At 44.6% G+C, this 71306-nt stretch overlaps 2 protein-coding genes across 5 annotated transcripts; both read left to right on the top strand.

The window, feature by feature from the left end:
* Positions 1-16405: 16405 nt before the first annotated feature.
* HEBP1 (heme binding protein 1) lies at positions 16406-41975 on the top strand. 3 transcript variants are annotated; one of them, XM_043564850.1, is made up of 6 exons: positions 16442-16608; positions 17389-17637; positions 25278-25416; positions 27180-27360; positions 28000-28107; positions 41382-41975. In XM_043564850.1, exons 3-6 carry the CDS (start codon positions 25374-25376, stop codon positions 41551-41553), a joined length of 504 nt encoding a protein of 167 aa, XP_043420785.1. In that variant the 5' UTR covers positions 16442-16608; positions 17389-17637; positions 25278-25373; the 3' UTR covers positions 41554-41975. The 3 variants fall into 3 exon arrangements, with proteins under 3 accessions (XP_043420783.1, XP_043420784.1, XP_043420785.1); XM_043564848.1 differs by lacking the exon at positions 17389-17637 and having other exon boundaries at positions 16406-16608; XM_043564849.1 differs by lacking the exons at positions 17389-17637; positions 28000-28107 and having other exon boundaries at positions 16411-16608.
* Positions 41976-60859: 18884 nt separating this feature from the next.
* GPRC5D (G protein-coupled receptor class C group 5 member D) lies at positions 60860-69625 on the top strand. 2 transcript variants are annotated; one of them, XM_043562046.1, is made up of 4 exons: positions 60860-60958; positions 61695-62632; positions 68181-68248; positions 69350-69625. In XM_043562046.1, exons 2-4 carry the CDS (start codon positions 61738-61740, stop codon positions 69428-69430), a joined length of 1044 nt encoding a protein of 347 aa, XP_043417981.1. In that variant the 5' UTR covers positions 60860-60958; positions 61695-61737; the 3' UTR covers positions 69431-69625. The 2 variants fall into 2 exon arrangements, with proteins under 2 accessions (XP_043417981.1, XP_043417982.1); XM_043562047.1 differs by lacking the exon at positions 68181-68248.
* Positions 69626-71306: the final 1681 nt, after the last annotated feature.

Here is a 71306-nt window from a genome sequence, read left to right as displayed (position 1 = left end):
AATGTCATGCCTTCTAAGTAAATCCAGAATGAGAATTTCAGACGAAAGGGCAGTAAGTACAGCCTTCACACCAGGGCAAACAGGGTTCCTGTTCTGGGCCTTACAGCTCAGAGAACACCCAGTTTGAAGAGCCTTCCTTGATAGGTCCTAAGACCCCTCCAGCGCCTGGGACCAAGTGGGTGCAATGCATTGTTGTCTCTCTCATTAGGGAAGCTCTGCAACCCTGCCCCCACCCACATGCCCATGAATTTTCCAATACTTTTTCAATCAAACTGTTTATATTGATGAGGCCCTGCTAGAAATATTTCCCCAGGTCACCCCCCACCCACCAATAGCCTCCCCACCACAGAGAGACACCCTACCTCGCTCCCCGCCAGGTCCAGGGCCAGTCTTGCTGAAGGGGATTTGAGGGCTTGGGGTTGTTCCTTTTAGTGACATTGGATCTCAGTGTCGGAAGGGATTCCAGATGTCTGCAAATCTAACCCTCACCAACTAAGAATTACTTCTGTACTCCCCAGTCATTTCATTTCTGCTCAGGTATTATCAGCCTCTGAGAGCCCGTGGCGTGCAGCAGATACCCGCTGTTGGATAACTTTGCGACTGCCACCCGTGACCCCCATCCAGCGACAGTAACGCTTCCTTCCAAAGCCATAGAAGAGGCCTAATCCCCACGCCATATGGCAATCCTTAAAATGTCTGACATACGAGGCAGGGTTCTCAAGAAATTTCGCTTGAAGTTATTTCCCCTTTTCTATCAAAAATATTTTTCTTTCTCCCCCTCCCCTTTGCCTTAGGTATATGAAGTCTTGTCTCCCAATACAAGAGGTTCACTTTGACGTTAATTTCTCCTTTCAGCAATCAAGCCTCACATTCCTCAGAGAGAAGGTTTTTTTTTATGGAGTTAATCCCTCCTTCCTCTCAAAACTGTTTTCTCTCAATGCATGGGCTTTAAATCCTTAAAGACCTTAAATGTGTTTTCTAAAAGCTGAAAATGTCCATTTCCACTGGTCAAAGCTTGACGTTCAAGAAAGGCTTTTTTCAGAGAAAGGAATGTACCTAGAGCAACTTGGACCTATCCCATTCCATCACAGAACTCTCTCTGTTTCCCTTTCTATGCTAACCTTAAAGAACCAAGTTTTTGTCCTCACTTCTAAGAATGAAGCTCTGTTCTTCATTAGGCCAACCTTAAATAAGAGAAAGCACCTTAGAGAAAGGATTTTTGCATGTTTTTCTGCCTATCCCATATAATCCCTTACAAATTCTTTCTTTCGCCTTAATTTATTTTTATTATTTTTTTAATTTTTTTTTTCAAAGTTTTTTTTATTTATTTTTGGGACAGAGAGAGACAGAGCATGAACGGGGGAGGGGCAGAGAGAGAGGGAGACACAGAATCAGAAACAGGCTCCAGGCTCGGAGCCATCAGCCCAGAGCCTGACGCGGGGCTGGAACTCACGGACCGCGAGATCGTGACCTGGCTGAAGTCGGACGCTTAAACCGACTGCGCCACCCAGGCGCCCCTCTTTCGCCTTAATTTTAGTCCTGCAGTGCTGTTCCCTCATCTGAGAAATTGTTGAATATATTTTCCTCCACTCCCCTGTCTTTTTTTTTTTTTTTAACGTTTACTTTTGAGACAGAGAGAGACAGAGCATGAACAGGGGAGGGGCAGAGAGAGAGGGAGACACAGAATCTGAAACAGGCCAACGCGGGGCTCGAACTCACGGACCGTGAGATCATGACCTGAGCCGAAGTCGGACGCTTAACCGACCAAGCCAGCCAGGTGCCCCATCCCCTGTCTTAAAGATCAAGGATGCAAGAGTCCATTTGCTTCTTTTACAAATGTGTTGCTTTCTACACATTTGCCTTATAGATCTGCGGATTTGTTCTTTTAGTGAATGAGCAAAAAATACAAGCTGGCATTTTAGAGAATAGATACATCTGGGACCAATAACCAGATACTACTTATTCAGATTATGTATATAATATTTTTATTTTAGAAGAATGAAATAAGGGTATGGTTCATTTAATTTTATCTTTTTGTATATCATTTCAATGAAATAAAAATGTAATTCATTACATTTGGGGGAAGGGTGGACGAAATAGGGGAAAGGGATTAAAAGGTACAGACTTCCATAGGGCGCCTGGGTGGCTTAGTCAGTTAAGCGTCTGACTTCAGCTCACGATCTCATGGTTCCTGGGTTTGAGCCCCACATCAGGCTCTGTGCTGACAGCTCAGAGCCTGGAGCCTGCTTCAGATTCTGTGTCTCCCTCTCTCTCTGCCCCTCCCCTGCTCATGCTCGTCTCTCTCTATCTCTCAAAAATAAATAAATGTTAAAAAAAATTTTTTTTGAAAGGTACAGCCTTCCAGTTATAAAATAGTAAGACACAGTGATACAATGTACACATCAGAAATATAGTTTATAGTATGTAATAATTTTGTGGTGACAGATGGTAGCTACATTTATCATGGTGAGCACTTCCTAATATGAATAAATGTGGAATCATCATCTTGTCCACCTGCAACTAAGTTATAATACAGTATGTCAATTTCCTTTGATACAAAGGAATACATGATATAAAATATGTTACAATTGTAATTATTTAGCGGTCATTCATGAACTTGATACCCAATCCAACAACTAAAACATTCCCAATAGTTTGTAGCCATGTGTTTTTTCTCTATTCAATTTCTCTGCTTCCCACAAGTGATAACCAAGATACCGAAGATTGCCTTTCAATTTCCTTTAAAACATGAAAATGTTTTAATACATGTGGATATACACCTAAACAATAGCTGTTTAATTTTGCTTGTTTCTGACTTTATGAAAATGGTATCACATATTATCATCTTCTGGACTTGTTTTTCCCTTAAACAAATATTTCAAGGATTCATCCATGTTATTGTAAGTAGCTATATTTCACCGCCTTTTCTATTGTCCATTGGGTGAATATATCATGATTTATTTTGCTATTCTCCTGTTAATGTATGTTGGTTGTTTCTGTATTTTCCCATTATAAGAGTGCTGTTGCGAGATTCTTGCTATTTGAGGGAAAGTTCTCCTGCAATAGACACCTAGGGGTGGAATTGTTGTGTTGAAGTGTATGCGAAGTACAACTGTATCAAAATTAAAAATTTTTAATTTAAAAGTTGTACTACTATCATTCCCACTAGCAGTGTATTAGAGAGTCCGTTGATGTCCATACATCGTTGTCAACACATGGAATTGCCAAAACTTCTTAAAGTTTCTGCTAATCTAAAGGGTATATGCAGCATGTAATTCCCTGATTACTACTGAGGTTGAGAATATTGTCCTATGTGCTTCTCTTATGTGCTTCTTTTTCTGAGAATTGTTAGTTCTATCTTTTGCCCATTATTCTACTGAGTTGTTTGAAGTAAAAAATAGATTTCTAAAAAACATAATTTGTTAATATGTGTGCAGAATGGAAAAAATAATGACGTAGATCTAAATGTAGTAAGATGGGAACATATCCATCATAAGTTTCAGAAACATATAGACAATGATCCTGCGTGTGCATGTGTGAGTTAATGTACATAAAAAGATGCAATGGACTGAATGTTCGTATCCTCCTACAATTCATGTATTGAAACCTAATCCCCAATGTGATGGTATTTGGAAATGAGACCTTTGGGAGGTGATTATATAAAGAGGGCAGAACCCTATGAATGGAATTCGTGCTAAAAGAGACCCCATGAAGCTCCTTCACCCCTTTGCCATCTTAAGACACAGCAAGCAGACAGCCATCATGAGCCAGGAAGCAGGTTCTCCAGACACCAAATATGATGGCACCTTGACCGTAGACTTCTCAGCCTCCAGAACTGTGGGAAATAAATTTTTGCTCTTTAGAAGCCACCCAATCTGTGGTATTTTGATTATAGCAGTCCAAATGGACTAAGATAGGAAAGATAAATCTAAAACTGTCAAAAGTGGTTATCTCTGGGAGGAATGTTGCGTTACATCACGAAGGGAGAGTACTGTTACAGAACTTTCACTTTTGACTCTGTATTCAGTTGTGTTCGTGGGTAATAAACACATATTCCCTATAAAATATTTTAAAGTTGCCACCAGAAGAGAAATAGAAAAGAAAAATTAAATATACTAAAAACATAGAGTCAGTCAAGAGAAGTTAATGTAGATATAAATTTCTATCAAAATGCTTTTCTAATACCTAATATTAGATATCTAATATTTAAATTTTATTAACCTCAATTATGTCACGGAGTTTAATTTTATAGTCTAATGGTGATTGTATTTAACACTGATTCCAGTTTTCCTGTGAAATAGTCTGTGATGAACTTTGGTATCTCTCCTCTTGCATATTGAAGACTAGGGCTATATCTCTTAAGGAAGCATTATACATGTTTTCCCACCATGGAATTTCAGAGTTTTTATATCATAAGAATTCTTCACAAAAAATGCTTTCTTTTTCCTAGCGGTAGTCAATATTTTATTTTCTCACCCAGCATGCAGTTCCCAGCTTTACTGAATGCCTGTTTTCCTCAACTTGACTCTAATCAGGTTCAATTTCTCTGGGGTGTTGCCATAGAAAATTTGGAAGAGATGATAAACCAGCGTTTCCCCATGTTTTCTCTCTTAAAAAAAAATAAATGTCCCTTTCCCTTGTTTAATTTTAGAACTCAAATAGAATGTTTACTTCCTGCAAAGATGGAAACCTGGCACAGATTGCTGGCTCCCTTCCCCAGGTGATTCAATGAGGAAACAGTTGAAGGGGATGTGAATTCCAGGAACTAATGACATGGATAGTCAGAAGTTCTGGGGAGGTAGGAGTTGTGCACCTGAAGCGGGTTGGGGCACGTGTTGGCCACAGCCTGGGGCAGATGACTGGCAGCGAGAAACAGGTTAGTGGAAACAAGTTTACATTTCCTCTTGCCTCTTCCTTATTCTGCTTTGAGGCCATGACTGTCTTCCCATTTGCCAGGGAAATCAGCGAAATAGGGACCCAGCGGATAAAATCAGGCAACTACAATCTCAGCAGGAGTTACGAGTTAATGAAGACAGGGGAGGACTGACCAGCCTGAAGCATTTACTCCTCCAATCCTTCACCATCCCCTCTGGCTATTCACTTACAAGTTACATGTCCAGGCTGGACCTTGCCCCTGAACTCCAGGCTCAGATAGACAAGTGTCTACTCTAACTCTCCCTGGATATGAATAGGCATCTCCAACAAAACGTGTCTTCAATCGCACGCCTGATAGTCCCCTTAAAACCTGTTCTTTTTGCAGTCTTCCCCATTGCAGCAAGTGATAACTCTACCCTTCAAGTTACTTATTCCAAATCTGCTTTATCTGGATAAATTCACACTGTGGAGAACTATGCAGCTGTAGAAAGGAATAAGATTTCTATGTACCACTATGGAGTGAATTGCATATGTTTATTTTAGTTCCGTGAGAAAAGCAAGGTGAAACATAAAATTCTACTATTCTAAATTTTACATTAAAAGTGAGGAAATATATTGGAGCTTCTGGGTGGTTCAGTTGGCTAAGCGTCCAACTCTTGATTTCAGCTCAGGTCATGATCTCATCAGTTGTGAGTTCAAGCCCCAAGTCAAGTCAGGCTCTGCGCTAACAGTGCAGAACCTTCTTGGAATTCTCTCTCTCTCTCTCTCTCTCTCTCTCTCTCTCTCTCTGAACCTCCTCTGTTCGCATTCTCTCTATATCTCTCAAAATCAATAAACTTTTTTAAGAATTGAGGAAATATGAAAAATGCATATATTTTCAAAGATGGAAGAACAAATTAAAATGTAATGGAAAATGGTTACTTTTAGGAGGAAAGAGGAAGCAGATTAAAGGGAACAGGGCTAGAAGCCAAATTTCTCTGAACTTACTTTGGGTATAGCTTTTAACTTAGAAACCATGTCAATGGTTTACATAATTATAAAACAAAATTAAATCAAGTTGGGAAAATATCAGTCCCAGCAATTGAAAACAAGATATCAAATATATCAAGTTTATGTCATAACTATATAGAGAAGATTTAATTTAGTAACTTCTAAATATAGCAATTTGACTGTATTTTCCCAGTGGGATGTATTCTAAAGGGAAAATAAAATTTCAAAGAAATCTTAAGTTGTATTCAGGGCTCATATTGCTAATAACAATAGTATGAAACTATTATACACATGTATATAACAGGATAAAGCCAATATGTAATTTGCAAATGATGTTTGAAACTATTATATATACACACAGAGTAAGCTAAAGCAAGTTAAGTAATGAGTTATGTTAATGAGTAAGAGTAAAGAGATACAGATATAAAATCAATGAATTAGGTAAAGAAAAAATGTAATGTTTTGAGTTGGAAGTATGTGAATTAACTCTCATGAGGTATTTTTCTTTTTCATACAAGAATGCATACTTCTAGTTCTGTCCAAGGAAAACGCGATGGCCAACGCAATGAGGACCCCTAGTGCCCAGATTGAATCTCTAAATACTACTTCTCATGAAAAAGCAACCAGTACTCCTTGGAACAATAGAGGCGTTTCAATCGGGAGCAGGAATGAGCCTGTAATATCTAGTCATGCTAGAAACAAGGAAGCTATTAAAGTCCACTGGGGTCATGTTGAAAGGTCACAAGAACCAATCTGAAGGAGCTCCCAATGGTCAAAACTGCAACAATTTGGGGGCACCTGGGTGGCTCAGTTGGTTGAACGTCCAACTTTGGCTCAAGTCATGAGCTCCACGTCAGGCTCTGTGCTGACAGCTTGGAGCCTAGAGCCTGCTTCAGATTCTGTGTCTTCCTCTCTCTCTGCCCCCCACCCCCCAACCACTCACACGGTCTCTCTCTAAGAATAAATAAATATTAAAACATTTTTTTTCACTGCAACAATTTGAAGGTTATCATTAAGAATCATGATTGCAAGAGAGCGAAACATACAAAATATGTTAAAATCCGTAAGTTTGTAATGACACATTAAAAAAAAAAAACCCTTACTGGTCACTTTTGGAGGATACAAAAGGATGAAATAATTTTTCTAAAAACTGGAAATGCAAGAGACTTAGTGCCCCATGGGACAACCCTCATACAAGAACAGGAGGCAATGATAAATATTCCCTTCCCTTCCCTTTCAAGCAGACAGTTCTTACACACATTCTTCCCTAGCAGGGTTCACCTCGAATTCCTCACAGTGGATCAACTCAGTGAGGTGCTCTCAGGTTATCTGTTCTTCCTTTCCTGCTTCATTCTTCCTTCTTCTGCTCCTGGAAGGATCATTTCCCAAAATAATGACCATCAAGCAAGTCCTTGTCTCAGGCCCTGCATTTCTTGAAGAACATCGGCTAAAACAACTGGTAGTAGAATAGGTCTGGAAAGCAGACCCTCAGAATGAGATTCTGGAACTGGGTCACCTATAGGTCAGCCATGGGTAGGGATTCCATTAGTGGTGATAAGTAAGAAGGAAATAATTATAAAGACTGTGGAGTTGGCTGGCTTTTGTTCATAGCCTTAGAAGCCTTGAAGAAAAAAAATTAAATTTAAATTTAAATTAAAAAAAAAGATGGGCTCAGGTTAACCAGACAACTCAAGACACCCTGGGAAAGTGAGAAAACCTCCATGGCAGTGTTTAAAGAAGTGCTTATCCTTTGTAGCCCAGGGGGCAGACCATGCTGAAAATCAAGTCCAGAATTTCATTACTAGGCTAGCAGGGCTCAAAGAATACTGAACAGCAGCCTAAACAGGTCTCCTGTCAAGGTCAAGGACCTTGTATGATGATAGTGAGAATCAGAGACCTAAGATGGGGATATCTGGGTGCATGAGCCTAACAACCTTGAACCCTGATACCTCTTAACCCTCCCAGTCCGCAAAAGCAGCCCCCTCCCCGTGGCTAAAGGAGAATAGCCTCCATTCCATTGGAGGCTCCAAAAGGCCTCAGCTGAGGCAGGCACTTCACAACATGGTGCCTGTCCTTCTCAAGACCTGCCTCCACCTTTTCTAACTTCCTCCCAACCAATGACTAGGGAAAAGTCACAGCTCCGCCCCAATGGGTAACACCTCCTCTGGAAACGTGTTGTTTCCCTCTTGGAAACGTGCAGCGAATGCAAATACCTGGCCGACAGGTATCAGCAGGAATTTTTTAGATGTCCTTGCACATGTGGGAAAGGATATGTGTAGGGAGTTACTCATTCCAGCATTGTTCTCATTATCAAAATTGTAAACGGCTATTGATTGGCTACTTTTTAAGTGTGGCACCTCCACGCACGGGAATCTCCATAGCTGTGGGGAATATGAGGATGTTCCTGATATACCAACACGGGACGAATTCATTCTGTATCGGCACATAAAACAGTTTATAGAAACCATGAGTATAGCAAGCTACCATTTGTGCAGCAGGAGTGGGGAGACCAATAGATGCACGTATTTGTCTATGTAGAAAAAGAAATCTGGGAAAAATATATCTGAAAGCAATGTAACAATATATGCTTCCGAGAAAGGGAAGTAGGTAGCTGAGAAACAGGGGCTAGAAGGAAACTCTTTACTACGTATCCTTCGGTACCTTTTGGGTTTTTGAAATGTACACGTGACTCAAAAAAAAAAATGGCATGAAATTTTTTAAAAGTTAACTGTTTTCCTGTTGTCCTCTCCCAGAGATTCTGATTTTGGGCCAAGGAATCTGCATTGATACAGAAGATACAGGAGATGCAAAGAGCACACTGTGAGAAACTCAGACTGACATCACAGGTCCACATATCAAAGTATTCTATGTGAGGTATCACCAAGAAGGGACAGTGAAGTGAGACAAAGATGACGTCCAGGTGTTGGTACCATAAATGGGGAAATTAGAACACTGTTCTGAACAGGATAAGATGGAAGGGGAATTCCCCAAAATAAAGGACAAGCCAGTCCACTTAGATGTAATTGGGAACTAGATCCTTTCTACCATACTAGCTGCAATTTTCATAGAGATTCTGTCATCAAAAAGAAATCGCTGACATGACAATGGAGTTATGGGTATGTCAAAAAAGTTCCTCTCTTTTGATTCCTCTTTTTCCCCAAAACTGCTGACTATGATCAACTCTGTTTCAAACAAGCACATTTTTACAACTTTTTCCTTCTCCCTCCTAAAACAGTGTACTTGGTTGGTATAGGATAGAATATGAGACACTAAGACACACACACACACACACACACACACACACACACACACACAGTCTCTCCAATAACTGTGCTCATGTTGCCCACTTTCCTCCTAGAGTCCTGCCCCTCCCACTCTCCCCCTCCCACCCTCTCACACCCCCTCCCATCTTCATTCATTCAACAAATATATATTGAGAACTTATGTTTCTGACAACTGGGTACTGGAGACAGAGTCCTAATCAAGGTTCCTTGTCTCATGATATGTACATACCAGTGGAAAGAGCTAGAAAAAAGAACGAAAAGTATAGAAATTAATTAATTAAATATTTTCAGATAATGGTAAGTGTTCTGGGGGAGAGGGAACGCTTTAGGTTGGGTAGTCAAGGGAAGTTTCTCTGAAGAGGTTATCTGAGGCCTGAATGACGAGAAGGAGCCAGGCAAGTGAATTTCTGGAGCAAGAACATTCCAAGCAAAGGAATAGTCAGTGCAAAGGCCCTGACTCTTGAGGAATACAAAGAAGACCAGTCTGGCTGGGGCAGAGTAAACTAGGACGAGGGCACAAACGTATTAGGCGAAAGAAGAAGGCTATGTGGATGCTTGTGCATACCTACTACAATTTATCTCCACATCTTTTGACAGTAGGCTGCGTATATCATGCCATTTGTCACCTTAATACTTCAGTGTATGTTTCCTAAGAACAAGGATATTCTCCTGCACAATCACAATACAGTTATTAGTTGCAGAAACTTTAACATTGGTACGTTTATCTAATCTACAGTCTTATTCCAATTTAAACAATTAATGTTCTTTACAATTAATGTTCCACTAATGTTCTTTATAACATTCCTTAGTACAGAGTGACTCTGGTCCACAGTCACAGACAGCATTTACCTGTCATGTCTCCTCGTTTCCTTTAAACTGGATCAACTGCTCAGCCTTTTCTTGTCTTTTAACATACTGGCCAGTAATTTTTCCTTATTAAGTTGTTTTTTGTTTGTTTTCAGAGAGAGAGAGAGAGTACGAGCACATGCGAGTAGGGAAGGGTCAGAGAGAGGGAGACAAGAGAATCTCAATCAGGCTCTGCGCTGTCAGGGTAGAGCCTGACGTGAGGCTCGACCTCACGAACTGTGAGATCGTGACCTGAGCCAAGATCACGAGTCAGTCCCTCGACAGACTGAGCCACTCACATGCCCCCCAGGCCAGTAATTTAGAGAATTTTCTCTTATTTGGTTTTTCTGATATCTTTACCATTCGATTCAGGTATGCCACATATGTCACATGGGCAATTTTCCATCCTCAGAGCATTAGTCCAGAGGCACGTCGTGCCTCGTTGGTGACGTTAATGTTGATCGTTTGTGGAAGGGATCATCCAGGTTCTCTGCTGCGCTGTTACTTGGTGGGGAGATACACATTAATTTATATCCAACAAAAAATTGACTGTCACTCCTGGGTTCGATTTTATGGAGTAGTTAGAAAAAAAAAAATTAACCTTTAGTTTATCTCAGTCAGGGTCCAAAGAAGGACCATACAATGCATTTGGTTGCTATGTCACCGCCCTGTCTAAAGTGGCATACACAATGGGGCGCCTGGATGGCTCAGTCCGCTGACCATCCAACTTCGGCTCCGGTCATGATCTTGCAGTTCGTGGTTTCAAGCCCCGCGTCAGGCTTTGTGCCAATAGCTCGGAGCCTGGAGCCTGCTTTGGATTCTGTGTCTCCCTCTCTCTCTCTGCCCCTCCCTCACTCGCACTCTGTCTCTCTCTCTTTCTCTCTCTCTCTCTCTCTCTCTGTCTCTCTCAAAAATAATAAAATTAAACAAATTTTAAATAAATAAATAAATAAAGCGGCACACACTGACACACCTCTGGCTCAACACACACCACCTGCCCTATCATATATTTATTGGTGCATTTATTTACTACCTGTCTCCCACATTAAAAATGTTAACTCCAAAAAAGCAAGGGCTTTTGTCTGTTCTGCTCACTGCTGCAGTACACAGCCTACCTAAACATGAAGAAGTGCTGAAAATTAAAGGAAACAAACCGGACCTGAAGAAGCGTTGAAAATTAAAGGAAATGACCTTTTGTTTTTGTAATCCGGAAGCAAAATTGCAAGGAAGCAATTAATTCCCTGGTGTATCAATATCTGTGGTACTGATTTTTTGCTATGTTCTAAGAGGAGGCAGAGGAAAAGGCATCACTACCATGGGCAGAGAGTGGGTCTTCCCTGAGGTTAGAACATGTGCACAGTCAAAAAGGACAGGGTAAGATATCGTTGATGAGAAAGGCTGACCGGGGAGGCAATCTTTGTACAAACAGGGGAACTCATCAGAGGGGGGAACGCCTTCTTCTCTGAACCTCAGTCTCTTGGACCCGCACTCAGAAGCCTCTTGGTTACACCAGATGACCCTCTCTGCTAACGTGAGTCAGGAACACCAATTATTTAGCCCCCCTATGTAAAAATCTTAGTGGGATAGATCCCCACTACCTGGACCATACACTCTAGGCTTCCTAGTATTGCATACAACCGTGTTCTCATGCCTTATCACCAATTACGATTTGGTTTGCCGATGCTTTGCCTCTAGGGGAAAAAATGGTGCCTATTCTGTCCTGTACTTGTTCTATTATTCTCATAATCTACTCACAGAGAAAAGAAAATCTTTCTGACATGGGCTCCTATACCATCCCACCTACAACCTCCAAAAGCATAGACACCTATACTCATCTCCTCCTTTTCTCTCTGCATAATGGAAGATACGTCCTGATGTACGTCTTTCTTAACTTCTCAGAAATATCACTCAGCCAACCACCTCACTCCTGAATCTTGACATCTTCCTCCTTCCTAGCTCCTTTTTTTCAAAATTAAAGTAACTTGCTTCAGTCTCTCCATGGTTTAAAAAAAAAAAAAAATGTATCTTGACCTCTCCTCATTCAGCTGCTGTGTGTTACCCTCCTTGTAACAACTAGACTGTGCCATCCTCTTCTGTACCATCCACAACCTCCTTGGATCACTCAGTCTGATTTCTGCACCTCTCAGCCTGCGGTGTAACTGTTCTTGCCAAGAACAGAGGCTTTCTTGTTGCTACATCCAGCCAATGCTTCCCAGTCTCTTTCCTACTTGGCTTCTTAGCAGCATTCGACACTGTCCATCAGTCCTTCTGGGGACACACATACTCTCCTCTGGCTTCTTGGCTTAGTGGCTCCTTATGTCACAACTTTTTCTCATTCTCCTTAGTACAACTGTCCCCCACTTCTGCCCCCTTGAATGCTGGCATTCCTCAGTGTCGTGTCTAGGCTCTCCTTTCTTACTCTACCTTCTCTACTTGGGGAATTTCATCACTTCCAAGGTGCCCATGAGTACTTGAAGACGCTAATGACTTTTCATATCTGTTTCTCCAACCTACCTCTCCTCCCTGAGACAACACAGTTCTGCCCTAATTGTCAGCCTCAGCTTTTTTAAGGCTCAGAAACTTGGTCTACCTGCTTTTTAAAGTGGCTTTTTCTCAGAGGAAATTAAGTTATAATCGTCACATAGTAAAGATGCCAAAAATGTTAGGAGCTATTGTCATTGCACTGATATTATCAGTGGTATCGTTAGCATATTCATCACAAATATTTTTAGCGTGCAAGTGATTTTTAAACAATAAATCAAGACCATTCTGAAAGGGGCAGAGGGACCAAAAACAAAATGGCTCGTCATGCTTGACTGCAAGAACCTACAAACAAGGGAACACGTCTCCATTATTCTGTCCTATTTGAAGGGAAAGATGTCATACTGTACAACCTCGGTGTAGAGTGTGTTTCTGGACTTCAATTCACAGGAAGAATAAAACTAAAAATCAAGGCCAATCAAATGTTATCCAAAGTAACTGAACCTTGTCTCCTTTTTTCAACGTTTATTTATTTTTGGGACAGAGAGAGACAGAGCATGAACGGAGGAGGGGCAGAGAGAGAGGGAGACACAGAATCGGAAACAGGCTCCAGGCTCCGAGCCATCAGCCCAGAGCCTGATGCGGGGCTCGAACTCACAGACCGCGAGATCGTGACCTGGCTGAAGTCGGACGCTTAACCGACTGCGCCACCCAGGCGCCCCAGAACTTTGTCTCCTTTTAACTAAGGCCAGGCTCAACTCTGACTTCCCATGCTACCCCCTGACTTGGGAAAGTATGTTGGCTTAATGAACGTTTCCTGCAAAGAAGGAAGAGGCAATTATCGTATGCTTCAGGGTAAAAAAAAAAAAAGCCACTTCCATTTAAAGTGTCTTTCCTCAAAATCGTCCTCTCTCCTCAGTAGCTGAATTCTCCCTTCTTACCATGCTCACTTCACCAGACTCCCTTCCCACAGCTCCTGGTCTCGCTCTCTCTTCCCTGTAAATGGTTAGTAGGCAATTCAACATGCATACAACTTTGGTTCCTAGAGTTCTGCTTTGTTTTGCCTTACACATAAATATTACTACCTGCATGATTTCCCTCTCGGCCTAGGTAAACCCTGCTTCTGAGTGTGCCTCCCATCAAGCTCCAAATTCTGAGTGGGTTCTTCTGCTGTAGATATCAACCCCCTCATCCACCCCCGATCTCATGAACTTGTCTCTCTTCCTGGGTATCATTTCCAAGGAAACAAAAGCAGCTGTAGCCATTGCTGTGATTCATTGTGAAGTCTCCGACTGCCCTCTTCCCCAACCTCTTCAGCACTTGGTGATTTGGAAATTGGGTGGGTCACACTTCCTGCTCTAATGCCCTAGATATTTACAGAAGCATTCAGAGCAGCATGACTCTGGCCCTACAGTACCTGCCTTTGAACCCTACCTTCACCGTTACTAGCTGCCTGCTCTTAGGTAGATTACCTAGCCTTTCTATGCCCCAATTTCCTAATCTACAACACTGGGGAAGTCCTAGTACCTTCCTCCCAGGGTCACTGTCAAGGTTAAAGGAGATAAACCAAATAGAGCACTTCTGATGCTAACTGGTTCATATACAGCCCTTAAGGAGTGTTATTATTATCCCTCTCCTACCAAATTCTGCTTCATCATAACATTGCATCCTTAAAACCCCACTACCTAAACAATCCATACGGTATCTTTTGTCTATAGTACACACACAGTCAACATTATTCAATTTTAATAGCTAATAAATTACAAAGGGAAGTATCTCACAACATATCAAAGTCTTCAGAGAAAGGAAAACTCCTAATAATCTGTACTTTAAAATGATGCATCCATACAATGCTCTTGAAGCAGCTGGGGTCAGTTGTAGGTAGTACAACCAACTTAATCCTAGGAGTAGGGAGAGTCTAGCCCTTAACAGTCCACACAGTGCTTTTAAGTGCCTGAGCAATTTCTATCCTGCTGACAGCAATGTAAAGGGACATTATTACCCCAACATTGCAGATGTAGGAACAGAGGCCTACAGAGGCTCGGGAATTTGCAGAGGAGACACTAATCACACTAGCAGGACAGAGCCAAACTGGAATCCAGATCTTCCGACCCTATGTTCTTCTGATTCCCAAATGTTCTTGCTACTTGACCATGCTGAGAAATAGGCCCCATTTTACTGTAACTAAAACAGATGATTAGATCTAATGTCAAGAATAATTCTGTTGGGGCGCCTGGGTGGCTCAGTCGGTTGAGCGTCTGACTGTGGCTCAGGTCACGATCTCGCAGTCTGTGAGTTCGAGCCCCAGCGTCCAGCTCTGTGCTGACAGCTCGGAACCTGGAGCCTGCTTCGGATTCTGTGTCTCCCTTTCTCTCTGCTCCTCCCCCGCTCATGCTCTCTCTCTCCCTCTCTCTCTCTCTCTCTCTGTCAAAAATAAATAAATATTAAAAAAAAAGAAGAAGAAGAATTCTGTTAATCATTGGAAAGCCATTGAGCAACCCTTGGATGAGGGTAACGCTAAAGAAAAATAGATCTTTGCCCTTTAATAGACTAGTTTGTAATAAAGGGGACATGGCTATGAGAAGGAAAGACCCAGGAACTCTTACAAAGCAACATACAATCTCTTCCGAATCGTAAACTGCATGCTATTTCACATTTTAATGTCCCTGGATGATTTCAAATCAATTAAATATCATAGTTTACCAGGTAACATTTGTTTTCTTTCTTGGTGGCACATAAAATAACAGTGCCTCATAATCAGTGTCATCAAGTAATTAAAATAATTAAATAGTCATTTATTTTATAGTAATCAACAAATATTAGTCAAAAGTAAATCTTGTTTATACACAATAAAGTTAACATATGTTACCACAAAACTGGAGGCCATCAGCATCACCATTATTGATCACCACTATCTGGCTCAGGTTCAAGGTCCTCTCTGTCAAGATGCAGGCACAGCAGGAAGTCCTTCAAGATTAGGGCAGAGCGGCCTGCACAAATGAGGCTAACAATTAGGTTAACAACTCCAGATGACAATGATTACCAGTGAGTTAAAGGTGCATTTAAATCCCTCATATGGACAGAATACTTTGAATAAACAAAATGGTGGGTGAGCTCAGACAGAAGGACTGCACGGTGTTTCCAGGGACACAATGAACGTTGTACTGTCAGAGAATATTGACACCATGCATATTGACAGCATGCTCAGGGATTCAAATCCTGGCTAAGCTGCACACTGGTTTTTCATCTTAGGAAAGTCAATTATTCTGAGTATTGAGTTCCTCCTTTGTAAAATGGCTATAAAATATGCATGTTTAGTGGTGAGAGGAGGTGATATTTGTAAAATGCTTGTCAGGGGGAACAGGCACTCCACAAATGGTAATAACATTGGTTAGAAGGTTTTGAATAGAAGGGATGAATGAGCAAAGCCACGATTTGAGAAATTAACGTGGAATTTGTGATTAAAACTGGTTGCAGGAAAGAAAGTGGTAAGGAGAAAACTAGTTAAGATGCTTTTTCAATCGTCCAGATGAGAGGTAACGGGGTGGGGGGGGGGGGGACACACTAGGATATCTGTAGGTGGAGATGCCGCCATCAGCTGTCTCCAGGGGTCAGGAGCTACAGAGACTTTGAACCTTGTCTACTCAGTCCCTGCGGGGGCAGAGCCTTAAGAGTGGAGCACCAAAAAGCCCGAGAGGAATCAGAGGCTTGGAAGTTTGGTGTCCAGGTACCTGAGAGCAGAAGCAGCCGTGGACAGAGTGGAGGGCGGCGGGATGTAGGAAGTCCTCCGTTACCGATGCCTAAATCCCTAACGCGGGAGAATCTGTTTCCAGGCCCCCCAGAACAGTCGCACTCAGTGGAGGAGGCGGGGCCGGCGGAGGCGGAGCGCGGCCCCTCCTCCGCCGCTCCCGCCGTGCCCCGCCCAGCCCGCCTTCGAGCGCCGCTCCGCGGGGCGGAGCCCCAGCAGCCCAGCCCGCGGCCTGCGGCCCCGCTCGCCCTATCCACCCTTGCAACCCCGAGTCCGCAGGTGCGTACGGAGCGCCGCAGCCGCACCATGTTGGGCATGATCAAGAACTCGCTGTTCGGGAGCGTAGAGACGTGGCCTTGGCAGGTCCTGAGCAAAGGGGGCAAGGTAGGCCCGCAGGGCTGCCGAGGACCTGAAACGGGGCGGCACCTCCCACCGCACCCTGATCGGAGGGGGGGCGGGGGCGGGTTCTGACGCGCAGGTGGGACAGCGCTGTGCTCCGGAATGTGCGTTTTGGCGCCTACCGGGGGCGCGGCCCCCCAGTGCCCAGCACGTGAATTGGGAAGGAGGAAGTAAGGGAAGTCCAGCACAGCAGGCCTAGGGCTCTGCTGGGAGGAGGGGTGACAAAAAGGAGAGGTTGCTTTGGGGGAGGGGTACACCGTGGCGATAGAACTGCGCCTGTTGAATGTATTCCTTCCTTTAAACATCCCAAGCATTCTGCTCTTTTGCTTCCTGGGAGACCTTCGGTTGCAGAAAGACCAGAAACATGCTTGTCCTTAAGAAACTCCCAACTCCTGGAGGACTGAGTATAAAGGAACAAGATCTGTGCTCCACAGAGGCACAGGGGCAGGAACAAACCATTCTGCCAGGGGCTGATGAGGGGGCCTGCCCTGAGGAGGTGTCTTCAGCTGGGCCTCAGGGAGGTTAGAAGTGCACAGAAAAGGAGAGAGCAGGTGCAAAGGCCCAGAGCTGTGAAATGATGTATGTTGGCCAGTGGGACTCCCAGAGTTGGGTCCTAGAATACAGGTTGGGTGAAGAGGGTGTAACTGCTGTCTCCCCCCAAATTTACATCAGTGCTAACACAAGCAAATGGGACTGCCCCCTGAAGACAGAGTCCCCCACTAGAGCATAGTCTCCTGGCAGACAACTACTTCGTGCACTTTGTAGACTCAGCTCCCAGCTTCGCATCTCATATGTTAAAGGACTGTGTTGTCTGGCGGCCAAGTTCTGGTACCTGCTACAGTGATGGTCACAAAAGCCCTCAACTAGACTCTAGTCTGCGCTCTTCAAGCAACTATAACCAGAGGCCTGTCCCTTCATCTGTCTGTCTCTCCGTTTCCTCGGCAGCACATAGAATGATCAAGGTTAGCCCAGATCAAGGGTGACATAGTCAGATGCCCACAAGCATCCAAGCAGGTAAGGGGAATAACGCTAGCCGTGTTAGGTGCTAGGGCAAGGTGGGGTCTGAGGCAAATCAGAGAGAACTCCGGGCCCCCTCTACAAAGGCAGTGATGTGGCTTCACAGAGACGTAAACCAGAGTTGCCAGATTTTTAAGGAAGACCAGAAATCCAGATTCTTCGTGTGAACTCTCCCAAGTTAAAATTAATTTATTCGACAAGGAACTACTTGTCGAGTGCCATCTGTGTGCCAGTCCGTCTTACAGGCCGTGGAGATAGAGCAGTGAACAAAACCAAAAAAATTCCATGTCCTCATGGGGCTTACATCTGAGTGGTTAGTGAACAAAAAAACAGGTCAAACATCATTATCAGATGGTGATCAGGGCTGTGAAGAAAAACAAGCAGGGGAGAGAGGAAGGAACAGGGAATTTTAGGAGTGAGGCTGTGCAAATATGTCGGTTTTAACTGTGGATAGCTGCCTACGAGTGTTTGTAAACTGCGGGCCATGGGATCTGTCTGTGCCTAGACCAGGCCTGTGTGCCTGCCAGTCTGTGGACTCAGCCCAGGGATGTCTACGGTGCTTTTTGGCCCTAACACTTATAGAATCCACATGTTACCAACAAGTTCCAGAAAGCTTTCCTTTCTATAGTGGAATCCAGCTGACTTGGTCTCTTTAGGTTAAGAGACAATTGCAAATTCAGGTCTGAGTTGGTCTGCTGCCTCTTTGCCCTCAGATCCCATCCTCACCCACTCCCTGCTTTGCTCTCTGGGTCTCTGTGTGGAGTGGGGGCTGATCCCAGTTGCCTATTTCCCAGGCTCCGATGTCAGGCACCTGGCAGTGAGGTTCACCCAGTGGGAGGCACTACTGGGAGATACGAGGGTGGGAGGAAGGGAAGAAGGTGTTTCTCCAAACTATCAGGTCTCTGGCACCAAGAGTTTCTCTGTGGATCCAGGTCTTTCTAGACGGGCCACCATGGTTCTAGCTTCCACCAAGTGATCCAGGTGTCTGAGCTCAGGTAGCATAATCCTCCCTCTACCCCTCCTAAGGTGTTCACTCACCTGTGGGTTGCCTCGCTGCTCCCTGTGGGGCATCTCCACTCTTTTATTATTTATGAAATTAGTTCCTTGAATCAAGATGCCTCTGTTCAAAATACCCTGGTAGCTTCTGTTTCCCTTATGGGTACAGTGTCACCTACCACTGATTTGGTGCCTCTAAGGACAAATACAACTCCCTGATAAGCATCTTCCCTCAACATTTGATGGGAGTATGGTGCTATCTGGGATGTTGCTATCAGGTGGATGCAAATCATTTAATCTGACCAACCTCAGTTTCTGCAGCTGTAGAATGGATATAAAAATATCTTTCCCAACTGCTCCCAGTGTTACCATACATATTAATTTTTTAAAACGCATGAAAATGCGGGGTGCCTGGATGGCTCAGTCGGGTAAGCGTTCTGACTCTTCACTTCAGCTCAGGTCACGATCTTGGGATAGTGAGATTGAGTTCTGCATAGGCCTCTGCACTGAGTAAGGAACTTCCTTGGGATTCTCTCTCTACGTCTCTCTGCCCTTTCTCCACTTTGTGCTCTCTTTCCCTCAAAATAAATAAACATTTAAAATGTTTACCCCCTTCAAATGTGGTAATATCATCATGTCACAACTCAGGTCTGTTCTTACTGGCTGTGTGGTCACAGGCAACTTACTTAACTTCTCTGAAGTAAGCATGAGAGGAAATAATTTGTATCTTATAAGATTGTTTGGAAGCTTAAATGAGATAACCAATTCAAAGTTGTTCAACAAAATACCTAACACTTGGTTGGGTATGGTGTTAGTATCCCTTTAGTTTCACAGGTAATTTTGGGTAAATTACTTGACCTCCTAACCACTCTGAACCCTGAAATTCCTCAACTGTAATACAAGAATCACCATGCCTATGTGACAGTTACTTAAATATTCAAAGGTAGTTAAAGCCTTTTTAAATATATATATATATATATACATATATATATATATACACACACATACACAAATTCAGGATGTTATTATTTTGAAAACAGACTCTCCCTGAAATTGAGCATCTTACCCTGGAAAGAGTCTGGGTCAGGAACTGTTGCCTACTTTGCTGGGCAAATTGATGGCAGGAAGCGTGTCCTGTGTAGCTCAGGTTCAGGCTCACCAGATGTTCAGAACTGATTGTGATGGGGGAGGTCCAGGCTGCTGCAGACCTTATCAGGTGCCTTCCACATTGCTTCTGGAGAGAGGAGGACACACTGCTCTCTGTGTTGGATTGGGTGGGTCTTGTGGATGCTCAGAGCAGACATCAACAACTGACATCTTTATGGGATTTTTTTCCAGCCTGTGCACATTGGTTGGGACCCGACAGCCTGGGTTGGAATCCTGGCTCAACCACCTGCCCGCTGTAACTTGGGCATGTTATTTAACCCCTTGTGCTCCAGTTTCATCTGAAAATGAAGATAAAAACACTAACGTCTTCACAAGATCATTGGAGGGACTGAGTGAACGAATCCATGCAAAATATTTAAAATAATACCCGGCACATAGAAAGTCCTGAGTTAGGTTGATTGTTATTATTATTTTCTTACAATGAGAAAGCTGGCTTCCGGAATTAACATGTACACCCACCACATCAGGTGGCAAGGAAAAAAAAAAAAAACTGACCTTGCAGAGGACCTTGCAAATACCGTTGCAAGAGGCATTGTTGCAAGATCCCTGTCTGGAGTTTGAACTTGACCAGGGTTCCCATCGAATGCTGAATATTGGTGTTTGTAGTCATGGGCCAAATCCTTATATGACTGGGAGCATAAGCTAGCCGGATCTGGGGCAGAAGTGGGCTATTCTGTTCCATGTGACAATGAAACACACTAGGGGCGCCTGGGTGGCTCAGTCAGTTGGGCGTCCAACTTCGGCTCAGGTCATGATCTCTCAGTTCATTAATTCAAGCCCCGCTTTGGGCTCTGTGCTGACAGCTCGGAGCCTGGAGCCTGTTTCTGATTCTGTGTCTCCCTCTCTCTCTGACCCTCCCCCATTCATGCTCTGTCCCTCCCTGTCTCAAAAATAAATAAACGTAAAAAAAAATTTTTTTTTAAATAAAAAAAATTTAAAAAAAAAGAAACACACTAAAGACATTAAATCTGAAGAACCAAATGTGTTAACTGGGTTAACCTAGGTGCTTTGTTTTCTGCAGAAATGGAATTCTATTTCAATTCCCCCTCGAGACTAGAGTAGTTTTGTAATATCCGTCACTTAGGTTTGAGCGATCCAGTAAACAATGAGAGTTTATGGGCTTAGATGCTGTAAAAATAAGGTGGGACCTGCCATGGTACCACCTTTAGACATCGTGGCCCTGCTTTTCTTTAGCATAAATATAACTAGACTAGTTTCTTATCTCTCTACCCAGCTATGTCTGTTGTATTCCTTGTCGTTAGGGTAAGACCAGGTTTTACCCTCCTTCCCCACAGACCCTTGCAATACCTACTATATGCAAGACACAGCAGTACATGCTAAGAGACGCAGACAGCCCCTGCCCCCATGGGGCCTGTGATTGCAGGTGGAAGTTAAACACGTTATTCTTCAGCTGTAATTCCAATACGTATTGTGTCGCGAAAGGACAAGGGCCTGTCCAAAATACCAGGGGAACTTGTTTTAAATTGGGATCCTCTTTGGGAAGCGACTTTTCGGTTGGGGCTTTTTGGATAAGTAGGGGTTCGCCAGGCAGAGACAGGAAAAAGATATTCCGGGGAGAGAAAAGAGGCAGGTTCAGAGGCCCTGAGGCAGGAATGACCATGGCACTGAAGGCAATAGAAGGCCAGTGAGGAAGAGCTCTGAGTGTGGCTGGCAAGGCAGACAGAAGTTAGGCGGGGCCTAGACCACCTGGGATAGGTTAAGAACCTGGTGAATGAAGACTTGTAGGTAGGGGATTAATTAACATGATTAAGTGATACTGAACGCTCATTTGTTCCCCAGGCAATCTTCGCTCCATTCACAGGTTTAGTTACCCCTTCTGCTGATGACTCCCAAACTTATATCCCTGTATCAGTGTCTTGCTGAGCTCTAGACCCACGTGTCCAGCTTGCACAATGGACAGTTTGCTCATCTATAACAGGACGCAGATGAACAGATAGATATGAAAGGGCCCTTCTAACCTTAGTCTTGTCTGCCTTCCAAGCTCCTCGGAAGGAGAAATCACTCTGGAGGAGGAGGTGGAGTTGAGCCTTAAGGGTGGGTAGACTTATCACGGAAGCCTTATCTCTCTGAATCACACTGGATTCCTTTCTTTGAAGCCCTTCTTCCCTGTCCCTGGACTTTCTGCTTGGGGGACAGGCTGAGAGCACGGATCGCCTAGACCATCCCCAGAACTCTCCTTTCTGCTCCGGGACCCCTCCTACTCGAAATTCCATATCTGGATCACAAAGTCAGTTGAATTAATGTGGGGTGGATGAAACTGACTTGCACACTCGGCTCACCGTCACTAGGACAGTTGTCACAAAATCCTTCTCCCTGTGACAGCCTATGAGGTCTTTGTGCGTCTGGCCCCTCTCTTGCTGTGCCCTGCTTGACTGCCTTTGCTCCAGCCCCAGTGAACCGCATCACTCTCAGCAGTTTGTTCTTCTGTTCTTTTCATTTACACTCGTGTCCACGACCTGGAATCGCCCTCCCCGAGCTATCAGAACATTTACTACATCATACGATAATTTTATAATCTTCTCACCACCCAACCAGACTGCCCATATCATATTAATCTCTAAATCTATAGCACCCAGCAGAGGTTTTCAGTATTTATTCAATGAATCAATGCATCGGTGACTGAATGTCCAGCTGGATGATCTATAAGCACCTCAAAGTCAGCCTGACCTAGCCAAACACGTCAACATGCACCCATGCCCTGCAAGACAACCTGACTAGTCTTCTGTGTTCCCACCCTGCCCTGCCTCTCCTCTTAAACATATCAGATTATTACCTGTTAGCCCGTGCCCCTCCTGATGTCAGAGACTCTGTCTCTCTTCTCTGTATCGTAGCCCATGCCACAGTGCTCAGCACACGGTAGATGCCCCATAGTTGTAGGTTGAGTGAATAAAAAGAAGGAAAGAAAGAACAAAGGAAAGAGCCAACCAGCTCTTTTCTCCATTGAGAGTTTATCATTGGTTTCTCCAGTTGTGAGAGATGAGGGTCCATGAAACGAATTTGGATGCCCCTATTCTGAGTTTGACGCAGGCACACAAATGTCTATCAGAAGTAACTAACTCAGGGCGCCTGGGTGGCTCAGTTAGTTAAGCATCCAACTTTTTTTTTTTTAATGTTTTATTTATTTTTGCGAGAGAGAGCGTGAGCGGAGGAGGGGTAGGGAGTGGGGGCAGAGGATCTAAAGCAGGCTCTGTGCTTACGGCAATGAGCCCGATGTAGGGCTCAAACCCACAAACCATGAGATCATGACATGAGCCAAAGTCGGACACTCAACCAACTGAGCCACCCAGGTGCCCAAGCATCCAACTCTTGATTTCAGCTCAGGTCATGATCTCACAGTTCATGAGATCAAACCCCACGTCTGGTTCTATGCTGACGATGCAGAATCCGGCCTGGGATTCTCTCCCTCCCTCTCTCTTTGCTTCTCTCTCTCTCTCTCTCAAAATAAATAAATAACTTAAAAAAAATAAATAAATAACTTAGTAGCTAAAGAAAGATGCTTCAAGGCACTAACATCATCCCCCATACAGTATAGAGTCCGGCAGTAAGCATTAGACTAGGGTTTGGAGGTGTGAAGTCTGGTTCCAATTTCACCCCTTAGTAGCTGTGTGTTCTTGGGCCGTTCAATCCCTCTGGTTCTTCATTTCCTCTTTGGGAAATTTCAGGCTGAAATTCTGTGACTCACGGAGTAGCATTTCTGGAATTTAAAACATAAATGGCAGGACTCGGTGGGACCTCCAGTGGAAGGTGTGTGTCGTCTGTGCTGCGACAGAGCCAGAAGGAGCAAAACCGCCCCGTTTACACAGCAGGGTTTGCTACTGGAGACTCTTCGGTAGTGTGATGCTCTCCGAGGGGAGGGCCTCACAGCAACCCTTGGAATTAGTAGCCGTGGTAGATTTGCAGCCTCTTGATTCCTGGTCTGGTGCAATTCCCCCCCCCCCCCCCCCCCCCCCCCGCTCTTGCTATTCTCCTTTAATTTTGCATTACAAACACAATAGGTATTTTTCTCATTCTAAACACAAAACTATAATGCAAATGTACTCTTTCAGACTATTCAGGCCACTTAGCCCCACCTCCACAGAGTCATTCGGTCCCCTTGGGAGTTGAGACCTTTCAGTCTAGGATGTCATAGGAAGTCCTGTTTCCCCAGCCAGGGGCAGCCAAGTTCTCTCTCCCATGTGTCTGGTTTTCATCATCATTAGTAAGCGAGGCAGTTCCTTAAGCATCTAATTTATGATGAGCATCTCATTTATGATGCTTCGTGGCATAGCTCTTGTCCACAAAGACTTCATGGCAGATTTTTCAAACTGCACCAGTGTTTCCTTACCTGATAGCTCAATATAGGGGACTTGTTTCTTCTTTTCGTGGAATAGCATGAAATTTACTTGAGTAGAGTGGAAGTCAACAGGGAAGAAAGAAAAGGCTTGATGCAGAATGTATCCCCTCCCTAAGGGTAAAGTATTATTTTTGTGAAGCTTTGTTTCTCCTTGTAAAAAAATACACATTTCTTGTTATGTGTCGTGGTTCTCTTTAACGTTTGAAAGACACGGTCTTATAGTGTATGTTGAGGAATATGAAATTATCGGAGATATCACAGGGCAAGGAAGAGGAGGAGGGAGTGAAGGAGAGCTGCGTGGGTCTCTATGGCAAAGGACCTTCGGGCAGAGACCCACACAGAGAGTGGTCATGCTGGGGGTGGCGGGGGGTGGGGTCCCGCCAGGAAGGCTCTGGAGAAGTAGTGGAGCTGAGCATCCTGGGGAGTGGGGGAGGGGTACCATTTAGCGAGACAGGAGTAGTGTCTGGAAGTACTGAGGGAAGAGAGCTACTCTGTTTCTTCTTGCCCTGAGGCCCTGCTTCTAGAATGAGGCCCATCCCGGAGCCTTGGAGTCTGTGGCATTGTTGTTGTATCTCTTTGTTTCCTCCTTTGCAATTCTCTTCTCTTTTTCCTGGCTCTCCTGGCATTCAGGTGTTGGATCTCCTGGCCTGATCCCCTGATTTCCTTTCCTCCTCTGTTTTCTACTCCTTTGCCTTTTCACTTGACTTTCTGGAAGATTTCCTTCCGCTTTATCTTCTGACCTCTCCACTGAATTTTTCATTTCTGTTGTATTTTTAATTTCGAAGAGCCCTTTGATCTCTGGACATTCTATTTTTATAGCATTCTGGGGGACGTTCTGAGTGGCTTGGGAATGCGGTATCTTCTCTTATCTCTCTGAGAATATTGATTATACCAAGTTTTTTTTTTCTGCTGACTCTACATTTGTAAGAAATCCCAGAACCTTTTTCTCATGGCCCTTCGTACCTCTACTGTCATCTCTTCTATACCCTGCCACCATGCCCGGGTTCGTCATGGAAAGTTCTTTAGCAGTCAGGGTCTCTTGTAGCTGGACCGTTACTGCTTCTGGAGTCACCACAGGTTACCACTTTACATCTCTTAAGCATGTGTATTCTGCCCCTAGGAAGAAGTCTCCTATGAGGAGAGGACCTGTGAAGGCGGACAGTTTGCCACAGTGGAAGTGACAGATAAGCCTGTGGATGAGGGTCTGCGTGAAGCCATGCCCAAGGTCATGAAGTATGTGGGGGGCACCAATGACAAGGGTGAGTATCCCTGAGGGATGTGGCTCTAGTCTCAGAGGCAAGCTTGGTACGGCTCCCGTCATCAGCGGAAAACACAGGGAGAGGGCACAAGGCACATGTCACCGTGTGCTTCCGTGGCCTGTGAACTTGTACTGTGTGCACGGGGGCACTCGGCAGGCAGGGGGGTGGGAACCACACTGACTTCATCCCAGCCTCCCCCTCGTTGTGTGGTATCCCTTGCTCAGTATCACTGCCTTCCGGCTTCTCTCCCAGGAGTGAACATACACTCTGGGGTTTTTAACCATACGGTGCTTATCATGACTGAGTGAAGGAAGCCAAGTCACAGAGCCAGGCCAACCTCTGACCCGAGACCTCTGCCTCCAGGCTGAACATCTCTGCTCAGTCCCCTGGTCTGGTTGCTCAGAATCTGCAGGGTACTGAGGCTCAGTGAGTGTTGAGTATGGCAGGTCCCCGGCTCTGTTCTAGCAAATGAAGGGTCTGAGAATATTTAAGCTGTCCCACTCCTTACAGTCTTGGCAGTCTGTGATGGCTGTGCCCCTATTTTTAAAATGATGGGCGTGAAGTTTCAGTGTGCCTGTCAGCATGAAAACCATATTTAATATGAATGTAACACTAAAGCTCTCTAATTTAAACTACCCTTTATGATCAGTACAAACCCAAATTGGATCAGAAAGCAAGGTGAAAAAAGAGATGTGATGTTTTATTTTTAGGGTATTTCTCAAGCTGATAATTTAGAAAGTTAGAAACTGGTATTAACCTCAGTAACATTTACTAGGACTAAAGTAATCAGGCTTTGTATAAGTCCACCAGTAGGAAGTCAGAAATCTTTTCCTTCTTAATACTGTCATAACTTTTTTTTAGAAGAAAATATGTATAAAAATTATAAAACTCGTTAAAGAAAATTTTGAACATAACACAACAGCACCCCAAATAATACAATCATTGTTGTCTTCTGAATGTATTTCTTTAGGGCTTTTTGCTAGGCTTTTTTTTTTTAATGTTTATTTTTGAGGGAGAGAAAGAGCGTGAGAGGGGGGAGGGACAGAGAGAGAGAGGGAGACACAGAATCCGAAGCAGGCTTCAGGCTCCGAGCTGTCAGCACAGAGCCCAGCACGGGCCTTGAACTCACAAGCCATGAGATCATGACCTCAGCCAAAGTACGACACTCAACCGAGTGAGCCACCCAGGCATCTTTTAATAGGCTTTTAAAATGTAATCATAGTGTTTGTGCAATTGTATACCCTTCTGTTACTTATTTCATAACTATTTTCCACCTTTGAGAAATTGTCTTCTTAAGCATAATTATTGATAGCTATGTTATATTGTATCATGCGCCTATAATTCACTTAGACATATTGCTGTTTTGAACACTTATATGGCTCCCAGTCTCTCACAATTATAAATTCTGCCGCAATGAATATCCTATCACCTGTAGCCTTTTCCACATTTTGGATTATTTCCTTAAAATTTATATTTAAATAGAGAGTAATTAGATATTGATCTATTTACAGTCTTGATATATATTAGCAAATAGTGTTTTCCAAATGAGTTGAATCACTACACTCGTATTTCCAAAATATACAAATAAGAGGTGTTTTGTATGTATCTGACTATATAGTTTTCAAACCTGAAAGGTTTATTATTAATTTCAAGAACAAAATGAATCCTGATTTGGAAGAAGAATGAGACCAGCAGATCTTTCACAGTTCTTAGCCAAAGTTCTGTCTACAATACCCTCACTCTGTGGGTTTTTATGTTTTCAGGAATCGGGATGGGCATGACCGTGCCTATTTCCTTTGCTGTGTTTCCAAGTGATGATGGCTCCCTGCAGAAGAAATTGAAAGTCTGGTTCCGGATTCCAAACCAGTTTCAGAGCAACCCGCCAGTTCCCACCGATGACAGTGTTAAGATTGAAGAGAGGGAAAGCATCACTGTCTATTCCCTGTAAGGAGAGGATTCTGTGTGTGTGTGTGTGTGTGTGTGTGTGTGTGTTTAATTTATTTATTTAAATTCAAGTTAGTTAACATACAGTGTGGTATTGGTTTCAGGAGTAGAACCCAGTGATTCATCACTTAGTGTAACACCCAGTGTTCATCCCAACAGGTGTCCTCCTTAATGCTTATCACCCATTTAGCCCATCCCCCCACCTCCCCACCGACAACCTTCGGTTTGTTCTCTATGTTTAAGAGTCTCTTAGGGTTTGCCTCTCTCTCTGTTTTTATTTTATTGTTGTAAGGAGAGGAATCTTTAGGCATCCAGGGTAGCACGTGACTTCCATCACCACTCCTTAATCATCTGGAGGAAGCATTTACATTACATTTATATTTTATTCCAGTTTTATTGAGATATAATTAAAATATAACATTATAGTGACTTAAGGTATACGATATGTAATGCTTTGATATAGGTAAATATTATGAAATGATCACCATAATGTTTAGTTAACATCCATCACTTGACATAGTTACAATTGCTTTTTCCTGAGATGAGAACTTTTCAGATCTGCTTTCTTAATAACTTTCAAATATTTATTACAGTATATTGTTAACTATAGTCACCTTGCTTTCTATTATATCCCCCCAGGACAAATTTATCTTATAGCTGGAAATTTGTACCTCTTGACCACCTTCACCCATTTCTCCAACTCTCCGCCTACATCCCCTATCGTTGGCAACCATCAAGCTCTTCTCTGTGAGTTCAGGGTTTGTTTTTTTTCAATTCTACATATAAGTGAGATCATATAGTGTTTTCCTTTCTCTGTCTGACTTATTTCACTTAGCATAATGCCCTCAAAGTCATCCACATTGTTACAAATGGCAGATTGTCCTTTTTTTATGGCTGAATAATACTGCATTGTATATATGTACCACATCTTTGCCATTCATCTGTTGGTGGCCCCCCAGGTTGTTTCCGTATCTTGGCTATTATAAATAATGTTGCAGTGAACATGGTAGTGCAGATATCTCTTCAAGATAGTGATTTTATTTCCTTTGGATATGTACCCAGAAGTGGAATCGCTGGATCATATGGTAGTTCTACTTTTAATTTTTTGAGGACCCTCCATACTGTTTTCCCTAGTGGCTGCACCAATTTACATTCCCACCAACAGTGCACAGTTCTCTTTTTTCCATAGCCTTGCTAACTCTTGTCATTTCTTGTCTTTTTGATAATAGCTATTCTAATGGATGTGACGTGATATCTCATTGTGGCTTTGATTTGTATTTCAATGATGATTAGTGACGTTGAGCGCCTTTTCATGTACGTATTGGCCATGTGTATGTCTTCTTTGGAAAAATGTCTATTCAGATCCTCTGCCCACTTTTTTAAAATGTTTATTTATTTTGGGGGGGAGAGAGAGAAAGAGTGTGTGTGTGTGTGTGTGTGTGTGTGTGTGTGTGTGTGTGTCAGCAGGGGAGGGACAAAGAGAGAGGGAGACAGAGGATCTGAAGCAGGCTTTGCACTGTCAGCGTGGAACCCAAGATGGGGCTTGAACCCATGAACCGTGAGATCATGACCTGAGCCAAAGTCAGATGCTTAACCAACTGCCCATTTTTTATCAGATTGTTTGGCTTTTTTGCTATTGATTTATAGGAGTTGTTTATATATTTCAGCTTTTAACTCCTGATCAGATATATGATTTGCAAATATTTTCTCCCATTTAGTAGGTTGCTTTTTCATTATGTTGATGGTTTCCTTTGCTGTGCAGAAACTTTTTTGTTCAATGTAGTCCATTTGTTTATTTTTGCTTTTGTTGCCAAATACAAAAAATTGTTGCCAAGACTGATGCCAAGGAGCTTACACCTTATGTTTTCTTCTAGGAATCTTATGGTTTCAGGTCTTATGTTCAAGTATTTAATCTATTTTGTGTTGATTTTTATGTGTGGCGTAAGATAGAGGTCCCATGTCAGTCTTTTGCCTGTTGCTGCCCTGTTTTCCAGACACCATTTATTGAAGACACTTGGCTTCTTTGTTGTGAATTGGTTGACCATATATGCATGGGTTTGTTTCTGAGCTCTCTATTCTGTTTCGTTGGTCTGTATATCTGTTTTTATGCCAATGCTGTACTGTTTTTATTATAATAACTTTGTAATACAGTTTGAAATCAGAACATACACTTCAGCTTTATTCTTTTTTTCTCAAGATTGCTTTGGCTATTTGGGGTCTTTTGTGGTTCCATACAAATTTCAGGGTTGGTTTTCTAGTTCTGTGAAAAATTCCATTGGAATTTTTATAGGGATTGCATTGAATCTGTAGATTGCTTTTGGTAGTATGAACATCCTAACAATATTAATTCTTCCAATCCATGAGCATGGAATATCTATTCATTTATTTGTGTCTTGTCCAATTTTCTTCATTAATGTCTTACAGTTTTCAGGTACAGATCTCTTACCTCCTTCGTTAAATTTATTCCTAGGTATTCTTTCCTATTTGATGTCAATAGGATTGTTTCCTTAATTTCTCTGTATTGTCGATGAATTAAGTTAAGAAATACTGAGTCCTGACAATTTCTCACTTCTGTTTCTTCAGCTTACAACGCACAAACATTTGTACTGTATCTGAATAAATGCGTTTGCCAGTTGCCACATTCACCTGGATAGAGTATCCCCACAGCTTAAGCTGAACATCTACATTAGCCACAGCAGGGTTCTGGGAGACTCTGGGAATATCTAAGTCAAGCGGTAGTTTGGGGTCACGAATATGTAAATGAGTACATAAATACATAAAGGACTTGGGGGAATCTCCTTTTTTAGCCCATGCTCCCTTTGAATGCCAGAAGGGCAGGGAGTATTTGCCAGAGCTGGACTGCCACCCCCTTAGCTGTTCATTGTCCATGGTCCTTTGAGCAGAGCACTATTATCATTCTAGTCCTGTTGCCAGGGCCTCGAATGGGGCCATGTTCCTTTTGACTGTAGAGCACAACAGGTACAGATGGTTGCATGTTTTTATTCTTTGGGCCCCAACCTCCCTTCAGAAACCAAGTCTCTCGTAGGTAATCAATGACTCCCTGTTTTCAAAATCCTACTTTGTGACAGGCACTGAACCATGTATAGTCAGAGACCAAGAACGTCACCAGTATCAACTATAGGTATGGATCTGCTCTTGCTCTGGAACAACTTAAAGAAAAATAAATATACAAATTATCTTGCACTGGAGAGTTTTTGTCCACGCCCAGGGGCCTCCAAACATACTTATTTGACTGCCCCGCCCCACTTCTGCACCTGAGGATGCAACTTTCTCTGTTGCCAACACTAAGGCTGGGAATGTGAGTTTGGCTGCTCTGGGCAGTCCTGGGCCAAGCGACGCAGGGCCCCCCAGAGGACAGTGCGTGTACTGCAGTTGGACCGCTAGCACTGGAAACTCCGCTTTTCTCCAGTCATCAGACCTTCCAGCCTTCACTACAGAGTCTGCAGAGAAAGCAGACTCTAAGTAAAGAATGTCTTTCCCAGGTCACCTGGGTGGCTCAGTCAGTTAAGCGTCCGACTTCAGCTCAGGTCAAGATCTCAAGGTCCATGGGTTCTGGCCCCGAGTCGGGCTCTGTGCTGACAGCTCAGAGCCTGGAGCTTGCTTCGGATTCTGTGTCTCTCTGTCTCTCTCTCATAAATAAACATTAAAAAAAAAAAAAAAAAGAATGTCTTTCCCAAGGGCAGAGACTAGAGTGGGGAAGCGAGGTGAGGTGCCTGTGGCCCAGAATTTAAAGAGACACCCACTTTCACAGTTGTCCAAGTGTAGGGTTAGCACTGAGAGAATAAGCACCTCCTTAAATCTTATGCCCTCTGTCTCACCTATCTGACCTTCATGCCTGATCCCTCTGTTCCATTCTCTTCCCTGTGTCTTGGGAGGCAGTCTAGTATACTCCGATGAATAAGTATATTTTCGTTTGAATCCCAGAGGCTTGGGAAGTCCCTCACCCTCTTTAAGACAGTTTCTCCATCTGTCGAGTGCCATAACAATGTCCCTCATAGGATTATTACTAAAGAGTACCTTTCAGTAGCTACTAAGATGCTTCCGTCTTTACAAACCACTTCATGACCTGTGGTAAGTTTCAGTAATTTTTTTCCCCTTCGCTCCTTTTGATTTCATGAGGAATGAGGTTGACATGGTTAAATCAGTTCGCATAAGACTTCAAGCGGACGAGGCTGGCTTTGAATCGTCTGTTTTACCAGACCCAGGGTGATGAGTTGGTATGATTTTTTTTCTTTTAACATTTTAGTATGGAAATTTTCAAACTTATAAAAAAATAGAAGATAGTAAAATCCTACATAACCCATCACTTACTTTCAATGATAATTAATTAACTCAAGGCCAAACCTGTGTAATAAAAAGATACAATAAACTTAATGACGTCCTATGTAACCTATCACTCACCTTCAAGATAATTAACTCAAGGTCAAATCTGTGTCATGGGTACCCTCACAACTACCACCCAGCCCCTCCACTGGGTTATTTTTAGGCAAATTCCAGACATTTTATTATTTCATCCACAAATACTTCAGTGTGACTACCAAAGACCTTTTAAAAACACACTCATAATGTCTTATTACTCCCAAAATTTTAGGGGCGCCTGGGTGGCGCAGTCGGTTAAGCGTCCGACTTCAGCCAGGTCACGATCTCGCGCTCCGTGAGTTCGAGCCCCGCGTCAGGCTCTGGGCTGATGGCTCAGAGCCTGGAGCCTGTTTCCGATTCTGTGTCTCCCTCTCTCTCTGCCCCTCGCCCGTTCATGCTCTGTCTCTCTCTGTCCCAAAAATAAATAAACGTTGAAAAAAAATTAAAAAAAAAATTTTAACATCATTTCATTAATGTGATAATAATATAAAATATGTCCAGTGTTCAGATTTCTCCCACTACCTGAAAATTTGTTCTTAAAAGTTTGTTTTGAGCCGGGATCCAAATAAAAACCATTCATTGCAATTGGTTGGTATGCCTTTTAAGCTTTTACTAATCTGCGGCCTTCCTCGCCACTACACCTTCTCATTTTTCATTACTGCCTAGGGGTCATTTGTCCTCTTGTTTCCAGGAGTCTGAATGTTGCAGATTGCCTTTCAGTGACCTTTTAACGTGTTCCTCTGCCTCCGGCACTGCCTGAAAATTAGTCGTTAGAACCAGAGGCATAGTCAGATTCCAGCTGCTGCTTTTAGCAAGGATGTTTCATAAGTGGTGCTGTATCCCTCTATCGGGGGCCCATACGGTTTGCTTGCCTCTGTTTTTGTGAGGTCAGCGACTGTAGATCACCCTTCCCTAGAGCCCGTTCTTAGAGCTGGTAGAGTGATAATGTGCTCTATTTGTCCTTCAGTTATTAGCTGGAATACTTTGATACAAAGAGAAACCTCTCCTCGTCTGCCATTTGACTTCCCTGAGATGGAGTCGTAGAGAAAAAGCGAGATACCTTCTCTGTAGCTTGTTGCCTTCTCCTTATCTGTTTTCAGAATAATGACTTCGTTCCTGAACATCTGCCACACGCAAGGTGGTGTCGATCTGTTTTTTGAGTGTCGGTATAAACACAGGAATTTAGACATAATTGGTGTGTTTCAGTTCTTTGTAGCTGTTCTTACTGATGTTCAAATTGTCCATCTTTGGCCAGTGGGAGCCTCTTCCAATTGGTTTCTGAGTCCTTTGGACATGACTCTAGTGCTCTATGGTAGCTTCCTTGCTTTCTGGTGTCACAAAAATGTTTCAAGCACATCTGGGCATTTCTTGCTCTAGAGCTGGAATTAGCCATTTCTCCAAGGACCCTGGTTCCTTATAGTGTGAGAGGGTATCTCTTTAAAAGTACTATTAACGTCAGGTCTGTGGAAGTTTCCTTTTAATTCTCTGAAATCTAAACCGATGAAAATGATGAATAATGGTATCTTGCATGGCTTAGTGAATTTTTTTTTTAACCGAACACATGGTCCTAAATTAACATATGTTATTCCTCAACCAGCCACTGGGTGTCACTGCAAGTCAAATGTGCATTTAAAAGTACCTTTATGTGGAAGGCAGTGTGAATGCGGTAGTAGAAAGTCAAGTACACAGTATGTGCATTAGATGACCAAAAAATTAATTCCACAATGAAAGCTTTGCATCCTTCATGCAGCCTTCCTTTTGTATGAGCTTGTGAAGGGATGTTCAGAAGGGGGTATACATTTATTAGTAGTATGTGTTAGCAGTCAATGAACAGAAGACTAAGAAAGAATAATACTATCAGAATCCTTTTAGTATTCACAAGAGGCAATAGAAATACCCTCACATTGATATGAGTGGCCCCATTCCAGACCACTGTCCTCCCTCTGTGTTCCACAAAGGCCACTTAGGTTACAGCTCAGCCTCCTCAGCGTAATTCAGCACTGAGTTCAACAGAGACCGATGGCAGGAGAAGGTTGACAGTTTTAGTGAAATGTCTGGGTATAAAGTGTTGGAAACTAGGAGTTCATTGTCAGGGTGACCTGAGATCCAATGCTAGCTCAATGGCCACGGGACCTTTGGCGTGTTGCCGAGCTTCTCTGTGCCTCAGTTTCCCCAAGTATAAGATGGAGCAAGAGTACCTAACCCACAAGGTTGTTGTGAGGATGCAATATTGTGTATCCACAAATGCCTACACATCGCGAGACATTAGGTAGACCCTTGGTGAGAGTTAGCCTCTTCTCTTCTTGACTTCACTTCCCTCTGAGAATCAGGTCAAGTTTTACTAGAATTGACAAAAAAGTCAAGCTACTACAGATACACTTCAGTTCAAACCTCAACTCTAATAATTATGAGTTTTACAGTTGGGCTTTCTGAGCTTTAGTTTTCTCATCTATAAAATAGAACTTATGGACACCAGGGTGGCCCAGTCAGTTAAGCATCCAACTTTTTTTTTTTTTAATGTTTATTTTTGAGAGAGACAGAGTGTGAGCGGGGGAGGGGAAGAGAGGGAGGGAGACACAGAATCTGAAGCAGGCCCCAGGCTCTGAGCTGTCAGCACAGAGCCTGATGCGGAGCTCATGACCTGAGCCAAAGTCGGACGCATAACTGACTGAGCCACCCAGATGCGCCAAGTGTCCAACTCTTAATTTTGGCTCTTAACCCTTCCCAGGATCATGAGATCGAGTCCTGTGTCAGGCTCCATGCTGGGCATGGGGCCTGCTTAAGATTTCCTCTCTCTCTCTCTCTCTCTCTCTCTCTCTGTCCCTCCTCCACTCACACTCTTGCTGTCTCAAAAAATTACATTAAAATAAAATAAAATAAAATAAAGCTTATGATGCACTGTTGTTAGGGTCCAGTAAATGTGCATATGACACAACTTTGTCAGCCATGAGGCAGCAACGGATGCTGATGTTGTTTTTCTCTCTAAATGACCAGGCCCTTGGGGCATCTGGGTGGCTCAGTCGGTTAAGTGTCAGACGATTTCAGCTCAGGTCACGATCTCACGGTTTGTGGGATCGAGCCTCACATCAGCCTTGTGCTGACAGCACAGAGCCTGCTTAGGATTCTCTCTCTCCCTCTCTCTCTGCCCCTCCCCTACTCTCTCTCTCTCAAAATAAGTAAATAAACATAAATAAATAAATAAATAAATAAATAACCAGCCCCTAACTGAGGACACTGGCAGCTTGGGAAGTTCAGCCTAGAGAACATGAACTTTGGTAAAAAGAGTACAACTGCTAAGCTTCTAGGGTGTTCCCAGAGCTATAGACCAGTGTTAGCCAAGTTCGTAGATAATTCCAGCACCCATCTGTAATCACAGGAGGCTCAGGCCGAGGGTGACATAATACAGTTTTGCCTCCTTGGTCAGCTCAATACTCAAGCTCTGTCCTTTTGATTGCAAGGAGCCTCACCTTCTTTCAAAAACCTCACCCCTTCCTTTTCTGTCCCCTCACCCTTTATTTTCCTCACCTCACTTATTCTCACCCGCATTATATACCCATTTGTTCATTTGTTTATTGTCTACTCCCTCACCAGGATATTCTTGAGGGCAGGACCTTGGGCTAGTCTCTAGTAAGTGCTCAGTTAAAAGTTGAATAAATAAGTGAGTGAAAGTCTTGGTCCTTGCCTTCCCTGCACTTCTCTTTTTTTGCTGTCCTCCCTAAAGATCTTGGTCCCCTCCCACAGCTTCAACTGTCACCCTTCCATTGGTAAATCTCCAGCCTGACCATCTCTCCAGCTCCCTTGAATGTCTTAGCAATCATCAGACTCAACATGATGACTAAGGTGAGGCCATTTACACATCCATGAATTCATTCAAAAACACCACATATTCATTATTCACTTACTCTGTACCAGGAATTGCTATAGGTCCTCAAAATAGTGCAGGGGAACAAGCGACGTGGCCGCCCTTTGAAGCCCGAAAAACATTCTAGTGGGGAAGAGAGATGAGAGACAGATGATGTCTCAAGTATTTGAGGACTGTGTTATTTCCGGGATAAGAAGTCGTGTTTGTGGGTTGAGATTATAGGGGAGCATATTTCTTACTCTGGCATGAAGTATCTAACAGTAAGAGGGACAGGTGACAAGGCGAGGAAGCCTTTGCCCTGAAGGAGTCTAACCATCGTCTGGAGAGACGTGCAGCCCGTGTGCTGTGTAATGTTCATACTAACTGGGAAGTTTGGTTCCACTGGGCGAATGTCTATCGAGTACCTCTGATATTTAAGCCGCCTCCCTTCTAAGAGCCTGCCAGTGATGAGATTCCGAATCTAAAAACATTTCCCCCCACAACCGGTCAGGTGTCCCGCCAGTCTTCCGCGAATGGGTACTTGGAAGGGACTTCAGCCACCATTTCTGGGCGGATGAGCCTGAGTCAACACGGCTCGCGCTGCCTTGTCTCCCAAGCACCAGCCTCTCGTCCCCAGCTCCCCAGGAGGCATCTTTCCAAACACCTCCCCAGGGTCTCCCAAATCAGTACGTCAAACATGGAATTCAGATGTCCTCCCCAGATCTGATGCCCTGTGTTCTGTCTTACTAAAGGTCCCTTCTGTCCTCCTACTCGTCCCGTTCAAGTGTCATCCTGACTCCTTCACCTGGCACATCAACTGTCGGCCAAGTCCTGGTCACCCCCCCCCCCCAGCCGTGCCTCCCCTTGCATCCGCACCGCCTCGGTCTTCGGCACCTCTTGCCTGAACTGTTGCCGCGTCCTCCTGATAATTTCTAGTTCTTCCACCTCTGCCCCTTCTAAGTTGTCCTTTTATCACCACCTTCCGTAGAGCGTGGGACTGATCGCACTCCCTCCCCCCTGCTGCTCGACTCCGGTCACGGGCCTCGGGCCTGCCTCTGAGCTAGGCACGCATCAGGGCTGGGATCTAAGCCCAAGCTAGTAATAAAATGAGAAGGGGGATGGGGAAACTTTGGGCTGGGTCCCCGAATGTGTAGCCAGGCAGCGAAGCCTAGTAAAAATGCTCGGTCATGGCATCGCATCCGCGACGTCGCCCCACTCCGTGTCCCCCTGATCTCAGCGCACGCCGCCCCCCAGCTCCCAGGGCCCCCCTCCAACACATGCACAGGCACCCTCCACTTCCACGCTTTCACTTTCACCCAGCTCCTCCTACAGACTGTCTCCAGCTTCTGCTTCTTGGAAGCTGTGTGAGGACAGGCATTTTTGTCGTATTGTTCATTGTTGGCATCAGGAAGGGATGTTCAATAAACAAGTGCTTAATATCAGGTCCTCCATGATGCCTTCCCTTCGTGTTGTAAGTCAGAACCAATCATTCCCTATTCCCCACCCCCAGAGCATTCCATTTGTACCTTCGACCTTCATTCTAGTGCTTCCTTCTGCCCTATATAATCTTTATGTGTGTTTCTGTCCTGACCACTACAGTTGGACCTCGAGAGGGTAGGCAGACGTCTTCGTCATCTTTACAGCTCTGTGGTGTCTAGCTTGTGTTTTGTGCCCCGTGATGCTCGACTCCATGAGCACGGTTCAGTCTGATGGCCTGACATGCCTTATGGTGTGACTTCTTTCCTGTGGACGTGAAATTATCAGCTCCTAGTCTTAATTCCTCTTTTGCCTAGCACCGGGCTACATGCACAGCAGACTGTCTCTAAATTTGTGTGGGCTTGTTGATAAAGTTTTAGACCAAGTTGGGTGGTCAGGCTAGACCATGCATTTCTCTTCCTATTTTATTTGCATGCCTGAACTATTATTATCTTTTGCCTCTTTGGACCAAAGCCTCTTGTCTGTTGGCCTGCCTCATTGATGCCTGCATCATCCATCACCACCACCCCCCCCTCCCCAACCTCTTCCAGACCTTTTTAGTCAGCTCCTTTCATGTTTCTGCAGTCTAGGGTGTGTGTGTCTTTCCTCGGTTCCCATAGTAACCCAATTCTTTGTTCCAAATGCTGAACTCTGACGTGCGGGGAGATAAAATACAGTGCCCCGGAGGAGAGCTTCTTTGAAGATGGAGTCTGAGACTTGTTAACAGGCTTACAAAAATAACGTATAGACTTCGTGTTTACTTCCTTTGAGGAGCTCAAAGCGCGTTACGAGAATTCTTGAAATCACACTCAAACGTGCTTGTGAACTTGGAGAGCCATGGGCACTGTGTTACCCTCCGCGGAGAGCTTGGAAGCTTGAGGCAGGGAGGAAGGAGGCAGCTTACCTGTGAACAGGCTGAGGAGCCAGCACTGGGCCTGAATCATTTATTAGGACCGCGTGCCCTGTGGGGTTTGGTTTTCTGGCCTGTTTGTGCAGTTCTGTGATTGGGTATGGGTGAGTTGGTTGATTTACCAGTGAGGAGAACACATGTATCTGTTTCACGGCCCACTCGCTTGGTTTGTTATCTAGTAGAATACCTCCATGGTGAAGCAATAGGGAATTTTTATTCTCATTATCAGCACCTCAGTCAGCATGGGAATAAATATTTTTTAATTGGTTTTTTTTTTTTTAATGAACTTAAGAATCCCCAAATGACGACATTCTCCATGTCACGTCTCAGACAAGCTCCTTCTCCAGTGGCCCTTGCCGAGGCCACTTTTTCCACTCACCGCTTGGGGAGTAGGACTCCCAAGAGCAAACTGCTGACCCTCTGTCTGCTCACCATCCAGGCCTCGCCTCCCTCCTTACCACGATGACAGCCAGTAGCCTCTCACTGAGGACTCCCAGTAGCTGTCACTAGGCCCACCTTCCCAAATCAGGATCTCTGACTCCAGTTCTTTCCCAGGTCTGAGGAGCTTTTCACAGTGCCCGACACACACTTAGGTACACAGTAATAGTTGCATGAATGTATTTCACAGATGCACCTTCATACCAACATGCCCCCAAACCATATTATTTACCGTCCCCACCCCACTCCTTGTTTTCCTCAACCTAGCGTCCCTATTCTGGTTATTGGCACCAGTTGCCATCTAGAGACTTTACTGGAAGCCCTGGAGAATCTTCGACTCCTCCACCTCTCCCTGCCCTCCCCTCATATCCAGTCACCCCTCACCTGTGCCTTTGTCCAGAAGCCTTTTCCACCTCACACCTGGCTGTTCCTGGCCTCCACTGACTCTATCTCTCCCTCCACTGCCACCAGAGGAATTTCTCCAGAACACAACCTGATCATGTCAGCCTCTTACTTTCAACCCCCTTGTAGGTCCACCTTTGCATCTAGGATCAGGTTCAAAGTCGGCATGGCATTCAAAGCCCTTCCCAGTGTGGCTCCAGTCAATCCAGTTTTCTTGTTTAAATTACCACTACTGTCCCCTTAGTATGTGCTTCAGATTTTATTACATGAGTGAGTGAATATGGAGGCCAATAGACCTAAGTGCTGTCATCTTGAGGTCTGTCAACCTGAAGACCCTAATCCTTATTGTTTATCCCAAAATTGTTCATCTCGCCAATAGATCTAATATGTGTCAGGCACTGTGTTAGGTGCTCAGAATATACCAGGGGGGAAAGTGACAAAGATCCCTGCCTTCATGGGGCCTATATTTCAGGAATTCAGACCATAGACAATGAACACAATAAATGAATTATATAGTATGTTAGAAGGTCATAAGTGCTGAGGAAGGAAGGAAGGAAGGAAGGAAGGAAGGAAGGAAGGGAAAGAAACAAAAGAGAGTGAGAGAAAAAAAAGAAAAAGGGAAAAGAAATGGGGGCGGGGGAAGTGGAGTGAAAAAGTAAACAGGGTTTGGAGAGAGGGTCCAGTTGAGAAGATGAGATTGTTTATCGAGTCGGTTCTTCATTACTAGGCTATCTTCCCGGGTTCCTGATATTACCGTAGATTACCGTCATGTCCCCCACCCCAAAGGCAGGGAACCAGATAGCTGTTCTGAGCAGAATTGCAAAGCAACAACAACAGCTTCTGTTTGTTGTGGGCTTACTTTGTGACGGGCACTGTGCTGAGCAGTTCACAGTCTTTTCTCCCTTCATCTTTACAACAGCCTTCTGAGATTCTGCTGTCGACCCTATTTAACAGTTGAAGGATCTGAAGATTAGAGAAATTCAAGCATTTGCCCAAGACCGTGAGCTAGGAAAGGGCAGAGGTAGTATGATTGAGCACACAGCTAGCCATTTTGACTCCAACTGATGAATGAAGGTATTTGAGGACCACACCTTCTTTGGACGTTTCAAAAACCCAGTAGCCTAAAGAGCCAACATTGTTCATTTTCAAGGATAAAATTTAGTGTCACAGCATGAGAGGGGGATGCAGAGGGCACTCCGCACTCCTACATTCAGCATCTGATTCGTCTCAGGCAAGTGGCTCTCAACCTATAGACATTCTCTGAAAATAATTCCAATGTCTTGCAAGCTTTTATTGCCAGAACAGTCTTTCCTTAATGTTCATCGTTGGTCTGCTAATCCAGTTTCCTCTCATTGAGTTAGAGTTCAGCTTTTCTTCAACTGCCTTGTAGTCTTTCTTTGATATACTTGAACCAACTTTCTTCTCTTCCAGATTGGTCTCAGCTTTGTCCATGTTCTGTGGCGATTGTCTAGACACTGGAAGAATCAATCCCTTAAAGATGAAATCCTGGGTGTTTTTACATCAGTAACCCTGTAATCAACGTGCTGAATGCTTGCCCAGCATGACTAACCGCTTATAAAAGAGCAAAGCGTGACTCAGAGAACCCCACCAAAAATAATGCATTTGGCCTAATCTTGGCCTGGTGCAGATTCAGACTTTTGAGTCATAAAGCTCATTAGAATTGGGGACATATTTGACTCTAATAAAGATTTTAGTGCAACCCAGATTTAGAGTGGTATATTTAGGGTAGGCCACAGGATGAATTTTGGAGCGTAGGCAGATGACGTAAGGAGGGAATAATCATCTTGAAAAGGCAAGCTTTATTCCTTCTCTGTCCCCACCTTCTGCCATCAAGAAAAAGCCTGATTTAGGAAAGTCTTTTTACTTGCTAGAAAAAGAAGGCTTTCATGATTCGAACAGGAGAAGGGATTTATTAGAAGTGATTTCTTTATTTGGGGCATGCTTACAGCTTGCCAAGGGGCCTCCCAAGCCTTCCTCGGGTCTCTGCCTTTGGTCGCTCTGTGTTTTTAACAAAGCTGCTACCTGTCACTGCTGTGATGTGCTCCCTCCTCAAAAAGGATCTGCTGGGGAAGAGACATTAGCTTCAGCTCCACCCCAGCTAACGCCCCTGTCTCCTCCTCCTTCCCCAGCTAGAGCCAGAGGGGCCCAGAGGAGTGGCTGCCTGGGCGGTAGAGAGATCTAGAGAGAAGGGTGAAGGCACAGCCTATGGGAAGGTCAGCCTACCCTCGCTCGGGGAGATTCCAGAAAGGAAAGGGAAGCTCACACTTGGCACTTGACTCCTGTGTTTCAGGCTCTGCATTAGTTTTTCACATCCATTACTCTATTTAATGTTCATAACAACCTTGGGGGGAAAAGACAGCACATCCCCATTGTACACACGAGGATCTGAGGCTCAGAGGGGTCAAATCTCCCCATCTAGGAAGTGGCAAACGTCTTACCGCTCTCACGTGCTTGTCATAGTAAGAGCGGCCAGTGACTTCTTTTTTTAAAGACTCCCCCCCTCTCTTGGAGACCGCGTGCTTTCTTAACCAGCCCCTTGTTCTTCTACCCTAGGCAGTTTGGTGGTTATGCCAAGGAGGCCGACTATGTAGCACACGCCGCTCAGCTGCGGACCGCCTTGGAGGGCACAGCCACTTGCCGGGGTGACATCTACTTCTGCACTGGGTACGACCCTCCCATGAAGCCCTACGGACGCCGCAATGAGGTCTGGCTGGTGAAAGCATGAGTAATTCTCTGAGTTAGACCTTCCTGGACGTGTGTTCCTGTGTCCGCTTCCTCGGGGGAGAGGGAGTGAGGAGCAAAGGTGCCGGCTGTATCTCCAGCTTAACCAATCTTCCTTCCCTCAGAGCCCTTCACTGCCAGTTTTCTGAAATCAGCATATTCCATCCCTGCACTTTTTCTCGTGGGGGAAATAATACAGCCCAGGTAGGCGGCATCCTTCTGACTGACTTAGAAAGCTCTGTGGTAGACCAGAAAAAGAATCAGCAACGTTTTTCCAGCTATCTAGGGCACTCAAAACTGCTTTTTAAAAATTATTGGACTTGTATTTTTGCTATTGAGGGGAAAATGTGATTTGTGCGTGATCTTTCATCTGTGGTCCTTACGAGATCTTTGTCTGAAAATAAAGATCTTCGATTCAAACAGCTGGTACCGATCCTAAGTATAGTTATTTCCACGACCCCAGAGCCTCATAAATAACACCGTTATGAGTACTGGTGATGATGTTTACCGTTACAGGAATCCCCAAGTTTTGTTCCAGAATATAAAGCCAAAGATCCCGGGGTAGAAGGACATGTGCCATATGCTTGAACGTGTCTACATCAGAGACGTTCACTTTGACTGTGTTGTGATGATTCTACAACCGTGAGTTGACGATCCTTTTTGCAGCTGTGGTCCACGAAGGGTTCCGGGAGTCACCAAAGTAGACCAATGAGAAAAATCATCACATTCTGTTACACATCCCTGAAGGCAGGAAATTTGCTTGGAGGATGTATTCATGGCGACGAGATGAGGTTAGAAAAAGCGCAGGTCTGGTTTCACGAGCTGAAGAAGAACGTGCGGTTTGGCCTGCGGAGAAGGACAGGGCCCCTCGACCCCCCGCTTCCGGGGGGCTGTGAGGGGCAGGCGGGAATGCGACTGAGCGGAAACAGAACGTGTGGGTGAAGCAAGAGGACAAAAGAGCCTGGTGGGCCATGGGGCAGGTCCCAGGGCCCGGCCCTGTCAACAGCCCTCCCGGGGACAGCTGGAAAGGTTTTCTGGGAGAAACCCACCTCGGCACCCATCAGAAAGTTACAACGTGAGCAGCGAGGAGAGAAACCAAAATGAGCTTGGATCCTCACCAGGATAAAACGGGATTTGCTAAGGAAAGGGGTAAGAGCTATGCCATCGCCTTTCTTGGCAACCATTCAGAACGGCCATCTCTTCTGAGGGCCGGGCCGGGCCCCTCTCTGAAGACCAGTGAGAGAGCACCCTGGAGCCTTGGCCACCTGGAAGCACCGTGCTGGGTGCCTTACGTGCAACCCCACGTACCCCACGTACACGCTCTGGGAGGGAGGAACTGTGGTGACCCTCACACACAGCTGAACGCCACAGGCGCACACACTGAACTCAGGGCCAAGATGCCAGCGCGGCCCCAGGGGCCTTAGGTCACGGCAAGGCGTTTGAACTTTACCCGGAGAGAAGGGAAAAGCACGTGAATGACTGTGAGCAGGAACACGACACCGCCGTGGTTTAAAGGGAAAATTCTGTGGAAGGGAGACCGGAAGGGAATGCAAGCGGAGGTGTGAAGAGCAGTCACGAAACTCTCAGAGGACGGGGGCCTAAGGTGGGATGGTGGCGTGGGGGTGGGGAGAAGCGGGCAGTTCGAGAGAAGCAGGATCGACAGGACTTGGAGGCGACCGGGTGAGTGAGGTGAGGGAGAAGGGGTCCAGGGCAGTGCCCAGGATGTTGGCTGGAGCGGGGTGGATGGAGCTGCCACTCTCTGTGGCAGGGAGCCCAGGCGAGAAGCAGGTGACCGAGAGCAGCGTCCACGCGATGGTCGTGCGGGAGCACCTGAGGGAGGCTGCCTCCCAGTGGCACGTAGGACGTATGTGCGGAGGCCGTCAGTATACAGATGGAGTGGATGAACTACGGACTCTCCCAGGGAAAGGCTGCAGAGGAGAAGCGAGAACCTAGGTAAGCATCCAGGGGAACCCCATGTTTGGAGAAGAGCGGAGGAAAAGAGACTGACAAAGACATGGTCAGTGGTGCAGGAAGAAAATGGGAAAATCAGCAAGGAGGACGTGGCCAGCGAGCATTACTACATCAGGAAGTGCCACTGAGGCAACTCTGTCTCCACCGGGACCATCCTAGGGCACGTCACCATCTTTCTTCCCTGGACTCCCGCAGCGGCCTCCTGACTGGTCGCACCTCCCTTTGGTCCGTTTCTATACAACATCCAGAGGGACTTTGCTTTAAAACTCTCACTTTGCCCTTAGACTGAAATGTGTGTTCCATTTCATGTCTTGCCAGGCCTTGTGTGATTTGGCCCCTGACCACTCTTTCCCCTTCCTTTCTTTATAATCTCTCCCTTCTATCCTCCAGCCTTGGTGAACTTCTGCTTCCTTGAACACAGCGAGCTCTTTATCACCCCCAGAGCCTTTGCACTAGCTGTTGTGTCTGCCAGAAATCCTTTCTACCTTCTTTTTCAAGTGGCTGGGCCCTCTTCTTTTCCCATAGGCCCTAACCTAACCCCCTCATCCTCAAAAAAGTCTATAATGGCCCCTCTGTCTAAACTAGGGTCCCCCACAGTTTTCTATCATAGCATTGTATTTGTTTTCCTTCTTAATGCAAGCCAATATTTGTGATTTGGGGACTTATTCTTTTTTTCCTCTCTCTTTCTTGATAATAAGGAAGAGCCGCATACCTGGTTTGTTCTCCATTATATCCCCTGACCTAGTTCAGGGTCATCATTTAGGGATGACTTTAACCTTTAAGTAACAGACAACTGAACCAACAGTAGCTTAAACTAATACGTTTTTCTTTTTTTTCTCGCATAGCGAGAAATCTAGTGGTAGGTTCATTAGCTCAATGCTTACATCTCTGCACTTGCCTTGCTGTTTCCCTCATGGCTGCAAGATGGCTGGCGCAGCTCCTGCCATTGCACGTTCGTCCATGTTCAAGGTAGGAAAAAAGGGAGAGGAGGAAAGGCTGTATCAGTAGTATCATCTAATTTTATGAGTAAACAAGCAGACACTCCCCCAGCAGATTTCCACTTATATCTAATGGGCCAGGACTGACATAGAGCCCCCATACCTGCAACAGAGATGGGGTAAGTGTGTGTGTGTTTAACTTTCCAGCCTCTGGAGTGGGGAGCAACAAGGGAAAATGACATTCAGAATGGCTTCGGAGTAGCTAATCTACAGGGGTTTCTGCAAGAGGACAGTGAGTAGGGCTATTTACCTGGAATCAAGAATTTGGGACAGGGAGAAATGAGAGACAGCTGAAGAGATGGGTGGAGGCCAGATTGCAGAGGATCTTAAAGGTTTTAATTCTACATTCTCACTTTTTTTTTTTTAATGTTTATTTTTGAGAGGGGGCGGAGAGAGGGAGGGGCAGAGAGAAACGGAGACACAGAATCTGCTCCAGGCTCGGGCACAGAGCCCCATGCGGGGCTCGAACTCACAAACCATGAGATCATGACCTGAGCCGAAGTCAGGCACTTAATCAGCCAAGCCACCCAGGTGCCCCCTCTACATTCTCACTTCTGAGCTGGTGCAAATGGCTTTGCACTTGGCTGCCTTCCTCTGTCGGTGGTTCCTGTTCCCCATCTCTCCTCTCTCCCCCTTTGAAAGCCCAGAAGAGTGGAGCGCCATCAAAGTGCAGAAGGGATTGATTTTCAGTCCCCCTACCCCACAGTGAGGACATGGGGTGACTGGATGGTGATACAGTGAATTAAGAAAAAAAGAGGGACAGGAGCGAAGGAAATAAAATGTTTATCTTCAGTCTGGATTTAACAATGAAAAACAACCACAGAAACCAGGGTTTCCAATTGCCAATCTGTGAACTAGTGAAGGTAACATCTTTTCCTGACTCCCATGTACTTCTCATCTGTATCTTTCCCAAAATAGAACTTTATGAAAAGGCCCTCTGGCCCCATCTCCCTCCTTCTCTCCCTGGGGTCTGGAGTAGAGCATATAGTTAACATTTGAGATTATTGTGTAATGAAGTTGGAAACCAGGAAACTGTAGAGTCCAGATATTAACAAATTATCTAAACTATGCTCGGGGTCTGATGCTAGGACCACAGCCTGGAACTGCATATATAAGGATGCTGTCTCTGCCTTCAGCCAGAAGCCATCTTCCTGTGGCATTAATACCCTTGTATGTTTTGTGAGCACCACCCAGTAAGCTTTGTCCTGTACATAACCCAGCACGATACCTCACTCTCCTGCTTACGCGAGTGCTTAATGGCCATCAGGTGATTGTGGCTGTGACTACAGTGGAACATTTGGCCGAGTTCAGGGAACTGGTCATCACTTGTTTAAGGAAGACCTCCTTCATTTACATTTGGCTTCTTCACTCTTGAGTAAAATTACTTTGATCTTGAGCACAGTAATTAAAGCTTCATAGCATTTGGTTGAATGCCATGGATCTTGCCTTTGATTGAATTTATATTCTTGACTAGCTCTAGGCTTTCTCTTTAGAGATGTTTTGTTTCGCTAGCAATGATCATTCTGTAGAAGTTTGGGGAGAGACCCGAGCGATGTGCACAAATGCAGAACGGAGAATCCATCTGTGTGAGGTGGAAATGCCAAAGAGGACTGAAAGTGTGGCAGGAATCGGTACGGGCTGCATAGAGCAACCTCGTAATCAAACTTCAGATAAAACTTAAGTTTTCCTTGGCAATGAGTTCATTAGACCCTCATCAGAAAGTCATGTTATGAGCTGGCTCAAACCCAGCTTCTTTTCATGTCTTGCCTCTTCTCCTCTCCTGGGCTCCTTATCCTCCAATAGCATGAGAATACATGCTGGTTCTCCAAAGGTACCCCTCACTTTCCCCACTCCGTGCCTTTGCTCACACTGCTCCCACACCTAGAACCTCCCCTTGCTCCCTATCCATCCCTCACATCCCGGCTGAAGTGACTTCACATCTTTCTCTGATTCCCCCAGTTACACCCCTCTTCCCCATGTCACCCCCAGAGTATAAGGATATGTGCACGGTGGATGCTCAGTCTTGCTAATGTAGATTGTTTTGAATTTTAAAATGAGGGCTATTGGTAACTAACATCTATGGAGCGTTCGTCATGTCCCAGGCATGTCCCTAGGCAAACTCATTATGTGAATTATTTGTTCTATACAACAACCCTGTGAGGTAGTCACAGGCGCCGCCATTTCTACCCCATTTACAGATGAACTGGGTCAGCTCAGGAAGGTTCATTAACATGCGCCGGGCTGCACAGATGGTACATGACAGAGCTAGAATGGGAGCTCAGGAAGTTTGACTCCAGGACCGAATACTCCTTAACATTCAGTTCAACATCTGGCAAGAAGGAAAGGAGGCCAGGAGGGAATATACTGGGTGGACGCTCCCTCCCTGTATAATTTATACTGAGGCTGAGCCAAAGTGGCAATGATATAATCCCTGTATCCCTAGGGTGCATGGCATGGCCCGAAATTTCGGTGAACCAAACTCCAGGAACTTAAAACTCCAGAAATAACACAGATACCCAGCAGCAACCTATTCGCTACCTGTCAAACCAGCAGCCTTGGTCTGTCCCGTCTCTCTCTTTCCCTCTACAGATTAAAATTCAGCTAAAAGAGGGGCGCCTGGGTGGCTCAGTCGGTTGAGCGCCGACTTCCGCTCAGGTCACGATCTCGCAGTCCGTGAGTTCGAGCCCCGCATCGGGCCCCTGTGCTGACAGCTCAGAGCCCGGACCCTGTTTCAGATTCTGTGTCTCCCTCTCGCTGACCCTCCCCCGTTCATGCTCTGTCTCTCTCTGTCTCAAAAATAAATAAATAAACATTAAAAAAAATTTTTTTAATTCAGCTAAAAGGAGTTCATATACCACCAATGCAAACACAGGACTATTGCCCCTCCTTAAACAATGTCCACAACGTACTTTTGAATATATCATGTGTGTCTGTAATCATGTTGTCTCCACTCTCATTTTAGAGTCCTTTCTTATGGGCCACCAAATGGGGGCATTCACACAGGGTGTTTGCAGGGTGAGCGGAGTGTGTTTCATGAACGGAGAGGCCTCAACCAGAGGCAGAGCCCCGTCAAGCCTCAGCCATTCTAGAAACCAAGAGGAACCTTCAGCACTTGGTTGTGTCTGCAAAGGCCCCATGGAGGAAACAGAGTTATTGGAATCTATGTAATTCTTAGGAGAAGGGCTTGGTGGTCGTTGGACAATACTGCCCTTGATTCCTTCCCTCTCACAGAAAATGAGGTGTCCCACTGTCTGTCGAGACCTGTCCTGTCACCTCTGCTGGGGCCAGGTCTCACTTCCATAAGAATTCTGGACTATCTTACTCCACCCTTATGATTTCAATCTTTCCCTCTTCGCTGGCTCTCTCCTCTCCAACGTATGATCATCTCACACCCTCCAGTTAAAACAGAGAAACTTCCCTTGGTCCTGTCTTGTCTTCCAGGTACCATTTCATTTCCTCCACAAATTGCCTTACAAATTACTTTACACACAGGGGCACCTGGGTGGCTCAGTCGGTGGAGCATCCCAACTTCGGCTCCAGGCACGATCTCACAGTTTATAGGTTTGAGCCCCGCATTGGGCTCTGTGCTGACGGCTCAGAGCCCGGAGCCTGCTTTGGATTCTGTGTCTCTCTCTGTCTTTCCTCCATTCACATTCTCTGTCTATGAAAATTAATTAATTAATTAAAATAAAAACAAATTACACACAGAGTATTCATTTCCTTGCCTCTCGTTCACTCTGTTGATAGACATTTACGTTCTCTGAAAGTGATCCTCCTTCACAAAGTCCAGCAGGCACATTTTGGTCTTTATCAGGGTAAATGGCTCCTCTGTACCATTTGATAGAGACACCACCTTCTCCCTTGCATTCCTCCTTTGAACACCTGTGATCTGTCATTCTCGAGGTGCACCTACCCCAGACTACTCCGTACTGCCTTCACTCCCCACCCTGCCCTTAGGTTGCTGTGGTTCTTGGGGGGGTGGGGTAGAGTCGGGTAATACTCTACCCTCTTTCTGCCACATCAGTTGCTCTGCACACCCTCCCAAGGGAGCCCATCCATGATGTCACAGATCACGTGCCTGGGTTCTGTGACCATCCGTGTGCCAGTGACTCCCAAGTGTTCGATTCCAGCCCAGACTTAACTTTTGTATGCATCCCATCTCCTTTCAAAAGGTGGCCTGCAGGCATGTGGAACTAAGAAATGAGTCCACTGCTAAGACCTACACTGAACAGACCCCCTCTCAGTGATGCAAAAACATAAGACCTTTGAAATAACCACTTGTGGGGGGTTAATAGGTAATTGATAAGGCCTGCCCTTTTCTGGAGTCTCTTTCCGGTAGGAAGAGAGGTGGGTGTATTCATTTATTCTTCAAGTTACACCTTCGAGTGCATCCATCTCCACATTTGTCAGCATAGCTCACCAATTCCATGTGATTTCTTGAATGCTGATAGGTAGGCTTATTTGTTTTTGTATTCTCAGCTCCCAGCAGAATACCAGTTCTTAGCAAAGGCTCAGTGTCTGATTGCGGGATGAATAAATGAAAGAATGTGCCTCCCAATTTATGCAGCTGCTGAGAGACAGCTGGAAAGTGAGGGTGAAGGGGTGTCCCGTCTCCCTGTCATCCAGCTTGGTACCAAGCTTGGAACCTGGCACATGAAGAAAAGGACAAAAAAGCAAAAATAAATCTAAAAGCTCCAGATTGCATTTATCCAACAGACTACCTGACATATTCACACACACAATTCACAGGTACTTTGGACTTGATGTGTCTGAAACTGAACTCTCCATCCAGCCACCAAGACCTTTTCCTGTCTCAGTCTTCCTTGTCTAAGTAGCACACCATCCCCCTACTAGCTTGAGGCAAAAACCTGGAAATCTGCCTGGTAAGAGACAAACCCTTAGTTGGTGGGTGGTCCTCAAGCAGCTTCTCCCTCTCCTGTGTGGCTATCGTCTGATACCAGAGTATTCCTCTTGCCAACAAGGCCATTCTCCTTGGAAAACCCCCATTTTAACTTGACCAGTCAGCCAATTGTTTCTTGTCTCCTCCCAACTTCTCTTACAGAGACTGGAGGGGTGGGTAGGGAAGAGTGGAGACCCTCTCCTGGATCACCATTCCCACGGTGCCTCCAGGCAAGCTTGGCCAAGAGTGACAGTCCAGGGGACCACATACATGTTGCTGACTGTCTGCTGCTGAGTCCTCGCTATTAACCATGCTTTAGCTTATGTTTATAGCTTGTGGTGTTAGGCTCTCCTCTTGGGCGTAACACATTCCTGATTCCTTCTCATCGCTCATTCATTTCACAAATATTTATGGAGCCCCCACTGTATGCTATATGCCCACTGTTGTGGGCGATCAGATTCATCAGTGAAGGGGCACCAGCGTGGCTCAGTCGGTTGAGCGTCCGACTTCGGCTCAGGTCATGATCTCGCAATTCGTGAGTTCAAGGCCCGCATTGGGCTCTCTGCTGACAGCTCAGAGCCTGGAGCCTGCTTCCGATTCTGTGTCTCCCTCTCTCTCTGCCCCTCCCTGCTCACTCTCTCTCTCTCAAAAATAAATAAACATTAAAAAAAATTAAAGATTCATCAGTGAACGAAACAAAGATCCTTGCCCTGTGGAGTTGGGTACGTAGGTAGTAAACAGTAGACATAATAAATCATTTACTACCTTATATTTTAGAAAATAATAAATGCTATGGCAAAATTAGAAGGTAGAGCTGGATAGAAGGTAGAGCTGGATAGAAATAGAAATTAGAAGGTAGAGCTGGATAGAAAATAGGCAATGTTAGAGGATGGTGTGAAATTTTTACTAGTGTGGAAAGGCCCCATAGAGAACAAAGACTTGAGGCAGTGAGCGAGCTAGCCATGTGGATATCGGGAGTGGGGCGGGAGGGACGGGGGGGGGGGGGGTGGGGGGGGGAAGCACATTCTAGGCAGAGGAAATAGCCAATGTGAAGCCCTAAGACAAGGTACGCCTGTGTGACTGAGGCCAAGCTGGCAGGTCAATGGGGCTGCAACAGCAAAGGCCAGAGCACAGAAGGCGAGTTCAGAGAGGTAATGAAAAGGGCTGATCCTGTCAAGCCTTAGAGGCCACTTTATTTTATTTTTTTAATTTTTTTTAAACTTTATTTATTTTTTTGAAACAGAAACAGAGCATGAATGGGGGAGGGTCAGAGAGAGGGAGACACAGAATCCGAAATAGGCTCCAGGCTCTGAGCTGTCGGCACAGAGCCCGACGCGGGGCTCGAACTCACAGACTGTGAGATCATGACCTGAGCCAAAGTCGGACGCTCAACTGATTGAGCCACCCAGGCGCCGCTCAGAGGCCACTTTAAAGCGTTGGTTTTCCCTCTGCACAAAAGGGAGAAGACCATTGCAGTATTTTAAGCAGATACATAATCAAAGCCGTCCTTTGAAAGAATCACTCTGCTGCTGTACTGATTACATACTATAAGAGGCACAGGGTCGGGCTTGGGGTGGGGACAAGAGCAGAAGCAGATGGCCAGCTAGGCGTCTTCCTTCAGCCAAGCAGACAAGGGGTGATGGTGACTTGGGCCAACGGGTGACACCGAAGTGGTGAGAAGCGATCAGAGTCTGTATGTATTTTCAAGGCAGAACCAATAGGATTTCCCATTAAATTGCATATGGGGCGTGAAAGAGAAAAGTCAAGATGATGCCAAGGTTTTGATTTGAGGAACTAGAAAGATGGAGTTACTATAAACTGAGATGTGGAGGGGGGACTGGTGAAGCAGGTTGGGGGTTTCAGGGGCCCAGTCTTCCTTTATTCTCTGTCTCTCAACCACCAGCAAGTCAGATTCCTCTTCCAAAGGGTCCCTGGAATCCCGCTGGCTCCCACCTACCGCCCCCACCAGCCCTAGGAAACAGACAGCCACCATCACGGCCCGTCTGGGCTGGAGGTGGCCTCCTGCTTCCTGTCCTGATCCTCTCCGATCCACGCTCCTGCCCCCCAGTTCCTAAGCGGGTCAGTCTGATGCTCAAGCTGGATCACATCACTAACCTGCTAACCGCCCTTTAGTGGTTTCTGTGGCACCGGACTCCGTTCCCTGGGTCCCAAGCGCCTGCACCGTCTGATGCTCACCTCCTGTCCCACTCTCAGCCCTTGCTGCAGACACAGTGGCCTTCTTTCAATTTCCCAAACACTCCACTCTTTGGCAGCCTCGTGCTCCTGCTCGTCTTACCTCTCTGCCTGGATTGCTCTTCCTCTTTCTGCATGGTCCTGGCTGGCTCTTTCCTGTCCCGTCCCATCCCATCTCTGCTTCAGTGTCCCTTTCGCTGAGAGACCCTCCTAAGCCACCCTAACAGAGGCACTCCCCACTCCCATTTTTCGCTAGTACAGGCTCTTTTATAGTACTCTCCACAACCAGTAAATAATGTATATTTATATATTTTATTTGCTGTCTTACTGCCTGTTCTCCCACCAAACTGCAGGCTCATTGAGGCCAGAAACATGTCTGTCTTCTTCATCTCTACGTCCGCGGCATTTGACACAAGAAGTATTTACGGATGTTCCATAGCCATGTGTGGGTATGGGAACAAATGAATCATATTAAGTGTAATGCAATAGAAAGCTTAAATGCCATAAATAAAATTACCCTCGGAATAGCATCTATATCCTTTAAAATACAAGGCTCTGGGCCCCTCCTCCTCTCTCACCTGTTCATGCCCCACCCCCCACTCACCTACTTGTCATTCCTGGCCTCAGCCACTGTGCATACAGGCTGTTTCCTCCATCTGGAGCCCTCTGATTCCTCGTTTCACGTAGCTTAGCTTGGCTTGCACATGTCTTCCTCTGATAGGTCTTCTCGGATTCCCCCATCGGGTGTACCCACAGATTATTTACTGAATGCCTAATGTTTCCATTATCCGCTCGCTCTCCACCCACCTCAGTCTATAAGCAACTTGAATACAGCAATGGGCCCTAGGTCTCATTAGCTGTGACAGCTCAAGCGAAAACAGATGCTCAGAAACAGAAGAATGAATGAGTGGGCACCTGGTGTCTCAGTCAGTTAAGTGTCTGACTCTTGGTTTCAGCTCAGGTCATGATCTCACGGTTCTTGGGTTCAAGCCCCACACGGAACTCTGCACTGACAGCACAGAGCCTGCTTGGGATTTTCTCTCTCTCTCTCTCTCCCTCTCTCTCTCTCAAAAATAAAATAAATAAACCTTAAAAAAAGAACAACAAATGAGCAAATGAATGAATTAATGCCGATAATACATTTCTAGAGAGAGGCTCTAGAAGTAAACAAATGGACTACCTTCCTTTGTAGACCTAACATTTGAATTTAGCATCATAGTTTGCATGTTGACAATTAAGTTACGAAAGTCCTTTAAAATTAATAGTATTCCTAGGTTCAACAGTCTTATTTAAACTTTCATAGAGTTTATATCATCATTTTGCTTTCAAGACTCTTTAACCCAGCCCACACCAAATTATCACACAAATCACTGATGTTTTCTTCTTTAAGTAAATATACCCACAGGAAAGAGGAAACATTTCCGTAAGTTCAGAGAAATCGAGAAAATTGTCTAGATCAGAGAGCTAGTTCATAGCTGGTATCCAAACCCAAGTCGGATTCCAGGCCAGTGCCCATTTGATGAAACTAGAATTTTTCAAACTTTTTGTTAACCCCAGCCCACAGTCAGAAATACGTCTTACATTTCAACCCAGTAACAGCACATGCACACCCCCACACACTGATGAAACAAATGATATGAAAATATGAAACGATATTTCCCATTACTACCAATGGTAAATAAAAACATAGCAGAGTTCACATTGCATACGATTCTATTGGTATTTACATAGAGGATAAAAATCCAAAATTGAAAATAAACAAAAATTTAGACATGATTTTTCCTTAGTGAACAGATGTGCTTACCTGCTTGTAAATTCATTCCAGTGGAATACCTGAGGACAAATGTAATAATTCCAGCTGCTGGACAAAGTGTACACCTGAGGATATACATCTAATACACTGTTGAACCTGGTTCTTTGCCTTTTTTAATCCAGTAAAAGTTGAAAACCCTAACAATTCACCCAAATGTGTTGTTGTGATTGGCAATATAGTAATACTCTCTATGTAGAACTGGAAATTTATTAAAATCTCAATCTAAATAACAAACATAATACCTCTTAATCATTCTTCAGTATCAGAATGAAATGAAATTACTTATTCTCTTTTCTGTTCACGAAGTTTCATTCAATTATGGATTCAGAGTTATTGATTCAGATTCAGTGAAAAGCAAATGTATCTTTTATTCAATGTTTTCCCTGCAAGCTTCAGCTTTTCCTCTACAAAGGAATGATTGGGACTTTGAGAGAAAAATGAAGTGTAACAGTAACTCTCATTTTATTTCATTCAAGCTGATTTTATAATGTTCCCTTCTAGGGGTGCCTGGGTGGCCCAGTCGGTCGAGTGGCCGACTTCGGCTCAGGTCATGATCTCACAGCTTGTGAGTTCGAGCCCCACGTTGGGCTCCGTGCTGACAGCTCGGAGCCTGGAGCCTGCTTCCGATTCTGTGCCTCCCTCTCTCTCTGCCCTAACCCACTCACAATCTATCTCTGTCTCTCTCAAAAATAAACATAAAAAAAAAATTTTATAATGTTCCCTTCTATGTGTTGCAATAATGTTGGGAACATACAGCAGCTGGAATTATTACATTTTTAAGGAAAATTTAAAGACTGGAATGAACATCGTTTCAATGGAGTGCTGGTCGCTCTCTGATCGTATGGGGATGTGGGCCTGAGGCGTTAACTAGACTACACCCCCACGTACCCACCCAAGTAAAACATGTCAGTTTTCATTTGGAGCACTGAATGAAGTTTCAACGCACTTCAAAGCTTGATGACAGGAACAAAGATTTAGAGGTTAGGTGTGAAATTGGCATGTGTTTCAGACCAGGACAACTACAACCTTGAAAAATATTATATGCACTTCTACTACACAAAAAGCGTATTTGTCACTGGGACATCTTTGTCGATGGGTTATACAGAGCCTTCTCTCAGGATCCAACAGTTTATGAAAGTTACATTTCTCGTGTGGGCAGGCACTGGTATTGTCCACAAATTTTCCATAGGGATTCATTATTTCCAATATTAGCTAAGCCAACATTTGCTATCTTGCTGAGTACCGTGCCGTCTTCCAGATGCTCATTTTTTTGGTCATTTGACCACTCAGTGGGTAAGTAGGTAGGTATTCACCTCTGGAAATGAAAAACAGGAGAGTAGCACATTGGCAAATCAGGGGGGAAAAAAAAAAAGACCAACCCAGCTCTTTTAGTGTTGATCTCTCTAAACTTGCCAACTCAGACTTGATTCTGCAAATCCACTCAGTAGTAATTGCCAATGTCACCTTTGCCTTCAAAGTGGATTTCGTCACCCAGTACTGGCTTGGCTTTTTTAGAACTCTGTAGAAATAAACATTAAGCTATAGAAAACTCATAGCGATGCAAACAATTCTTACCTATAGACATGTACATACGTTCTGTTCAGTGTAGTGTCAGTGAAACACCTGGAACAATAGGATCCATTTCCCAGATGGCTTTTCCATTCCCATGTCTGGTGCTGTGGTGTGGATGGCTGGAAGACGGAGCTGGTGCTGTTGACCAGCGAACCTACCTGTGGTCTCTTAGTGGCTTGGGATTCTCAGAGCATCACAGCTGTGTAGCTGTGTCTCAGGAGAAATCATCTGGGGATCAAGTATTCCAAGGGACCAAAGCAGAAGCTACAAGTCTCATTTTGACCCAGCCTCAGAATTCACACATCATCACTTCCACCATATTTTATTGGTTACAAGAGAGTCAGCCAAGTGAGATCTCCCCTCAAGTGGTGGGGAATTCGACCCCGTTTCTTGACTGGAGGAATGTCCAGTAACGACAGCCATCTTTTAAAACTGCCCTGTCTTTTGGAATCCTTGAATGTGTGTGACATGTTATAGTTTTCTTCCAAAATTGTTAATTAAGGATGCCCCCAAATCAGCCTAATATGCACTTTTACTATCCGAGTATCATGTCCGAAAGGACTTGCCAAATGAGATATTTTCCCAGTTCAAGAAATCTAAATCTTATTTCTGAGTTTATGTATCATGCTTTGCTTAATATTGTATCTTATGGTGACCAGAAATTCTGCCATGTATAGTAAGTAGATGTGGTCAGCTCCAACATCTGAACAAAATATTTCTACAGGCTTTGCTCACTGGCATCTCACTTGGTTTCAATGAATCCATGAGGTTCAAGAAATTTAGGTGCCAAAGATTCATGATGAATAAACCATGATTGCTAATCAGTTTTTAATAACTCTGATATTGTTTCTGCGCATATTTGTTGTCCAAGCTTGTAATTTCTTTGCAATGTTTCCAGATTAAATAAACCTTGAATCAACAACATATTGTTCCAACTCAGAGATTATATTTAATCTAGTTATAAGTAAAATGAAATGTAAACAACTTAAAAAATCTTCCATAAAAATTGTCTTGTCGCTCGTATCTGATATAATCAAAAGTGTTGGCAACTTAGATCAGTGATGTTATCGAGTTAAATCACAAAATTTATAGCAGACTATAATTATGCTAAAACATAGCTTCTCTATGCTCTGCAATAAGACAGATTTGATGAGATATTATGGTATACAGATCTTCCTCGATTTACAACGGGGTTACATCCTGATAAATCCATCTTATGTTGAACATAGAGTACGTTTAAAATGCATTCAATACACCTAACCTACCAAGCATCATATCTTAGCTTAGTTTGCCTTAAGTGTGCTCAGGGGCGCCTGGGTGGCTCAGTCAGTTAAGCGTCCAACTTCAGCTCAGGTCATGATCTCATGGTTTGTGGGTTTGAGCCCCGCATCAGCTCGGAGCCTGGAGCCTGCTTCCGATCCTGTGTCCGCACCCCGCCCCGCCCCGCCGCCCCTTCCCTGCTCACATTCTGTGTGTCTCCCTCTCAAAACTAAACAAACATTTAAAAAAAACCTTTTCACGTGCTCAGAAATTTCCATTTGCATAAAGTCGGGCAAAATCATCTAATACATATAATAAAGTGTTGGCTATTTCATAGAATTTATTGAATACTATGCTGAAAAACAGAATGCTTGGATGGGGGCAGAGTGATTTTAAGTGTATGGAGGTGTTTAGCCCCATCATCTTGTGGCTGACCGGGAGCTGTCGGCTGCCACCACCCAACATCAGGAGAGGATTGCTCAGCACGTAGTTAGCCCGGAAAAAGATCAAATTCAAATTTGAAGCTCAGTTTCTACTCTTTGGCACCACCATAGTCCAAAAATTGGAAGCTGAACCCCGGAAAGTCAGCAGACTGTAAATTTCATTAAAAATTATGTGTCAAGTCTGTGGTTTTTGCTAAGCTCTGCGTATTTAATTAAATCACGTTTAGGTGATTTTCATATTTAAGGTCCTGCCTCTGCTTTTTCCCTTTTATAGTGCTTAGTCAACATTTTTCTCAATGTTGTTGTGTTTACGCTTCCAGATGCAGCAGTTAAACCTGACATACCTCTATATTTTGCACATCATCTCTTTTCTTCTAATGAGGATAAAACAACCCAATATGAAAGCAATGTATGCTAGTTCAATTAAAATGTTACAGTAGTTGCAAACTGCAAAAAAAAAAAAAAAAAAAAAAAAAAAAACCAACTTTGGATAATTTCCTTTCCAAAACCTACCCTGCTCATTCATAAATGAGACTCAGTTGAGTCTTGACACTTTGCTGACCCAGATAAAACATTGTAGGTTCCTCGCAACTAACTGCACATCCTATTAATATACAATTAAACTGTACAGTGGTAACATCCTGATATTATATGCATTAAATTGACCATATATGGGAAAGTTTAATGAGATGCCCAAAGCCTGCTACGTAATTTGCAGGGCCCAGTGCAAAATGAAAATGTGGCACCCTACCTGGCCATGGGTAAGTCAGTCCCCCCTTTCCAAGAGCCCACCACCTCAATCCAAGGGGAGAGGTGACCCCTGATGGAGTATGCCAGCAGTCATGGGGCAGGACCAGAAATGGGGAAGCCAAGTGACCCAGGGCGCCAAGTGGTGGTAGGGAGTAGGCGACAAAGAACTTGTCTCAGGGAAGCAGAGAGACAATGGGAGGCAGGATCACGCCTGATCCCAGACTCTAAGGTCTCAGTGCCTGCTCCATTGTCTCATCTGACTTCACGTTCATCACACAAAGACAAAATTAAGAATTTCGAGATGGTGACCACAAGGCGCTAAATTTGAAGCATGGGATCCTTCTGAATGGGAGTCCCTGAGCAACTGCCCTGGTGGCACCACCATGAAGCTGGTCCTGGAGATGCCAGTGAGCAAAATGAGCAGGTGACCCAGTCCTGGCCAGCACCCCGCGCCACACGGCCAGCCCTCGCCGGGCTGCGGGGTGTGCTGCAGGATGCCGAGCATCTGACGTACTCTCGTAATCTATTTTTTTATCTTTCTTTCTTTCCGGTCATGACCCATGTGTCATGTCTGAGTGCTCCTCTCTTCCGAGGCCTGTCCTCCCGAGGTGGGAAGTGTCAGGGGGACAGCCAATATGGCAGCAGGAATGTGCCAGCAATCAGATGGCCCTGGCCATCCCCTCTAACATTCCATACCTTCGGTACCTCCCTTCATCTCTCTGGGCCTCTGCCTCCTTGCTATGCAATTTCTCATGTTATACTATTGGCTTCCTACTTATTAATTATTAATGAGAGGGTGAGACTAGGTGACCTCTAACATTCCCTCCAGGTCTGTTTCTGGAAGAAAGAGACAACACAAATCGGTGTTTGGCAAAAGGCGTTGGGCCTCTTGACTGTTTTGTCTTCATTTTTATTGGACTTGTTATAATCAATATACTCTGATTCATCAAAGCCACATTTGAACTGTTTGGTGAGATGTCGTTGCCGCATAAAAGCCAAAAGAAAGGAGATGTGAGTAATGTGGACGTGTGTAGGCAAAGAAGGCCCTCGTTTCCTTAAGGCCTGGCAGCAGATGGGTTAATTCCATGACCCCAGATTTTTGAATGGCAATAATTAGTACCTGAGACAAGCTCTTTTATCTAAGATTCTCAAAGGGCTTTGTGGTCATTAACCCATTAATTCACCTGCCTCAAGCCATCAGGAGCTCAGGAAGAATCTTCTTAGAAGACAAGCATGCTGGAAATGGAAACATCACCACAGTGAGGAGTGGCCATGAGTAACTAGCTGGGGGGGGGGGGGGAGGGGGAGGGGAAGGGTCACCAGAAACAGTTTTCTTGGAAGAATTAAATGGGAAATCCTCTGCTGTTCTACAGACAGCAATGTAACTACTCACGAGGCTCTCTGAGTGAATTCTCATGGATGTCCCATTTCATCATCTGGAAAAATCTCTTTACCCTTAAAGTAAACTTTAGATTAGCTTTTACAGTTTCTGACAAACCACAATTATGCCTAAAGCAAGTAAAGGAGAGGACTCTCCTCCCTGGAATATTCTTCTCTCAAAGAGGGGGGCGGGGGCGGAATGGCTCTTTAAAGTTGAAGAGTCTCTAAAGATAGAGCACCACTTCAGAATGAATTTGTCTGGGGTTTGTTAAGGTCCTGACTTGTTTGCTGGTAGTTTCCATTAAAAAGCTTCTGCTGGCAAACCACACTGCTAAGACCTGCCTTCACAAGGTCAGGAATTCTATCATTAGACTCTCCCAGCTGAACAATCCACCCATCACCAAGGATGGCCAGGTGCTATGGGGGCATAAAATGTGGAGACTGACCCCCCACCAAGCAGCTATAACTCTAATCAAGGGGGTGAGGCCAATACAAAGAAAATAAATTAATACATTTATTATTTATTACTATTTTGAATTCATTGATTATTTTATTTATTGAAAATCGATTGATGCAAATAAAATGGACAGAAAATATGGTTTCCACTGATTGTGAAGAACACAGACCCAACCCCAGCATGCCTTGGAGTTCATGGTAGGAGGTGAGTGGTGAGGGCTCCAGGGATTAAGGGAGTCAGGGAAGCTCACAGAGGAAATAAGAGATAAATCTTAGAGGTAGGGAAAGTATTTGGTTAGGGAACAGGATCAGTGGAAATAAAGCAAAAAGCAGTTCAGGTCATGGACAACATCTAAGAGAAGGCAATCAGACCGGAGTTTGTTTCTTTATGCACAGTGGGAAAACCAACCTGGATAAACCATAGGGCCAGGAGACCTGAAAGAAATACAGTTGGATGAGAAAGATAGGGCCAGATCGCAGAGTGGCTGGAAACCAAACTAACAAGTACTGACTTGGGGTCTTTGGAAGTCCTCTATCAAAATGCAAATACCCAGCGAAAGAACCAAGGAGTAAACTGGGGGGTGTAGAGGTGCGGTCAGTATAGGCTGGACACTACTAATGTGTTCCATTATACACTGTCACAGGAGAAAAGGGATTTGTTACACCAATATTGGCTGGTAAATTCAACTGTGAGTTCCATCTTTGGCCTTGGGATGCCCTGATGGAATGAAACCCAGAACAGGTGTCTTCTGATAGGAATGAGGAGAGGAAGGACAACGGGAAATTGTACCAAAGGCTTCAGCATTGCCAGGAAGAGCTGGTCAAGGTAGGGGCCCACACTTGTTGGACAGCCAAAGCCTGAGGAAAGACTTCCACTGGATAGGGAAGAGTCGTAGAGAAGACAAATTTCCCCTAATTCACAATTTTGCCAACCGCAGGCCCTTTTAATGCACATAACCCTTCTTTAGGGCCCCGTAAAACTCTTATTCATTAAATGGATACTATTTTGGATCTCACAACCAAAATCAAGATGTGGGGAAGAATCCAGATGGCTCTTTAGGGAGGAGGTCAGACGGAGAGTGAAGTGTCCTCACGTAAGGCCAACTGAAGGCCTCTTGCGGCTTCCTAAACACAGTGGAGTATATGGGGAGGAAGCCGTCTCTTCCTAAAGTCACCTTCAGAACCCCCTAAGGCCAACGTGCCTCAAGTTAGCAACAGCATAGAAAATAATTGTTCTCGGGGCGTCTGGGTGGCTCAGTCAGTTGAGCGGCCAACTTCGGCTCAGGTCATGATCTCGCGGTCCGTGAGTTTGAGCCCCGCGTCGGGCTCTCAGAGCCTGGAGCCTGTTTCAGATTCTGTGTCTCCCTCTCTCTGACCCTCCCGCGTTCATGCTCTGTCTCTCTCTGTCTCAAAAACAAATAAACGTTAAAAAAGAAAAGAAAAAAAAAGAAAATAATTGTTCTCACCAAAGAAAGCTCTGGAGAAAAGTTGCCGTGAAACTGGAATAGGTGTGTCCTTCCGGTTCTTTTTATAGGCACTGCAGGAACCTGAGTGAGGGCCTTCCGCCCATTTGGGGAGAGATTAAAGAAGCTGCGATTGTCTCCTTCTTACTCATTGGCAGTTACAACCTCGCAGCCACTATCATCTCAGCTTCCAGCGTGGACACAGAGAAGGTAAGTGGGAACGAAGGGGCCATGTCCTTAGCTATAAACCAGGATTGCTCCAGCCATCTGGCTTGGGAATAACTGAAGGGGAATAGAGCTAGAAGTATCCAATTGCCAAGTACTTTTTTCCTAAAGAAGGTGTGGAATTTTTTTTTCCTGGGCAGCCTCAGTGACGACATAGATGTTGGTGCTCAATGGTCCCAAAAGGTAGTTGAAGCAGGGACCATTTTGCATAAGACTTTGATGAACAAATAGTAGGTATTTAGCAATAACATGTTCTGTTGGATTGACTTACGTTAAAAGAAGGAACGGCCATTAGAATTACTAGGAAGAAAGATCTGCCTGTCTCCCTCAAGCAGTGCATCAGTGTCTCGAATGATCCGATGATCCATTAACGTTGACAGCGCTCGTTCTGGAGTCCGACCTAACCGGAATCTCATCAACCATGCAACCTTTGTCCCGTACCCTATTTTGTGAAAATGATCCTGCCTCCGGTTTCAAAAAGGCTTGGTGGAAACTGACGTGAAAATGGATGAAGCATCGGGAAGTAGACATTGTTCTGCTTTTCCCAGCAGAGTGGAGCCAGGCGAGATTTCAGGGTTTGATAGTTTGGGGACGTTTTATCCAGTATGTCCAGGTGTCTTCTTTTGGGAATGAGAGACCTTATAGTGCCCAAATAGGACTACCCGACGGGCGCTCTTATGGGTGGATGTAGTCAGAAATTTGTCTCATCTTTCTTCCGCAGGGAAACAGAAGTCCATTCTCGTGAGGTCCACCTACAAGTCACCATGTATGAGGACTGCGTCAAGTCCACTGAGGACTATTATTTCCTCTGTGACAACGAGGGGCCATGGAGCACTGTTCTAGAGTCCCTGGCAATAATTGGCATAGTAGTTACGATTATCCTACTCTTGGCGTTTCTCTTCCTCATGCGAAGGGTTCAAGACTGCAGCCAGTGGAATGTCCTTCCCACTCAGTTCCTCTTCCTCCTGGGTGTGTTGGGACTCTTTAGCCTCACATTTGCCTTCATCACTCAGTTCAATCAGCAAACTGCCCCTGTACGCTACTTTCTCTTTGGGGTTCTCTTTGCTCTCTGTTTCTCATGCCTCTTGGCTCATGCCTCCAACCTGGTGAAGCTGGTCCGGGGCAGAGTCTCCTTCTCTTGGACAACAATTCTGTGCATTGCTATTGGTGTCAGCTTGCTGCAGATAATCATTGCCACTGAGTATGTGACTCTCATGATGACCAGGGGTATGATGTTCATGCATATGACACCCTGTCAGCTCAACATGGACTTTGTTGTGCTCCTGGTCTATGTCCTCTTCCTGATGGCCCTCACATTCTTCGTCTCCAAAGCCACTTTCTGTGGCCCATGTGAGAACTGGAAGCAACATGGAAGGCTCATCTTCGTCACTGTGCTCATCTCCATCATTATCTGGGTAGTGTGGATCTCCATGCTCCTGAGAGGCAACCCACAGTTCCAGCGGCAGCCCCAGTGGGATGACCCTGTCATCTGTATTGCCCTGGTCACCAATGCATGGGTCTTCCTGCTGCTGTACATCATACCTGAGCTCTGCATTCTCTACAGATCGAGCAAGCAGACTTGCCCTTTACCAGGCAATGCCTGCCCAGCCCCAGCCTACCAATGCAGCTTCAGAGTGGAGAACCAGGAACTCTCACGAGGTACTTTCCCAGGGGATTCAGGGAGTAGGGAGGCTTTCCTGTGGGAAAAACAGGAGAGAAATTGAGAAATAGGATGAACCAAGAGGGAACAATTTAGATGGGTGACTTACTATTTCTAAAAAGGAGGTAAAGATACCCGGAATCAAGGTTAGACTTTTACGAAAAATCAGTTCTTCCAAAATACAGAGATTTATGGGGGAGAGGCCAAGACAGAAACGAATCAAAGGCCCTAAATAAAGAGGGTGTGACTGAGTGCTCACGCTGGGTAAAGAAAGGCACCCACTATAAAGTGAGTTAACTAGCACCAAATTAGGCTTGGACCATGCAGTTGCATGGCATACGATGCTAAGTCCAGATGTTTGGGCCATCAGATGCAAAAGTCAATCCAGGTAACATGTGATTGACATTTTTTAAAATTTACGTCTTGAAGCTAATTTGCCCAAACATCATAATAAACTGATTCATAGGACTCATCACTTCATTAATGTCACAAAGCCCAATAACTTCTAAATCTCTACTTTTGAAACCATTCACTGCTCGAAAGCCTTCAAAGTTTACAAAAAGTGACCAGAAGAGCCATCGAATCAGAATTCTAATAAAGGCTCAGATATGTAATCATTAACAGAAATAAAGCAACTTGCTTATGTGACATTTTCAAAAAGTTTCTGGTCAGATTTTGTTTTTATCTTTATGTAAGACCAAGCCACCTGTCTATACTTGGTTAATGAATAAAATATATTAACCATGACAACAAAATTGCTTGGACCCTAACAACCTGGGAGATAGTGGCTAATTTTGAATGTCTAGAAATATGTCAAACCCCATTCACTCCCTTCTGAAACATCTGGCCTATTATTCATAACCCAATATCATAGTTTTACATCAATTTTTGTGTCTTAATAGGCATCTGATTCCTCACAATTTATTTCTAATGTGCAAAATGATGTTATTTTAAATGTTGTATATCACACATAATGTTCACCAGGCTCAAAAAAATTAATAGAAGCCTTCCCTTTAAGTGCATACACTTTTTTGAGCTGTCATCTATGGCTAATTACACATTCAAATTAAATCCTGTTCAGAGAGATGCAGCCATTCATTCTTTTCAGTTCAGTTGACCGAGAGTCGGAAATTGATGCTATACATCCTTCCTTTAACAGTTTTTCCTTGCTTGTTGATGATGCGTCATCAGATCACTAAAGTTTATGGCAGAATTGCAGAGTCAATCCCTGAAACTACGTCTTGTAGTTCTCACCAGAAGATTAGATAAAATTTCTTGTGTTGTTTTATTGTCGTTGTACATTTCCAAGAAACAAAAGCCGAGAGAAAGAGAGAGAGGGGTTCTTAGAATTGTATAATACCCCAAACATACTGGGAGTTGTAATGATCAAGAGTCCATACCCCCAAACACAAGTGTTTTAAGTGTTCTAAGGAGGGTTTGGTGAAAGACCAAGGGCTTGGTACTATCATTGTTACTCGAGCATGGTTAGAAAATCCATTTCTGAGCAGGAAATGCCTGCCAGTGACAGTCACTGTCAAAGCAGTTTGGTGTTTTGTTTATTTTTATTGTAGACAGAGAGAGAGCATGAGTGGGAGAGAGGGGCAAAGGGAAAGAGGGAGAGAGAGAGAGAGAGAGAGAAGAGTCTTAAGCAGGCTCCACGCTCAGCTCAGAGCCCAACACAGGGCTTGATCCCACGACCCCGGGATCATGACCTGAGTCGAAATCAAGAATCAGACACTCAACCAACTGAGCCACTCAGGTGCCCCCAGTTGAATGTTTTCTTAAAAATAATAATAATAATAAATCAGTAGTGTAGTAAAGGACATACAGATTGCTCTCCACATTGGTCAGAATAACCAGAAACTTAAACTGGGACAACAGAATCAGAATCTAGGTCACCTGGAAAAAATTACAAATATCAAAACTTAGAAGAATAATTAAAACTCAGTACAAAATAGAGGATTCCACCAAGCTCAGGAAAACATACCAGTAGACACAAAATAGATAAGAGCCAGACTAGAAGAGTACGATAACAAGAACTTGAGAAACCCTACGTACGTATTATAGGTCACGAGCTAGCAATAGGCAAGCAGCTTACCACTGCCTTTGTTTTCCTTTGCTCAAGAAACACAGTGCTGTATAAATAGACGTGTGGTCAGCAAGAACAATCAGGCTGTTGTGCTGGGCGTCAGTCAGCCAGTCGCCAACAAGAATACCCATTCCAGTTCTGGGATCCACCAATGAGAAGTGTGGGGGACTCGGGGAGGCTGAGGGAAAACCACAAAGACAGTTAAAGGGTTATAACATCAGACCCATGTATGTGGAAAGGTTAAGACAATGGACTAGACAGTAGTTCTTAAGGTGCCTTCCTCACAGACCATGCCAGTTCTCTCTCTAAATTCTGTATACCAAAACATGACATTTGGTGTGAGCCCATGAGGCATGCGTTTGTCATGAGACTCTTCTGATTAATACTGCCTGTAGCTGTGACTCCAGTCACATAATTATTTGATTGACCACTGGGTTGTGAGATGAGAATTATTCATCTGAAAGAAGAGAAAGACAAGAGGAGATGAGCAGGGAATTTCACAAGTATGAAGACCTCTCTCCAAGAGGCTGTTGTCCTGTTTTCTGTCTCCAACTAAAGACAATCTGTAGAAGTGAACTCAAACCAAAGCACAAAGGATTTAGATTAACTGTGAAAATAAGAGTTAGCAAACACTGAAATAGATCGGCAAAGGGGATTAAGGACTCTATTTCCCTGGGATTCTTTCAAAAGAAGATTAGGCTTTATCTCTCTGAAGTGGCTTATGAACTTAATTCCGAGATCTAAAAACATCCGGGTGGAGAATAAAAATGCACTCAAGCATGTTACCACAGGACACCAAACAAATGGTTATAAATATTCTTTGCCCTCTATTATAAATGCATTCCTAGAAAGCTGTATATTGATTATATTTTTTAAACCAGTTGTCCTTTTTACTGAGATTTTTTTTAACGTTTATTCATTATTGAGAGACAGAGGGAGACAGAGCATGAGCAGGGGAGGGGCAGAGAGAGGGGGAGACACAAAATCCCAAGCAGGCTCCAGGCCGAGCTGTCAGCACAGAGCTCGATGCGGAGCTTGAACTCACAAACCACGAGATCATGACCTGAGCCGAAGTCAGACACTTAACCAACTGAGCCACCCAGGCGCCCCCTTTTAACTGAGAATTTTAAATGCAATATGATTTGTGGAGATCTTAAATATAGAATATCAGCCATCAAAATTTTTTTGTGAAGGGAAAGCTCCTGTTCTAAGTATTGCTTACTTCATCTGCCCTAGTTTACTTAGGGTATTGTTATATCAAGTTTGCTATAAGCAAGGCCCATGTATATATATATATATATATATATATATATATATTTTTTTTTTAACATTTATTTACTTTGAGAGAGAGAGAGAGGGCGCACGCATGCACACGAGCATGAGCAGGGGAGAGGCAGAGAGAGGGAGAGAGAGAATCCCAAGCAGGCTCCACACTATCAGTGCAGAGCCTGACTCAGGACTCCATCTCACAAACCAAACTGTGAAATTATGACCTGAGCCAAAATCCAGAGTCAGACGCCTAACCAGCTGAGCCACCCAGGCACCCCAAGACCCATGTATATTTTAAAATATCACATTATTGTGGGCATTTTTTTCTGTTCATTGTTTGAAGGTGTACAAACGTAGCATGATTCTTTTTGAAGGCTTTAAGATAAAAACAATGAGTCTATGCAGTGTAAAAGTGGTTCAATGACTGTAAAATGATGTGAACCAAGAGAATGTTCCCACAAACTTAAGCCCATTCATTGGGCTGTTTGCCTTATAAGTAAATACGAGCTTTTGCTGGACGGCCCTTTTTTTTTTTAATTTTTTTTTTAATGTTTTTATTTATTTTTGAGACAGAGAGAGACAGAGCATGAGCGGGGAAGGGGCAGAGAGAGAGGGAGACACAGAATCTGAGGCAGGCTCCAGGCTCTGAGCTGTCAGCACAGAGCCCGACGCGGGGCTCGAACTCACAGACTGTGAGATCGTGACCCGGGCTGAAGTCAGACGCTCAACCGACTGAGCCACCCAGGCGCCCCTGGACGGCCCTTTTTGACAATTCTCAGCATGTTTTTTTTTCAAGGCACCCCCCTTCCTAGGAGAAACCCAATTTCAGTGGTCCCAAGTGGTGTCGTTTTTGTTTGCTCTTTCTCAGGAACAACTCTCAGAACTGCTGTTTTATCACCTTCAAGAGCTACAGGTTACAGAGAGAGTTGTGGTATAAAGTAGGGAAGAAGACAGTGAGTCTGGGCAGGATTTGTCTGGTCTGAGGACGGATAAGGCACAGGTGTGACATTCCTAAAGATCCAGAGAGCGTGAGATAATTGTGCAGCATGGGGCAGCAGAAAGAATGCAGAATCTGGATGCCCTGGCTTGAGGCTCAGCTCTGCTTCCTGCCAACTTTGAGACCAAACCAAGCTCCTCAACGTCTAGAAGCTCAGGCTCCTTGCCTAAATGATGGCTACAATGTCTCTGCCTCCTCCCTGTATAAACATAAGGTCTTCCTTACTCAACTCAGATTTCACAGCATGAAGTGGCTGCAGGATGAACAGAAAGAGGAAAACACTTTGGTGTTTTCCTTTGGTAAATCCAGGAACAGCAGCCAGTCCTGGAGAATTCTGGATAATGAAGCTTCTCTGGTGTCTAGTCTAGTGTGATGAGAATGTTGGGTGAATGTCGGTCCCTAAGGAGCTGAGTGTGAAGGAGTCTCGTTATACCTCAAGGAACACAGTCAAACCGAGAATTCAGTGCGTTCTGCCATGAAGGAAAGAATAGCATTTCATATTTCACAGGGTCCAACCCTCTAGAAAAAAATGACAGTGGGAAGACAATGTCAGAGCATCACGTATGACCACACCACCAGCACCACCGTGGGTAATAATATGCAGAGTACAGTAATATGGTGTTTTCGATGATCATGCCCTATTCCAAGGGTCGTACACATATTGAACGACTTAATCCTCAAGACAATCCTGTGAAGGACATTTGCTACTATGATCATCATGATCTCCCTTTTATTCACATCAGGAAACAAAGGCAACCAAAGGTTAAGAAACTTGGCCCCAGGTCACACAGCTAGCGAGAGAGCCCCTAAGTGTGAACACTGGGGCATGGCCATGTCTGTGACCATCAAACAACAGATACGTAATGCGCAAGGGCCTGACCTCGGAGACAGACACAGCTCAAAAGTCTTGTTGAGGGGACCGACATTAAACACATAACCGCGCATGGGATTATTCTATGTCCTGAACACACGTACACCATCCATAGCCAACCTTCCTCATAAGCTTTCAAGCACTCTTTTTTAAAATCATAGATTCAGGGGAAAAAGAAAAAAAAATCAGCCTCGACTGAGAATTCCTTTCTAAAAGGCCAAGAACCTCTTTGCAAGCCCTTGAGTCTCCTCATAGTCCTCATGTGCTGTTTCCACATGAATCTCTGACACTAACCCAGCCCTTCCCTCCTTTGGCTTTCAGCCCGAGACAGTGATGGAGCTGAGGAGGATGTAGCATTAACTTCATATGGTACCCCCATTCAGCTGCAGGTAAATGTGCTCGTCTACAATCACCAAGGAGGGATATAGCAAGCCCACCTTCCACAGGAGAGCTGTCAGGCTTCATTTCCAATGTCTTTACTGACCTGAGAGAGGAGAGGCAGGGCAGACTCGTCCCTCCAAGTCTGTGCAGCTTGAGTCATCCAGATACAATGCCTTTGTCTCTGCCCGAGCCCCTCCAAATCCCCATGGCCCCTCCATTAACGATGTACTCCAATATAGGTGAATGTCGCTGGAAAGAAAAGGCAGCTTGAAGGGTTCGTGTGAGGGTGAAGAGGAGCAAGCTCGCTGCTTTTTGCCTTGGGGACAACAGGGACTTGTGAATATGAATGAGGTCACATCTGCTTTTAGTATCTATCAGTTGTCTAGATGATCCCCTGAGCCCCGCTGGCTGCCTCTCTGAGTCACCGTCTAGCTCCCGCAGCTCAGGCTGCCCCCAAGAACTGGGTTAGGTCTGTCACCACCATCACCAGATGGGTGTAACCGATTTTAATTCTTTCAGACAAAAGCAGAGGGAGCGCTACTGAGTAGAAGGGGAGGCAACTTGCGTTTGTGTCACCATGGCTTGAGGGCACACAGACGCAGGCAGCCAAAAATACCACACTGGGACACGGTTCTTGTATTTTGATCCCCGTAACTGAAATCTGAGGGTGAAAGTCATGCTCAGATTGTTTGTTTGATGGACCGTACACGGCAACTCTAACTAATCCTAATCCTTCTGGTCTGTTATCTGAGACTTTGCCTTTTCCTGGAATGGCACACAGCCCAGGATACAGATAGATCGTTTCCGTCATTAACCCTCTGGAGGGCATTTACATGATGAGAAGATCTTTATTATACCTTCTCCAAGAATTTCTTGGATTAGTTCGATGTCCAGTGACCAGCTCTTCAAGAATCTTGCAAAAAGATTCTTGTTACTGGCTAAGAAGGAAGATGGTAAAAACAAAGTTCTTATGTGGGTAGACTCAATATTTTTTTTCTTTATCAACAAAGGACTGAATGAAGCTGGAATGGTATTTCAAACGTAGCTCTGGAGAGTATCATCCCTTGTGTTGGCTCAGAAAGTTGACAATGACATTTCTTCTTTTCCAGACTGTTGATCCCGTACAAGAGTGTTTCATCCCACTGCCTAAACCAATCTCCCAGGAAGATGCAGAAATACAAAGTCCATAGGAAACATGTGCAGTGAAAACTCAGAAGATCATCCCAATGGAGCCCTGATGGGTTGCTGGGTAGTCCTGAGTCACACTATCAACAGAGTATGGGCTCATCCTTCCTCCCCTGCTTCCTAGCCCATTCCATCCATCTGGGACCCATCATCAGAAGACCACACTCTCAAGCAAAATTACAATCTTGCTGGCCACCCTACCTTGATTATGTGTCTCTTTCTTCCTTTGTGCAACTGAAAGATTCCCTTCCTTAGCAATGCAAAAACAAATTGGCACCTCTTACTAATGGGGCCAGAAGACCTTGGTCTGAAAAAAATAGGGCCATATTAATGTGACAAAATACAGAGGTCCAGGGATGCCTGGGTGGCTCAGTTGGTTAAGCGTCTGACTCTTGATTTCAGCTCAGGTCACGATCTCATGTTCGTGAGATGAACCCTTGCATCAGGCTCTGCACTGACAGCCAGGGGCCTGCTTAGGATTCAGAGAGAGAGGGAGAGAGAGGTCAGTAGCAACTTACTACTAGATTGATCCTCTAGTCATGTTTTATAAAGGGACCCTAGATGAGTAACCCAGAATTTGCAACAAAAATTATAGCAAAATCCTCAGGATCCCCACAATTGGGCATGCTAAATAACACAGACATTTCATGGGCTTGCAAGCTGTCAGCAAACTGGCAGCTTTCTCCCATGGTTTTAGCACCCCATGACAGCGAGCATGGTGGCAGATGTGGCTGAGGTCAGTGACCTGCTTTGATGAACCACTAAGAGCAAAGGAAGAACCACCCTAGTTGATGCTTATAAAGGATTTTAGGTGGTGCATATAAAAAACAGAGTCTGCCTGTCTTGATGTTTCTAATGGACTGATGCCTCTGCATTAATTACTTTGACTACATTCCTCCTACAGCTCCACATCCTTCCTGATGGATTCTTCTATTCTTAACACCCATTTGTTGTACATAACAGGTATAACAGGACCAGAGGTGTGCCACCAGAAAACAGAACCTTAGAGAAAAAGAAAGACTTGCCCAAAGTCACACAGTAGTTAGTGGTGGGCCAGGTCTCTCGACTCACAGGCCACCCCTCTTCCCAGTGTATACGGCTTCTCCATGCCTGTATTTCTGTATTAACAAGTAAGCGTGGACCCCCTGAGAACCAAATGTGATATCTCAGACCAGTGAGTGTTGAGGGCCTGCTATGTGAAAGCAATTTGAAGGATAGCTAAGACTCCATACATGAAAAAAAGCCTTTTTAGTAAGCAACATACAGCGTGAACTGCTCAAGATCACCAAGTATTTCCTAAGCACCTGCAAGAATAGGAACTGTTCTTGGATTGAGCCCTAAGCAGATAAGGCAGACAATGCTGCTTTGGTGGAGTTTATGGTTTTTGTAGGGGAGATAACGCAACCCAGAGAATTTCAGGATCACAGCTCCCTCCTTTTGCAGACAAGGAAAGGGACTTGGCCAGAATAACATGGCTTGCCAGGGGCAGAATTGACTAGAATCCAGGTTCCCCAGCTACAGTTCAAGGGCTTGCTCACCCTCTACACAATGTTCCAACATGTCATATATTTTTCTGCTGCCCTCAGATAGCTGGTCCTTTTTGAAATCTGTGCCCTGAGCAATGTTCTCAGAACAAACAAGTATGTAGGTAAATGACCAAAGAGTGTCGCCCTCTGCTTTTATCGGTAATAAAAAATTGAGGGAAAATGTTTAAACATGAAGACTCCGACCTATTGATTAGACGCTATTTAACAAACCACGTAAAGAACCCAACTCAAGGGATAAACAAGCCACAACCTTACATCTGCTCTGGAAGAAAATCATCATCACTGATCCTCCTAGTTTTTATCCTCAAAATGATGACAGTGGCATCTTCAACAT

Source organism: Prionailurus bengalensis, chromosome B4, assembly GCF_016509475.1.
Source record: "Prionailurus bengalensis isolate Pbe53 chromosome B4, Fcat_Pben_1.1_paternal_pri, whole genome shotgun sequence".
Taxonomy (NCBI): domain Eukaryota; kingdom Metazoa; phylum Chordata; class Mammalia; order Carnivora; family Felidae; genus Prionailurus; species Prionailurus bengalensis.
Note: the sequence above shows the minus strand (reverse complement) of the source record. Positions and strands in the feature narration are given on the sequence as shown.

Excerpts from the sequence above, each read along its gene's own strand:
- GPRC5D (XM_043562046.1), top strand. The coding sequence starts at position 61,738 with ATGTATGAGGACTGCGTCAAGTCCACTGAGGACTATTATTTCCTCTGT. Across the intron at positions 62,633-68,180 it reads GAACCAGGAACTCTCACGAG|CCCGAGACAGTGATGGAGCT; the intron begins GTACTTTCCCAG and ends TTTGGCTTTCAG. Across the intron at positions 68,249-69,349 it reads GTACCCCCATTCAGCTGCAG|ACTGTTGATCCCGTACAAGA; the intron begins GTAAATGTGCTC and ends CTTCTTTTCCAG.
- HEBP1 (XM_043564848.1), top strand. The coding sequence starts at position 16,531 with ATGTTGGGCATGATCAAGAACTCGCTGTTCGGGAGCGTAGAGACGTGG. Across the intron at positions 25,417-27,179 it reads GGGGGGCACCAATGACAAGG|GAATCGGGATGGGCATGACC; the intron begins GTGAGTATCCCT and ends TTATGTTTTCAG. Across the intron at positions 28,108-41,381 it reads CAACCATCAAGCTCTTCTCT|GCAGTTTGGTGGTTATGCCA; the intron begins GTGAGTTCAGGG and ends CTTCTACCCTAG.